Source organism: Helianthus annuus, chromosome 12 (genome assembly GCF_002127325.2).
Source record: "Helianthus annuus cultivar XRQ/B chromosome 12, HanXRQr2.0-SUNRISE, whole genome shotgun sequence".
Lineage (NCBI taxonomy): Eukaryota > Viridiplantae > Streptophyta > Magnoliopsida > Asterales > Asteraceae > Helianthus > Helianthus annuus.
This window is the reverse complement of record NC_035444.2, coordinates 72,720,576-72,792,664: the sequence shown is the minus strand read 5'-3', so window position 1 is coordinate 72,792,664 and position 72,089 is coordinate 72,720,576. Positions and strand designations below refer to the sequence as shown.

The window sequence follows — 72,089 nt, the reverse complement described above, 5'->3', positions numbered from 1 at the left end:
TATGTTACATGTTATTATTATAACTTACCTTATTAACTAATTACATTATCTTAAACATTATATTTCAAATTTCCATACCAATCTGTTTTCTCCTTTTCGAGTAAACTCATAATTTTCAGTATCAACTTCAGCCTTTGATGGAATTCCACTACCAAGCTTCCTTTTCTTTTCTTTTCCAATTTTTGATACCTTCTCTTTGTAGTTTATACTCTGTGAATATAATTATTTTTATGAATGATATGCATTTTATTATTGTGAAAGAGGTTATTCAACAATAAATGATAAGTGTTATAATACATGTGATTAAAATAAACTTTACCTTTCTTTTGATTGATGATCGGCGATAGTTTTCAACTTTTGGTGTCACCACTTCCGGAGTCTTGTCAACCTCCTTTCCTTTTTTTGATGTTGATTCAATCACCTTTACAAAACAATAGTATTTTTCGTAAATCTATTAAATATATAATGGTAGGGATCAAAAGTATAAATAATTAACGGTTTTAACCATTTGTAAAAGCTGTGATTATGTATACTAAATCTTTATTACCTCATCTTTGACGTTAACCTCAAAGGTAGAATCATTAATTTTAGGTGATGTAACTTGCTCACAATCTAGAATGCCTTGTCTCCTACTCAAAATCTGTTAATTTTCATTTCCAAAGATGTTATCTTCATAATTAATGAATGTTCAATTTCATTTTTATTCGAAACTAATGCAACAGTAGTATATTATTTCATTAATCAACATTTTATTATATACTTGATGTAAATTATAATCCAGTACCTCATTCATCACTAAATCTCCACTTGTCTCCCTTTCACTTTCAGATTCACCAAACTTCTGCTGGAAAAAAATAAGCAGAAATATAAGCAACCTGAATTATGTGATATATGTTGTTTGTAAGAAAAAAATACTTACATAGCAAACACTTTCTTGGAATGTTCTTTTAGATATGATTTCACAAAAATCAGTATCTTCGGATTTTTCGTGAAACCCCAATTCAACTTCAATTCCTTTCCTGAATACCCTCAATTGAAACACAAAATTATCAATCTTCTCAAAGATCATTGTGTCACCCTCCATAATTTCCAACCTCTCACACAGTTTCGGCCATCCGTCCGTAAAAGCATATGTAACATGAATCTTGGATGCCATCACATCCCAGTACTTACCAGCTGCATATACTTGGTAAATGCCGTTTACCTCGTGATTTTTGAAAAACATGGTAACAAACTCACTTGGAATTACCTGCAAGTTATTAATGTAAGTATATAAGTATTACTATTAACAATACAATTTCAATTCAATTATCTTATAAAGTTTGAATAACTATTAATTATTAAATAGTATGCTTACCGTAAGACCCAACTTTGCTAAGTTGTTCATTGTTATGAATGATTCATCACACACATTCCTTAAGAAAGGATAAACCTCCAACTCTTTATCCCCTAAGCTTCTAAACAGCAGCCAAGTGTTTTTTAACAAATTAAGACTGTTAACAACAGCCCTCCAACCATCTGTTAACACTGGTAGATTATTCATGTGTCTAAGTCTTACAGTCCAATGTCTACCGTCTTGATGATGAACCTCTATGTTCATGTGTTGCCAATCTTTTCCCCATTTTTTGATCACAAATTGAACAGGTACCAGCTGGGTTAACAGTTACATGAAACAATAAAAAATAGGCTTATGTCAATATTACATATTACATACGATGTTTAGATCCATCAATTTAGAGATGAAAGTACACATACCAATGAGAGATCTTTAGGTTCTTCCATCAGTTGAACAAATGATGATACCATCTTTTAAACTGCAATGTAGTCATATATTTTAATTTTTTCTTAATTTTGATGTTTTGATTTTCAATTATAAATCTATTTTAAAACAGGTAGAACATATAAAAGACAAATATTCCAAACAAGTATCATTTTCTGACTAAAAATCATTCTTGACAATATTATGAACATTTAATAATTAAACAGTACTGACTTATAAAGCTAAGTATTTTCCTATTAAGTTATCCGACCCCTAATTGTATTTTTTATGTTAATCTCATATTCGGTTATCTAATTTTTTGAGAAATTAATAACTTAATACAGAGTCAATGTTATTTAAACATGTAAGTAATCCTATTCTTAGTCAGATAGTTTAAAATTTATAGCAACCCACTAAATCAATGATATTCAAAACATGCAATCTATAAATACTATTGATATATGATTTCATAATGTAACTCTGTTCTAACTTCATCCGAATTAAAGTTACTTATACATTTCACACATTATTATTATTCAAATAGTAGTGAATGAGTAGTATATCGATGATAAGGATCATACCTTTTTGTTTAAAGTTGTCCGAGAAGGTATGGTGCAATCCCTTTGATTATCTTCCAATTTAGAAATTCTGATTTTTCAAAACCCTAGATGATGAAGAAGACGGTTGATTGTGTTTTAGTTTTGTAAGAGAAATGATGTGTATAATGTAATGATGAAATTTTTTATGGGGAGAAGATATTGATTGATGGGTTAGTAAATAAACGGCTATGAGATGATTACTTTTTTTTTATTTTTTCTTATGTATGTTTTTCAATTATATAAATTGTATGTTTTTCATTTATATAATTTGTATTTTTTCAATTATATAATTTAGGAGATGTTAAATAAGAGAAGATTAGAAAATACCCCGTTGAGTGATATCACATTAGTTCCGCAATCAATTAACAGTAAGTTTTGTTTTTACAATTATTTTTTACGTTAACGGTTAAATTAATTTGTTTCTTTTATTAAATTTCTTTTTATTCCCTTTTATTATTTTATAATTATTTAGGTACACTTGGAAGGACACCATTGTCGAACATTACTAATGGTAAAATTTTACATTGTAGAATTCTTCAAATAGCTTTTTTGCTTTAATATTTTTTGTATTCTACTGATAAAATCTATTTGTTTAATATATTTAGTTACAGATGATTCAGTCCCTTTATTATGTAATTCAAATGGTATGTCATATTTTAATGTAACGTTTTTTTATTGAAATTTGTTTATAATCTCTATTTTTTTATTTTATATATAAACTGTTTGTTTCAACCTAAAAAATTAATAAAATGAACATTTCAGCATTACTTGCTGCTCATAGAAGAAAAATGCGGAAGATTTATCTTGATAATAGGCGAACAAAGTCAAATAAAAGAAGAAGTGCACCAAGTGGTAGAGGATCCTCTAAAATTGTTAACAAATCCCAGTTAACCGACGAAGAAAATTATAATCCTAATCTTCCTTCTTCATCTAATAGTTTTCAGACAGTGCGTAACTTTACATCTTTAACAACGACAACACCCTTAAGTGGCATAACAACTGGTAAGTAATCTGATAATATTTTAAAAGAATATATCATCTCAATATATTTATATATATATATGTATGAAGTAGATTTGCATTACAATCAAAAGTTTGTTTTACTAACATTTAATTATGACATTCACAGGTGCTATTACTTTTAATAACCAATTAACCCATACGCCTAGCAGTTCTCAGTTTTCTATTGTTTCAAACATTGTTACACAAAACAGTAACAACATTCTTCGATCTTCTTCTACGTTGACTAAGCTTAAATCTGGTAAACAAAAGGTTTTACCTAAGAAACGTATTATCGAACCTATTCCAATGGTAGATCTTACTTCTGATGACGACAATGAAAATTTACATTCCATTGAAGACCCTTATAAAGGTGTATCCACAGGTAATAACAATGTTACTGTGTTTTAAGTTAAATAATATTTTTTTATTAATTTATGAAAATCGTAATTGAAAATGAATGTTATGTTTACAGATTATTTGGATCATGGTAATCAAATCCTTAGATGCGAGATGTGTCATTCATTATTATGGTCTGATGAAGGTGGTAAAGGTCGAATTACATTGGGTAAGTTAACTTATAGTTTATGTTGTGGTTATGGCAAAGTGGAGCTTCCAGATTTGAAAGAACCTACTTCAGTATACAAGGATCTATTTGGAAATTCTAATGAAAAAAGTAAGTACTTTTTAAAGAATATCCGACGATACAATTCTATGTTCTCCTTCACATCAATGGGTGGAAAGGTAGATTCGAGTATCAACAGTGGTAAGGCACCATATGTATTTTGTATTAGTGGACAGAATTTCCACACATTAGGTGGTTTGGTACCTGCACCTGGTAAAGATCCAAAGTTCTCCCAGCTTTATATTTACGATACTGATAATGAAGTTTCAAATCGGAAAAGGTTGTTCAGGTAATATTACACCATAGTTTATAGTATTTTAGTATTTTCAATGTACCAATATTTTGATGTTACATACTATCACATATTTACATTATGCGTTTCTATTTTTTCAGTGAATCTACAAATAAGTCGGATTCTCATTTAAAGCAATTAGAAATTCAGCTCATTAAGTTTTTAAAAGACTTCCTGGATCATAATAATGAGTTGGTTAAAAGTTATAGAATTGCAAGAAACCACTTCAATGAGAATCCTAATGAAAATTTCAAGCTTCGTCTCATTTACAAAAGAGATCTTGACGGTCGTACTTACAACTTGCCCTCAACTTCAGAAGTTGCTGCATTGATAGTTGGTGATCTACATAAAATAATTGATCATCGTGATATTGTTGTTGAGTCTCACACTGAAGGTCTTCAACGAATCAGTGAACTTCATCCATCATATCTAGCACTTCAGTATCCAATCCTTTTTCCTAATGGTGATGATGGATATAGAATAGACATTCCTCATAGGGATGGTATACGTACGTTAAAGAAAATTCGACCCAAGTGTACAATGAGAGAATTCTTTGCTTATAGAATTCAAGATCGATCATCTGCCTTTTCTATAATTTTAAATGCTCGGAGATTGTTTCAACAATTTTTGGTAGATGCATATACCATGATTGAGAGTGAAAGGCTTAATTATATTCGTTTTCAACAGAAACATCTTAGGTCTGAAACATATTCAAATCTTCAAAACTTGAAAAACGAAGGAAAAGATGATCTATCAAATACTGGTATACGTGTTTTATTACCATCTTCTTTTACCGGTGGATCACGCTATATGCAACAAAACTATTTAGATGCTATGGCTATATGTAAATGGTTTGGATATCCCGATTTTTTTATTACCGTTACATGTAATCCGAAGTGGCCAGAGATTAAACGATACTTGAGAAATACTTCAATTAAGCCTGAAGACAGGCCAGACATTTTGTGTAGATTGTTTAAAATAAAGCTCGATTCACTTACAAAGGATCTAAAGGACAAAAAAGTATTTGGAGAATTAAGTGCAGGTATAATTATACTTTTTATATATTTTTATAATACCATAAATATTTATAATTTATTTTTCACCATTTACTAAATATCATTTTTTAATGTAGCCGTTTATACTGTGGAATTTCAAAAACGTGGATTGCCTCATGCTCACATTTGCATTTTTTTGAAACCGGAATCCAAAATTTTGTCCGTTGATCATCTTGACAAGTTCATTTCTGCTGAGATACCTGATAAGAGAGAAGATCCAAGCCTATATGCACTTGTGACTGATTTCATGATTCATGGTCCATGTGGAAATGCAAATCCGAGTTGTCCTTGTATGGTTGATAGTAGATGTTCAAAAAACTATCCCAAAAAATTCAACCCTGAGACCACCACTGATGCTGACGGTTTCCCTGTATATAGAAGAAGAGACAATGGAAACACTGTTATAAAGTCCAACGTTCAATTAGACAACAGAAGTGTTGTTCCTTATAGTCCTGTTCTTTTGAAAAGATACCAAGCTCACATTAATGTTGAGTGGTGCAATCAAGCTGGTTCTATTAAATATTTGTTCAAGTACATTAATAAAGGCGCAGATAGAGCTTCCCTTGTAGTGTCAAACCGAGACGGTACAGAAAATGAACAAACAACAAAGGATGAGATCAAAGCGTATTATGATTGTAGGTACGTTTCAGCCTGTGAAGCTTCTTGGAGGATATTTGCAAATGAGGTTCACTTTAGGTTTCCTCCAGTTATGAGACTTCCTTTTCATCTTGAAGGTCAACAAAATGTTGTATTTGGAGCCGAGGACGATATACAAGAAGTTTTGGATAAGCCATCAGTTTCTTCTTCGATTTTTCTAAAGTGGTTTGAGATGAACAGAAACGATGAAAATGCACGGAAACTTACCTATGTTGAGTTTCCTACTAAATTCTGTTGGAAGTTAACAGATAGAGTATGGAAACCACGTAAAAGAAAGCTGTTACCAGATCGGACGGATTCATTCTGTTTCCCCTGCTGTGGGTGAACCGTATTTTCTTAGAATTCTCCTAAACAAAGTCAAAGGACCCAAATCGTTTGAAGATATTAGAACTGTTGATGGTCAGGTGTTTCCAACTTTCAGGGACGCGTGTTATGCTATGGGTTTGTTAGATGATGACATGGAGTACATTGAAGCAATTAAGGAAGCCAATTTTGCGGGTGATGGTCGTTATACTCGTGCACTTTTTGTTACTTTGTTGTTGTCAAACACATTGTCAAGACCTGAATATGTATTTGAACAAACATGGAAATTATTGGGCGATGACATATTATACAATAGAAGAAGATCAACAAAAAACAAAGGTTTCTTTTCAATATATTACCCATAACATTGTTCAGATACATTTTATTCACATTCTTAATCTTTATTTTATTTTTTTATCTTTACAGAACTTGTAATGTCTGATGAAAGGTTGAAGAATCAGACATTGGTTGAGATTGAAAAGTACCTGATTCGAAATGGTTCCTTTTTGACACGATGGCCGACAATTCCTTATCCTGATTACGATTCCTTTGCTGTTGGAAACAATCGTTTGGTTGACGAAGAATTATCTTTTGATATTCCGCAGCTTCAGAGTGAGTTACATACTCTTATATCTTCATTGACTGACGAACAAATGTCCATTTATAATCAAATTATGACAGCAGTTGAAGATGGAAAAGGAGGTGTATTTTTTGTATATGGATATGGTGGAACAGGTAAGACATTTCTCTGGAAGACTTTAGCTTTATCCGTTAGGTCTAGAGAACAGATCGTTCTAAATGTTGCTTCGAGTGGTATTGCTTCTTTGCTAATGTCAAGAGGTAGAACGGCACATTCTAGATTTCACATTCCCATAAATTTAGACGAGAGTTCGATGTGTCACATAAGGGCTGATGGTGATGTAGCCTACTTGCTTAAGCATACTAGGTTAATTATATGGGATGAAGCACCCATGGTACATAGGCATGCGTTCGAAGCTTTAGACCGAACCTTTAAAGATGTTTTGGTTGACAAAAGCAATTCTCAGTCGGATGTTTTATTTGGAGGTAAAGTAATTGTGTTTGGTGGTGATTTTAGGCAAATTCTTCCTGTTATTCCAAACGGAAGTAGGCAAGAAATTGTTAATGCTTCATTGAGTTCATCTTACATATGGTCACACTGTAAATTACTTACCTTAACAAAAAACATGAGGTTGACTATCGGTGCTTCACAATCCACAATGGTGGAGACTGAGAAATTTGCCAAATGGCTTCTTGATATCGGGGAAGGTAAAGTTGGAGGTGACAACGATGGCGTTGCAATTGTAGAAATACCTTCTGATATACTAATTACAGATTCTTCCGATCCCATTGAAAGTTTAATTCGATTTGTGTATCCGTCGGTTTTAGAAAGATATATGGATCTAGATTATTTTTCTGAAAGAGCCATTCTGACACCGAAAAATGAGGTTGTTCATGAAATAAATGATCGATTGTTAGAGTTGTTTCCTGGTGAACCAGTAGAGTACCTAAGTTCTGATACTATATGTGAAACTGAAAAAGGTATTGATTCCTTCCAACAAGAGTTGTATTCACCTGATGTTTTGAATGGTTTAAAGATATCTGGTTTACCAAATCATCGTCTGGTTCTAAAAGTTGGTGTTCCTATTATGCTTCTTAGGAACATTGACCAACAGAATGGATTATGTAATGGTACAAGGTTAAAAGTTACATATCTTGGAAAGAGGGTTATGGAAGGTGAAATTATATCAGGTGCTAATGTTGGAACTAGAACGTTCATTCCAAGAATTAGCATGATTCCATCCGACAAAAAAATACCTTTTGCTTTTCAAAGACGACAATTTCCTGTTGCTGTGTGTTTTGCTATGACAATCAACAAGAGTCAAGGCCAGTCTTTGTCTAAGGTTGGTCTTTATTTAAAAGAACCAGTTTTCACACATGGCCAGTTATATGTGGCATTATCTAGAGTTAAATCAAGACAAGGGGTGAAGATATTAATTCTTGATAAGGATGGGAAACCTACTAATACAACAACCAATGTTGTTTATAAAGAAGTGTTCACTCACCTTTGATATGTTTTTCATGTAAATTTGTATTTTAATGACTTTAATAAAACTTTAACTATTGTACGAGATTTTTATCTATGAGTTGTAGTATTTTTTAATTTTTAAATCTGTTTATTAATTTTCCATTTTTTAATTTACTCATAGTAATTAGTAATCATATATTTCTTATCTATATGTATATAATTATCGTATAGATTTACTTATTTTTTAAATACTTCATTGAAACCCGAAATGTATAAACCTAGCCATAAATGTGTACTGTTTTTAAAGTATTTTCATTTTATGTTGGACAAATGATACGTTTAATTTATCTTTCATTGCAGAATATAACATTATTGTTGTAACTGATGTGTAAATTGTTATAAATATTTTAAGTTGTTAAATTAATTTGTATGTTGATGTAACAATCTTAAAATCACACGTTGGTAAATATATTGTAAATCATATTTCCATTGGCAAGATATAAATATTATAAATTAAACATTAAATATATAACGGATTCATCATAAAGTAAGTTTGATCCCATTTAGAAGCATAGAAAGGTCTACATCAAGATATGTTAATACATTCAAAACACCTTATAGTATGAAGATGCAAAATGAAATTTAGAGACCAGCCAACCAACAAAACTAGAAGAAACCCAAATTATAGTTATATTGTTTAAAAAGTTTGAAAGGAACTACTTGACAACCTTCTTCAGAATCAGTTTGTTTTGAACTGGGCAATAAACAAACGTGCACTTAGCTGGAGAATTGATACCATTTGGTTTTGTAAATTTCTTACGCCATTCCAAAGCCTCATAGCGAAAACCACCACCGTGTTTATCAGCACGAAAAGAAATTAACGTGTCCACTCCAGCCAAATTCTGGACGTACATCTCCATAGTCATATCAATTCTGGATGCTTCAGCAACATTTACATTAAGACGCTACAATAAATAATTATAACAAAATATTAGATTATGAGTGGTATAACACTGCAAAATTAAATACTAAAAATAATTTTTGGATTTTCTATTATGTCAATATATGTAAAATATGAATAACAACTGAACTTACAAAACGCCTGTCGTACTTCCATTCAAACTCAATAGGATTGTAGTCCGGATCACCCCTTTTATCTTCTTCAGAATCTGAAACTTCAACGTCTTCCTCATCATTCATTACATCGATATCAGAGTTAGTTAAGATAGAAGAAACATCAACAGAATCATCATTCATTGATTCATTATAATCTGGATCAGATTCTTCCTCATCGTTTTCATGATCGGTTTCATCATCGGTGTCTTGTCTTTCAATATTTGAAGGACCTGGTTTAGGTATGTTTCCAGCAGCAAGCGTGTATAGACGCTTCGGCACAAGAATCTCACAACCGTTCAAGTCATAAACAATCAGCTGGAAATTTTGTTTAAAAATGTACCTCATCACAACGTAATAATCCGGGTATATAGGTACGTAATTCACAACATTGTCCCATGAATCGTAGAGAAGATACACCTTAAGATTACGGTCTTTCTGAATCATCACATCAAAACTGTCCCACAAATTAACATGGACCTTGAATGTTAACTTGCTAATAGATGGTAAACGTATTGTATCTTCAACGAAATCAGCAGGAATTATCTGCGTATAATATTCATGCAGTTTAAATAACATAAATTTGTTAGTGAAAACCATATAAAAATATTGTTTGTATACTCACCAAATTATCATTCGACTCTTCTGTGAAGCGTTGACAGAAGTACTCAACATTGCTTATCGTTTTCTCGGTAGACATGGAGGTAAACAAAGGAACATTAGATCCGAAGATCGGATGGTCTTGCATATTCTTAAAAGGTGTTAACAAGTACGAATACAAGTCAATTTGCTTAAACATCAGAAAACAACCCTCCGTAAACGATAGTTTGGCTACAATCAGTTCCCAACCATCCATGAACACAAACGCATCTTTATGTTTAGTCAAAATTACTTCAAATTCCTTACCGTTCACACATTTGATAATGGCTTGATTGTTTGGTTCAGCATTCAATAGGAATCTGTTGCTATATTGATTTGGTATTTCCTTGAAAAACATAAGATGGATTAACATAAAGAAATGAGGAAAAAATGATGTACTTATAAGATTAATTATCTTACTAGATATTCTGAACAGTCGGAGGAAAATATTTTATAAAAAGACGTCATAGTTATCTGCGTTTGAACAAACATGAACTAATTAGATTAGGTATTCCGTTGAATAAAAAACATAATCAATGTACTGCACATAATCTAAACAACATATTCACATAATAAAATGTTTTCCACAATTATCATAATGCAAAAAAGATGATGATACCTAATATAATCAATTTAACATATCTAGAAAGTAAGACCTCATACCATAAACATTTAGTATATAATAACGGTAATCTAACATATACTTACTAATATAACATCTTCCATTGTATAATACAAAATAAAAATTCAAAATCAGAATCTTTTAAACTTACCTTAAACATGTCTTTTATCATATATCACATTTCATACATCAAAATAACACTTATTGTTCAACTAATCTCATTAAAAATCAGCCGAATGTGCTAAATCTATATATAAACATGAATAGAAACGAAAATCCACAATCGAAGATTAGACCTTCAAACTTAACAATGCTTTCAAAGAGTTAACAAGAACAGTACAATGAAATTCAGAATTTAAGATATTGAAGCATACCTTTATGATCCGAATAAGTGAAGAAGATGAAGATGATGTAACCGATGAAAAAGATGGAGGTTATTGGGAAGTGGGTGGAAATCTTTGTATATGGAGAAGACATATGGGTTAAAAGATTTTGTACAAAGAAACCCAAATAATTACATAATCTCATTAGTTTTATTTTAATATATAATATATATCTGTCGATATCATACAAGTAAATTCTCACCATATTTACTTATATTATGACTATTAAATTTAAATTATAATTTATTAACTTTACGGAAAAATGTTTATTTACACTTTCTTAATTATTATAATTTAAATATAAGTTTTGAATTTGTTAAAAAGATACTAAAACATTATTAAAATAGTTTTAAACTTTCTAAATTAAGTGTATTAATTATCGAATCATCGATTCATTCCAAAAACATAATAGTCAAACTCTTTCTAAAAAAAAGATATATAGTAAATATAAAATTCATAAATCAAAAATAAATACAATCATCTTAGTATTTACTTTATATATAGATTTAGGTTAAATCGTAATATAACATTTTAAATTAAACAACTTCCTAAATTAAAATGTCTTTATAAATACATGTTCAAAGTTGTTAGAAATTTATACATTACAAGAGAAAAAACTTTATTTCACCTCGAATTTGAAAAGGTATTAGTTTAATTTTGATTTATTTTGTACTCTATTCTACCAGTAATATATAAATTTATTAATGCCACTTTTTTGTTTATTTTCTACATACAAAATTAACTTTTCGTTTATATTATTGTAGATGTCAACTGATGAATTTATCATGAATACTCCTTTGAGGAATATATATGATCTTTGGCAAATTATGAAGGTGTGTATATATATTTATAATGGCAAAAGTAGATGAACATTGTCTTTAAATTAACTATTTTCATAAATTTTATTTTATACAGCCTCAATTTGTTATCATACTTGGTACTATTACTGGTATCGATAAGCATTTTGGTTGGCACTATATGGAGTGTCCTAAATGTTTAATCGAGGCTGGTACAGATTTTATAGACAGCCCGAGTATGGAGGAACAATTTTTCTATGTTTGCAAGAACCCTAATTGTGATGAAAGTGTTATATATCCAGTTCCAAGGTAATATAATAATTTGTTATCTTATATAATATATATATGTTTTGGAAAATAATCTATTTGTATATATGTGTGATTCTATTTAACTTAATTAGATTCAAAATAAAAGTTCAAGTGGAAGACAACAGTGATGATGTTCCACTAATATTATTTCATCCTCTGGTTGATGAAATCATTGAAAAAGTTGTTCTCAAGTCGGCTGAACAATTGTTTCAAGAAAATATAACACCTGTATGTATAAATCATTTTTCCCTTTGTCTATTTTTTTCATTTTATTTTCTAAAAATTTCTTATTAACTTTTTCATACAATATTTTGATTCATAGGTTGTTGAAAAAGTAATCTTTCCCGTGGATTTAAACAACTTGATTGGAAAGAAGTTTGCCTTTAAAATTGAGATAACAAATTATAATCTTACTAACTTTGATGAGATGTATTTTGTCACGAACTTGACTGATGATGAGTCAATTATTAATAAGCTCAAAGAAAAGATGAAGATTACGGAGGTAATTTTTTTTTCAATACACGTTTCATACTAATAAATTAATAGTTATATGATTATTAATTATATTATTTTTTAATATATTTTCACATTTCTTTTAGGTAAATGATAAAGAATTTATAAAGAAGAAAAGTCACATCCCAAGTGTGAAGGACGATGATGTTAACACCAGTTGTGATACCAATAAAAATAAAAAACGTACATTGGATGACGTCTACGTGTCTTCAACTTCAAGTACTTTCAAGACTTCGGAGAAAGTTAGCAAGAAATTAAATTAGCTCATATTTCTATTATTTAAAATCAGATTTTTTGATTTAAACATTCAACTTTTATCAATCATTACATTATATTAAACATTCATTGGTATTTCAATATCAATGTCTGGATTGAACCGAGGTTTTTTATATTTTGTGTTGGTTTTCTTTGTGCTGAATTTCAATCGAATCTCGATTGAATTCCAATCTAATTTCAACTGACATATCCATAAAAATCATAATACAAAAATTAATAAATAAGTTCACCTAAACGATAAGTCTTTCGTAACTTTTTCATTATGTGATTTAAAATATGTACATTCAAGATGTAAATAGATTTTCAATCTCACAATGTATTTTCCTTATGTAGATGAGAATCGCTCTTTCTTATTGACTATATAAATACGCGTTTGGTACAAATAATATACCAACATTTAACTTGATGATATTTGCCTTTTTTTATATTAACTATATTAATATATATCTAATATATCGTATAGTTAATTGTAAGGTTTCCAAAGATATGTTTTTATTTGAACAGAAACATAAGTTGGTTGTTAATAGTTATTGAAAAAGTTGTTAAAACATGTAACAACTAACGACTTTAAATATAATTATTTTTAAATCCCTTTTTTAGCAACATCTATATATAAAAAAAAAATTTGAGCTTTTTTTTTTAATAATAACAGATTTCCAATATATAATTGAAGTCCTATAAATACCAATATTTTGTGTAATTCTTTCTCATTCTTCAATTCTTATACACAACACCTCCACTTACACGGTTAGGTATTGTATAGTGTATTATTCAATTTTGTAAATAATAATAAATTTTGTAAGAAAGAAATTTATATTTGCCAACATTTAATTTGCTGTAGATGTGATCTTTTTAGTTGACTATAATATTGATATGTAATAAATCTTATATTTAAAATTAAGTTTTCCAAATATATAGTTTTATTACTATCGAAACATAAATAGATTGGTGAATGCTATGGAAATAGTTGTATACCCATTTAGCAATTAATGAGAACAAATCTAATTTTGTTAAAACTTCATATTTTTTTAGCAAGTTTTATATATATGAAATATTAAAACAGATTTGTCGGTATTTATTAACAAATTTACGTCAATTTAGTAATAATAACCGATTTACAATGTATAGTATGAAAGTCCTATAAATACCCATTTTTCGTTTCATTATTTCTCATTCTTAGATTCTTACACATAACACCTCCACTAACCCGGTTAGTTATTGTAAACTATATTATAAAATTTTTGATATGCAATTGATAGTTCTCAAGTGTTTATACAATAAGTTTTTATACAATCGTTTTTTGTTTATTTATTTTTTTTTTGTTATCAGAGTATTAAGGATCATGGAACGTATTGGTGATGACATGATGTTTGAAGAGATCTTATCGAGACTACCTGCAAAGGTAGTTTGTCAATTCAAGTGTGTTTGCAAACAATGGTGTTATGAGTTATCTACACCAAAGTTTGTCTTAATACATACTCGACGAGTTTCAAACTTACTACAAAAGAAGCTGCTCTCTTTGAATGAAAATACCATTGTCGTTGACGACATAGTATCTGGCAACTTGGAAGTCGATACCAGAAAAATCGTCACTTTTCCATACGATGTCGAGCCATCCTTTTTAATCATTATAGGTTCGTTTAACGGACTGATTTTACTTTGCATTAGGAGGACTGATGCCAATGAGCTCGTCCTTTGGAATCCAACCACTAGGCGTTTTAACTTGATATCGGACGACTATTTTAGTCGTTATTTTGGTCAACATGACGATACGGGTGGGATGTACGTTGACGAGCACAACGATCTGAAAGTGCTTCATATTAACTGTTTCGTTGGGGCAGTTACTGCTCGTGTATATTCACGACATAATGACTCATGGAGAAAATTGAGTTTCTTGAAAGGATGTATGTTAGGTTCAAACTTTTATTCATGGTCTCCTGGAATTTATTCCGGCAAAACAATTTATTTCACTGTTTCCAATTACTGGATTCCACCTGGTGAATGTAACATTGTTGCTTTTGATGTTATATCTGAATCGTTCAGTATTCTTCGTTTTCCCGAGCGTATTCAAGTCAATCCTTGCCAAGTGCATTTTCTAACAATTTCGAACAAGCTCCATGGCATTGTTGTTCAATATTCTGATGAACTAACTGCAGAATTGGTCAAATATGAACATGATGATTGGATAACGGTATTTTCTTTCAGCAATGCTCGCATAGTTCAACATTTGGAGCCGCAGCAAAGGACGAATATAATTCAAGACAATAAGTGGTTGATAACAAGTATTTGGGGAGATACTGTTGAAGTTCTACTGTGCAACGATTCTTTTAACTACATTCAACAGGTTGACAGCTTTAACTGTCACACCCCGACCACGTAGAACATACAAAACGTGGCGGAAACGTCGGGGAGTGTTGTAACAGAATCAATTGTTTCAAATCCATGGCAAATGAAGTTTCGTTTTATAAATCAAACATGAAAGTTTACATTGTCTAAACAAGAATCAAAGCGTACATAACATAAATTAACTAGTTCTTGTCTCGTTTTAAGTCACTAAGGCACAGGTCCGCCTAAGTATGTCTTGATAAGTCCTATGCATCATCTCCTGAAAACACATGTGAAAATAGGTACGTCAGCATAAAAATGCCTGTGAGATACATTGGTTTTGTGAAAACGGAATTCATGACTTGAGTTTGAGAAAATGTTTAGTCATGAACCTCGTATTTTGCTTTGTCTTGTAAATCATTTGAAAAACGGTAAGATCAAATGATATGTATAAATAAGAGAACAATGCATGGTTAACTGAATAACCATGTAAAAAGAGTTTGTATAAGATTTGTTGTTTGTAAATCAATGTCTTGTGAAAAGCGTGTTATTTGTATAAAATGTTCTATGTTTCAAATTGAAATGATTCAAATAACGCTACGATATGTAATACCATACAAACACTTATATATAGGAAGTACCAGCGGCGTATCCACCATGCTTGTATCATATTACACATGCCTCGTTACTTAAATCACTTACTCAAACCAAACCATCAAGATGAAATGTTTAACAACGGCAGAAATGTTCATGTATAGTCAAATGTCTATTGTCAAATGTAATCCATGTCAACGGATACAACTGGTTTACACGGTTCAATGGTTACAGACGGTTCATGAAATTGAAGGGTTAAGACGGTTCACATAGTCAAATGGTTACAACGGTTCAAAATGTAGTGTAATGTGTTCATATGCTGGATGAGCATATGCAACAGTAATGCAATGTGAAACAATGTACTACGTATGCACACAATGGGCGTACGTAGCATGAAATGTATTGTAGAGTACAACAGTTCAAAATGTAGTGTGATGTGTTCATATGCTGGATGAGCATATGCAACAGTAATGCAATGTGCAACAATGTACTAAGTATGCACACAATGGGCATACATAGCATGTAATGTAAAACAATGTACTAAGTACGCACACAATGGGCATACATAGCATGTGATGTAAAACGATGTACTAAGTACGCACACAATGGGCATACATAGCATGAAAATGTAATGTAAAGTGTTGTGCTAAGTATGCACACGATGGACATACATAGCATAAACACAATGAAATCATGTACTATATATGTACTATTGAACATAGCAAGTATATGATGTGAAAACAGGAAAGCATGAAAGTAACAGATAGGCACATGTGTTTCACCCCAAAACAGTTTAGAAAACAGTAAAAGAGGGGTTCAATGTACTCACCTGAGATTGCTTTGAATTCCTTGTATAATAACCAGATAATGCTAAAGATCACGGAATATCAACGGCACCTAATAGGTAGCTTATGTTAATATACCGGACCAAATCGGAAGGATCGGACAGTACGCGGGTTTGAAAACCAAACGAGTATGGAGACTCGTGTAATATGGTTTAACAAAACCTACATACTAAAATGAAACTTAACCTAAGTGCTTACGGTCCATCACGACCCGTTTAGGTAGCTTACGCTACCCTAACGCGTCGCTCGCGTAGAACGCGTTCGGAACGCCTAACATTGCGACCACAAGGTATAACCTCGGAAGGTTATAGCTATGGTCACCTAATATGTTTGGTCGGATCCTAAAGATCGACCAAATGGGTCGGGTTCGGAAGTATAAGCGATGGTTTAGATCGCTTACCTTACGACCCTATATAAGCACTATACTAAACGTGACGAGCTAAGCATGTTAGAACATGCTTAACTAAGTTTGAAAACAGGTTTGACATCAAAACAAACGGCTTTGATGCTCACGAGTAGTTTGGTTACAAAATATGCAAGAATGCACATTTTGGCCGAAACTACGACTCGTCACCGAGCCTAGATAACGTGGTGATCAGTAGGTATGGTCACTATGGACCATAACCATCGTGATCACGCTCACGTTATGAAGTTCCATGAACTTCGCATCGACCATAAGCTGGTCAATGCAGAAAGTCAACTAAACGTTGACTTTCGAAACGTTGACTTTCGGACTCGAAAAGCGAATAAAAGAGCGAAAGAAGACTTACGGAGGGTCCCCGAGTGCAAATCAAGACCAAATAGCTCAGGTATGAAACAATGGTTTCAACTTAGAGCTTCAAGATCTGATTTTGTGATTTTTACACTAAAGGGGGGGGGGTATTTATAGGAAAGGTGGAACCGTTAGGATCGTTTTATCGAATATCGTGCCTTGATCCCGTGCGTACATGTGTCCAGGGGTTAAATTCAGTGAACTTGACCCTTGGCCCTTCATTTGGGTGAAAAGGCATCGCCCTTTGATCGAACGAAAGGCCAGATTCTGCATTAAATGCAAAATCTTCTGTCAGACATGTTCACGCGGCCCACCTCATGTTTTGGGCAATCCTTACGCGGGCCGCCTGGCCCCTCTGATCTGCACCACTTGCAGAATTTACACTTTTGGTCCCTGTTGCGTGTTTAAGCTATTTCCAGCCCTTCTAAGACCTGTAAAGCCATCTTTAAGGCCCTAAAATGATGCCTAAACATTGTGGACATGAAACATGCCCAAAAATATGTCGGATGTCGGTTCGTTTGGCCGTACGATCGCGATGTTCGCTTAATTACGACGGAATGCGCATAAGCGTGAAAGACGATCCAAATGACGCGACGAATGGATTTTTCTCATGCCAAACACTAAGGCATAATATAAGGATGCTTACATAAATTTTTGGATGTCCGGATGTATTCAGAACGTAAGTTATGCGCGAAAGTGCAAACTTGTGCACTTTTTGACACTTTTAGTCCCTGAATGATCCAAAAGTTTGTTTTAGCATACCAAACCCCTCAAAGCCTATTTCTAAGCTATGTAAAGGATATTTATGGTATGTTTAACTTATGGACATGTTCCGGAATGTTCGTTATAGTTCAGATTGGCATACTTTCGCAGTTTGTCAAGTTTAGTCTCTGTAGGCGAATTAACTTGTTTTTGCTATACCAAAGCCTTCAAAACTTATTTCTAAGTTATGTAAAGGTTATTTATGGTACGTTGAGTGCATGTTGATGTTCCGGAGTATTTGTCGCAATAAACTGAGTACGTTTACGCACCAGTTTGCGTATAATGCTCCAGAAAGCGATGTAGAGTTTGAATTTGAACAATAATTGATATGTGCAAAACATACACATATTTATACAAGATCCCAAGTATGAAATACAATATTTCATCGGCTTGGTATTTGTTTGATGGTCGCGGTGGCACAGGTGTCACAGTCTCCCCTACTTTAGGAAATTTCGTCCCGAAATTTATTCGTAGGAGTCTATTTGTGACTTTGCCAAATAACCACCAGCGATATGTAAGGCAATATCCTGTCATTTCCTTAACGGTCATTCCTCAGAAACGAATATGAACAGACGGAGTCATTTTCCTCAATGAGTATTCTTCAGAAATGGAAATGACGGAATAAGCAAACGGATGTTCATTTCCTCAATGGACAAATCGTCAGAAACGAAAATGAACTAACGGAGTCATCTTCAACGGTTGCTTCCTCAGAGTTGGAAATGAAGGATTTCACAACGGATATTCATTTCCTCAACGGATAAATCTTCAGAAACGAAAAATGAACAGATGGAGTCATTTTCAACGGTTGCTTCATCGGAGTTGGAAATGAAGGATTACCCAACGGATACTCATCTCCTCAACGGATAAATCTTTAGAAACGAAAATGAACTAAACGGAATCATTTTCAACGGTTGCTTCATCAGAGTTGGAAATGAAGGATTACACAACGGATATTTATCTCCTCAATGGATAAATCTTCAGAAACGAAAATGAACTAACGGAGTCATCTTCAACGGTTGCTTCCTCAGAGTTGGAAATGAAGTATTACACAACGGATATTCATTTCCTCAACGGATAATCTTCAGAAACGAAAATGAACAAACGGGGTCATCTTCAACGGTTGCTTCCTCAGAGTTGGAAATGAAGTATTACACAACGGATATTCATTTCCTCAACGGATAATCTTCAGAAACGAAAATGAACTAACGGAGTCATCTTCAACGGTTGCTTCCTCAGAGTTGGAAATGAAGGATTACACAACGGATATTCATTTCCTCAACGGATAAATCTTCAGAAACGAAAATGAGCTAACGGAGTCATCTTTAACGGTTGCTTCCTCAGAGTTGGAAATGAAGGATTACACAACGGATATTCATTTCCTCAACGGATAATCTTCAGAAACGAAAATGAACAAACGGGGTCATCTTCAACGGGTATTCTTCAGATTTGGAAATGAAGGATAAACGGATATTCATTTCCTCAACGGATATTCTTCAGAAGTGAAAAATGAATAGCTAGTTCATTTTTCCTCAACGGATGCTTCATCAGAATTGAAAATGAATAGGGTTAACTCTAGACACATGACAGAACTTGCTGTGATTTCTGTGCACTAAATTCCATAATTATGTATGCATCCATAATTACGTAATCCCTTGCACAGTCCGCACAGTTTGTTTTGTAATGTTTTGGGGAAGGATATCAAACTTGTGACGAGGGTGACTAGACTTCCATTGGTTCCTTTTAATTAGATCGACAGGGGATCCTCTTGGTTAGGCCACCAAGGAGTCCTTTCAGCTATATCATCACATGATATCCCTAACCAGATTTTTGGATGAATCTGTTTAGCTAGACCACTCAAGGGGTCTAATTATGAAGTAGTACTTTATAATCCGAGGGACTTAACTATAACATAGAAGTCCATTGAGGATTTTAAGTAATACCTTTTGGGCATCCTACTATGAATCTCTTGTACACGGATATGTAAGATTCTACGAAGATTTGGATAACATAATTTGGATCACACAACAATACATAAGGAAACACATAAGCACATAGTCACATAATTGTTTAATTTGATAATAATTTGTTATTAACTTGTTATCGATTGAATACGGATATGGAAACCTGTCGACGGATCTCAATGTTCACTGGAATCTATCTGAGAAGATAGAAAGATCTCCCAAAATTCGATTTTTGATTACAAGGAATCACCACATTCGAATGAAGGTATACAACAATTAAAGACTTACGGGAAATTCCTAGGTACCCTATTAAGGATTTATAGTGGTACCTTGGGTATTCGTCTTGTGTTGTAACCTGCGCCTTGTACTTCGTTTCCTTAGAATAAACGGGTATTTAGGAATTCCGTGGAAGACGCAAGCGATTATAGAATGGGAGAATTTTGGGGGTAGTTTGTTCTTCAAGGAATACGGTTCCTTGATTGTCGGTATTGCAAGGGATATGTCGTTTATACATGCAACCATAGAAATACATTGCGATGTAAATGAAAGATTTATTTATAAACAACGATATCAACTGTTCCTTGGATCTTGACAACAAAAGAAACTTAATACATAAGACATGATTATTTCTAAACAATGTTGTCTTCTAGTCAGTCGGGTGATCATCCTTGTGCTGGATTTGCATTAGCAAGCTTGGGCAATTTCTTCGGAAATGACCCATCTCGCCACAGTTGAAACAAGAGCCTGGTAGAAAACGACCTTGAGCAGGATTGTTGCCAGCTTGGTTTGGCGTAGCTGCAGCTGGGCAGACTCTTGCTGTGTGGCCTATAAGTCCACAAGTTTGGCATTTGCGGCACTGCACATTGGCGTGATGATGGAGGCTACATTGGTTGCACAAGGGTGCAGTTCCATTGTATGGTTTTCTAGCAGGGGGTTGAGCTGGTTGGTTGGGGACGGCTTGACCATTGTGAGCGACCACGGCGAAGTTCTGAGAAGCCTTTCGCTTCCTTGACTTCTTAGGAGATTCAGTATGTTCATCCATGGTCTTTGATTCCTCGATTGGGTTCGATTTCCCGGCTGATTTCTTGTCACCTTTTCGAAAAAGTTTATGCTTTCTGATCTGCGATTCAGTCAAGGTTGCAGATAGCTCAATGGCCTGACGGAGTGTGGTAGGGTTGCTACCAGTGACAATGTCTTGTACCGAGTCAGGCAGGCCGTCGATGTACCTTTCGATAGCCTTGTCGAGTGGGGCGACCATAGTCGGGCAAAGTAGACTCAACTCCTCAAACCTATCAGTATATGCCCTGTGTTCGCCACTATCTTGTTTCAAATCATCAAACTCCTTCTCCAACGCTCGTTGTTCATGACGAGGACAAAACTCTCTCATCATAAGTGCTCTCAGTTCAGCCCATGTTTGTGCTAGAGCAACATCTGCACCACGGTCTCTCATTACCCCATTCCACCATGTAAGAGCCCTCTTCTGAAACACACTCGAAGAAAACTCGACCTTGCGATTTTCTGGACACTGCACGTGGCGAAAGGTATTCTCGATGCTCTCGAACCATTGGAGAAGCCCAGTTGCTCCCTCAGAACCACTAAACTTGAGTGGTTTAGCCGAGTTAAAGTTCTTGAAATTGCATGTATCATTGTTGTTGTTGTTGGCTTGGTTCCATTGAGCAAAGAGATTTGGGAATTGAGCAGCCATCTGCTGCGCAATAATTTCTGCCAGCTCGGCAGTTGCTATCTGGTGTTCGCGTCGAGGAGGCATTCTAAAAGAGGAAAACATGAGAGGAAACAAATAAAATGGTATTGTGTAAGAATAGGATGTTACAATCACTGACCATAATCACGGTTGATGGTAACTTGTTTGAATCATGAAGCAAACAAACAACACCAGGGCTGAATCAAAGTAAATGGATCCTCATAGTGTATCGCGAAGACATGCTCGCCTATAAGTGGACACTCACCCCAAGAGTTCCCAGGTAAGAGTGACTGGTCCGATTATGCGGATTTGTACGAACACTCTAACCTTAGACAGAAAACCCAGGGTACAGGCATTCACCCTTCCAGTTCGCACGTGTTCACACTATTTAGGACCCAAAACTTTGACGGGAGTTTTGAAAATTCAAAGGGGTTTAAAACCTTATAACAAAGGGTTCAAAACCTTACAATAGAGGGTTCAAAACCTAGTAATCAATCATCCTAGAACAGATGATTAGCTTTCAAGGCGGTTTTGAAATTTATGTTCTTGTTGTGGTCGTCGCCTAAGGATAGGTGACGGTATTGTTTTGTGACTAAACGCAAGTAAACTCACGTTAGGGTCCTAGGAAGGTTATAGACTAGGTCAAAGCATTACTAATAACCTAATTCCCTATAACCATTGGCTCTGATACCATCTTTTCTGTCACACCCCGACCACGTAGAACATACAAAACGTGGCGGAAACGTCGGGGAGTGTTGTAACAGAATCAATTGTTTCAAATCCATGGCAAATGAAGTTTCGTTTTATAAATCAAACATGAAAGTTTACATTGTCTAAACAAGAATCAAAGCGTACATAACATAAATTAACTAGTTCTTGTCTCGTTTTAAGTCACTAAGGCACAGGTCCGCCTAAGTATGTCTTGATAAGTCCTATGCATCATCTCCTGAAAACACATGTGAAAATAGGTACGTCAGCATAAAAATGCCTGTGAGATACATTGGTTTTGTGAAAACGGAATTCATGACTTGAGTTTGAGAAAATGTTTAGTCATGAACCTCGTATTTTGCTTTGTCTTGTAAATCATTTGAAAAACGGTAAGATCAAATGATATGTATAAATAAGAGAACAATGCATGGTTAACTGAATAACCATGTAAAAAGAGTTTGTATAAGATTTGTTGTTTGTAAATCAATGTCTTGTGAAAAGCGTGTTATTTGTATAAAATGTTCTATGTTTCAAATTGAAATGATTCAAATAACGCTACGATATGTAATACCATACAAACACTTATATATAGGAAGTACCAGCGGCGTATCCACCATGCTTGTATCATATTACACATGCCTCGTTACTTAAATCACTTACTCAAACCAAACCATCAAGATGAAATGTTTAACAACGGCAGAAATGTTCATGTATAGTCAAATGTCTATTGTCAAATGTAATCCATGTCAACGGATACAACTGGTTTACACGGTTCAATGGTTACAGACGGTTCATGAAATTGAAGGGTTAAGACGGTTCACATAGTCAAATGGTTACAACGGTTCAAAATGTAGTGTAATGTGTTCATATGCTGGATGAGCATATGCAACAGTAATGCAATGTGAAACAATGTACTACGTATGCACACAATGGGCGTACGTAGCATGAAATGTATTGTAGAGTACAACAGTTCAAAATGTAGTGTGATGTGTTCATATGCTGGATGAGCATATGCAACAGTAATGCAATGTGCAACAATGTACTAAGTATGCACACAATGGGCATACATAGCATGTAATGTAAAACAATGTACTAAGTACGCACACAATGGGCATACATAGCATGTGATGTAAAACGATGTACTAAGTACGCACACAATGGGCATACATAGCATGAAAATGTAATGTAAAGTGTTGTGCTAAGTATGCACACGATGGACATACATAGCATAAACACAATGAAATCATGTACTATATATGTACTATTGAACATAGCAAGTATATGATGTGAAAACAGGAAAGCATGAAAGTAACAGATAGGCACATGTGTTTCACCCCAAAACAGTTTAGAAAACAGTAAAAGAGGGGTTCAATGTACTCACCTGAGATTGCTTTGAATTCCTTGTATAATAACCAGATAATGCTAAAGATCACGGAATATCAACGGCACCTAATAGGTAGCTTATGTTAATATACCGGACCAAATCGGAAGGATCGGACAGTACGCGGGTTTGAAAACCAAACGAGTATGGAGACTCGTGTAATATGGTTTAACAAAACCTACATACTAAAATGAAACTTAACCTAAGTGCTTACGGTCCATCACGACCCGTTTAGGTAGCTTACGCTACCCTAACGCGTCGCTCGCGTAGAACGCGTTCGGAACGCCTAACATTGCGACCACAAGGTATAACCTCGGAAGGTTATAGCTATGGTCACCTAATATGTTTGGTCGGATCCTAAAGATCGACCAAATGGGTCGGGTTCGGAAGTATAAGCGATGGTTTAGATCGCTTACCTTACGACCCTATATAAGCACTATACTAAACGTGACGAGCTAAGCATGTTAGAACATGCTTAACTAAGTTTGAAAACAGGTTTGACATCAAAACAAACGGCTTTGATGCTCACGAGTAGTTTGGTTACAAAATATGCAAGAATGCACATTTTGGCCGAAACTACGACTCGTCACCGAGCCTAGATAACGTGGTGATCAGTAGGTATGGTCACTATGGACCATAACCATCGTGATCACGCTCACGTTATGAAGTTCCATGAACTTCGCATCGACCATAAGCTGGTCAATGCAGAAAGTCAACTAAACGTTGACTTTCGGACTCGAAAAGCGAATAAAAGAGCGAAAGAAGACTTACGGAGGGTCCCCGAGTGCAAATCAAGACCAAATAGCTCAGGTATGAAACAATGGTTTCAACTTAGAGCTTCAAGATCTGATTTTGTGATTTTTACACTAAAGGGGGGGGTATTTATAGGAAAGGTGGAACCGTTAGGATCGTTTTATCGAATATCGTGCCTTGATCCCGTGCGTACATGTGTCCAGGGGTTAAATTCAGTGAACTTGACCCTTGGCCCTTCATTTGGGTGAAAAGGCATCGCCCTTTGATCGAACGAAAGGCCAGATTCTGCATTAAATGCAAAATCTTCTGTCAGACATGTTCACGCGGCCCGCCTCATGTTTTGGGCAATCCTTACGCGGGCCGCCTGGCCCCTCTGATCTGCACCACTTGCAGAATTTACACTTTTGGTCCCTGTTGCGTGTTTAAGCTATTTCCAGCCCTTCTAAGACCTGTAAAGCCATCTTTAAGGCCCTAAAATGATGCCTAAACATTGTGGACATGAAACATGCCCAAAAATATGTCGGATGTCGGTTCGTTTGGCCGTACGATCGCGATGTTCGCTTAATTACGACGGAATGCGCATAAGCGTGAAAGACGATCCAAATGACGCGACGAATGGATTTTTCTCATGCCAAACACTAAGGCATAATATAAGGATGCTTACATAAATTTTTGGATGTCCGGATGTATTCAGAACGTAAGTTATGCGCGAAAGTGCAAACTTATGCACTTTTTGACACTTTTAGTCCCTGAATGATCCAAAAGTTTGTTTTAGCATACCAAACCCCTCAAAGCCTATTTCTAAGCTATGTAAAGGATATTTATGGTATGTTTAACTTATGGACATGTTCCGGAATGTTCGTTATAGTTCAGATTGGTATACTTTCGCAGTTTGTCAAGTTTAGTCCCTGTAAGCGAATTAACTTGTTTTTGCTATACCAAAGCCTTCAAAACTTATTTCTAAGTTATGTAAAGGTTATTTATGGTACGTTGAGTGCATGTTGATGTTCCGGAGTATTTGTCGCAATAAACTGAGTACGTTTACGCACCAGTTTGCGTATAATGCTCCAGAAAGCGATGTAGAGTTTGAATTTGAACAATAATTGATATGTGCAAAACATACACATATTTATACAAGATCCCAAGTATGAAATACAATATTTCATCGGCTTGGTATTTGTTTGATGGTCGCGGTGGCACAGGTGTCACATTAACGGACCTAAAGGCGCATTATTTTTGGAGACAATCGTTTCCCCTTTCTGATAGAAAAATTTAATTAAATTGATACTAATTCATCTTTTGTTTATCGAACTATGTTATTTGTTTCAAGTTCTTGTGTTTTATCTTTTCCTTAGTTTAATAATAAAAGAATTAAGTGTATTATGTTTCACGTTTAATTATGTCAAAAAAATTGCTGTATTAAATTACATATTTGGACGGCCCAATGATAGTTTGGACTGCCCAATGATAGTTTACAAATTAAATTTGTCGGCCAGTATTTGTTGGTATATGTGATTTTGGATTATTTTTTATAAAGCGGCCCAATCAATTTTTATAAAGCGGTCCATTAACCTAGTATAATTACATTTTCTATTACTATAATACCATATGTCAATAAAAAATATATTATTCAATTTTACTTATATACGTTTACACAACTTTCCTATTTAACTTAATATTTGTATTAGTAATTTCAAAGAGTTTATACACAATTTATAACTGTGTATCCAAAAATACCCCAATCTTTTCAAAATGCCAGTCAAAGCTGTAAACATATTTCAATTTAATAATTATATTTTTTTTTCTGTTTTCATTTAATTAATAAGGTTTAAAATAATACTATCATACTAAATGAGATTGACTATATCTATATACATTTTACAAAAGTTAACGGGGTTTATGTAAATATGTTTTTAATCCTTTGCTATCTGGACCGAATATCCAGGCTATTACAGAGCATTATTAAACATCAACAAATATCACTTTTCAAATCTTCATACAATCATCACATAGAAATATCTTCACCATCTCCAAACATTATTATAATTATATTTCACTCTTAACCTAAAAGTTAATAGTTCCACATGAAACCTTTAAACACTCATGGAGGCCAAATTGGAATATTACTAAAACCGAATAAAAGATTTTGTTAGGAAGGGAAAGAACACACTAATTAGTTTACTAATATTATCTATGTATTTGTATTTCAAATATAATTTTCCCTATCCCGGGATGTTCCCGGGTGATAGCCTAGTACATATAATAAAGGAAATCAAATTTGGGACACGTGTCCTTCTATTGTGCAATTGGTTTTTGCTTTTGGCGCACAAATTTGCGCTTCGTTTTCCGGATCCCGAATACCCGTTTATTTGGCCCAAATATTACACAAAACCCATATTCTATTCATCCATTCTCACCCAAAAACCCTAGACAACTTCTCCTCTCCCGTTCATCCATCTGCCACAACCTAACTTCTCCTCTCAAATCTCTAATGTCGACGATGGTTTAAGCACCATATTCGCTGTTGCGCATCATCCTAACCCACCATTTCCGCCGCTGTGCATCGTCCAATCCCACCATGGCCGCCGCTACACATTCTCCAAACCCTATATCTGATACCGTAGCACTCTAGATAGGTATGTACGACGTCGTTTTGTAATAATTATGCTAGACCTGGCAAACGGGTCGGGTCGGGTTGGGTCGGGTCATGGGTCAAGTCGGGTTCGGGTCAAAACGGGTTCGGGTCGAAACGGGTTAATTAAAATAAGGGTTGTTTTGGTTCGGGTCGGAACGGGTTTGGGTCGGAACGGGTTCGGGTCAGAACGGGTTCGGGTTGAAACGAGTCCGGGTCAGAACGGGTTTCGGGTCGGGTTGGTTTGGTTTGGTTAAAAAATGTTTTTTTTTTCTTTTAAAAAAAGAGAGATTGTACATCAAGTGACAATTTTGTCGGGTTGAAACGGGTCCGAGTCGGTAGTACTAAGTATAGTGTGTGACTGTAGCATTGATCTTTGCTTTGATTTCGAACTGTAGAAGGGAAAGATATTCTTTGATTTGATTTCGAAGTGTAGAAGAGAAAGAAATTATGTTTGTGCTTGTTGACTGATCGATAGTACTAAGTATAGTGTTTGACTGTAGTATTGATTGGTGATAAAAAAAGTTGCAGCAAATGTGATCATTATTAATATCTTGATATTGTTAGTTGTAGTGATCGTTGTTTGATCTACCGAAGAAGAAGTTTTGTTAATTGTTGCGATGATAAAGTTAGTCTGAATCACGAAGACGAAGTGATAAGATTGTAGAAATCAGCGATTGATCAAAATGAAACGGTAAGGGTCGAACTGTTCGCGTTGAAACAGTATGCGTCGCAACGGTTCGATTCGAAACGGTACTGGTCGAAACGGTACGGGTCGAAACGGTACTGGTCGAAACGGTACGGATCGAAACGGTTCGAGTTGAAACGGTTCGCGTCGAAACGGTACGAAACTTGTCCCGACCCGAAACTAGTCTCATGCGGAAACTCGTGTCGGCCCAAATCCCGTTGCAATCCGAAACCGTCCCGTGAAGAAACCCATGTCGGCCCGAAACCCGTCCCGAACCGACCCCGTTCCGATCCAATACCTGCGTCGTGCCGAAACCCGTCTTGGCCCGAAACTCAATTTGAAAGGACCGCTTCGTGCCGTAAGTCGTCTCGTGCGGATACTTGTGCCGGCTCGAAACCCATTCCGATCCGAAACCTAACCCGTTTCTTTAAGACACTAACCCACATCGACCCATTTCTTTAATGTTGTCGACCCGTTTTGACCCGAAAATAACAAGATGGAATTTCAAGTGACCCATTGTGACCCATTTAGTTAAAATATCTTACCCAAACCAACCCATATAACTTTAAAAGCAACCCAAACTGACCCACTTAGAAGGCTTTGGGTCAAGATTCCCCCTCTAAATTATGCTATTGGTTTGTTCATATTTTTATTTAGTTACTACATTAAATCGTTTTAGGCTTTCAAAAAAGTGTAAATAAGTTCATATCTTTATTTTAAAAATGTGTAAATAAGAATGCCAGGATGTACTTTGAGTTATCTTTAATCTTTTGGTTCCCCGTTACCTTTATATTGTTTATATTTATTGCATATATTGTTCAGCTTCTGAGGCCTGCAACAAAGGGATTGCCTAAGTTATTTGTATTGGGCAATCTGAGGTTTGTCTATTTATTTATTTGGGCAATCTGAGCATGGTGTTATTTATTTATTTGGGCAATTAAAGCTTTGTCAATATTCATTTAACCGAAAATACTGCTACACACCTGTTACATTAACATCACATTAATGTCTTTATCCTAATTTTCATTGATTCCATTCTCTGTTATCTCTTTGTCTAAACAAAGTTGCCTCATGTAGAAGATCAATCGAATGGATGAAACGAGGGAGTGCGTGGAAGACGATTAGTCCTATTTTGTAATCTACCAAATTCTTCGTCAATCGCTCGATTCCTCTAATTACAGGTAAATTTGATCTCTTAGAATTGATCTCTTTCCTTATGTGTTTGTTTAATTTGTAGAGGTCATTCTAGGCTATCCTAATGTGTTCGATACTTTTTTTTTAATTATTGACCTTAGAATGGAGCAAGAAATGATTGAGATAAATTCAAACAAAATGCTGGCATGCTAATGTATATGCAAGTAAGACAATCATATTCCATAAATGTTTTTATTAAATCAATAGATATATATGATAGCATAACTGCATAAGTATTGTAACTAATTAGTAGATAATGCATGATTATTTTTTATTTTTTCAAAATATTAAAAAATTCTTTTATAAAAGTTGGTAAATTCTCTAACTAATCAAACCTATCACAACAAAAAGATGAAGAAATCTTGGAACAAACTAATTTATAATTCGATTTCCCTTCAATTCTCCATTATTTATCTCCTATTATTTTGGGATTTGGGTTTGTTATCCATATATATCTTCTATATGGATTCCCAAATTTAATTCCACATTTAATCAAATCTATCTATACATATAATAAAAGAAACCTGCTTCGGGACAGGTGTCACTTAATGAGGGCTTCTTAGACCCTTTTTCCCGCTCAATGCTGGAAATATGGGAACTGGGTTATGTAACCGGGTCATACGGCAAAACCTGAAGAGGGAAAATGTGGATCGAGAACAACAAAAATTCAGGTCTGTAGGTGATGTTAATGAATTGCCTTAAATGCATACCAAATAAATATGAGTTTAAATGTATTATAGCAACAATATCTTCGCAGAAAATAACCATGAAACTAAAACTTACATTTTAATTTGTTAACCCGCATGTATAGGTATCACAAAGGTCTTATCAAGCTTGAGTTTTTAATGTGTTTGTTAAATTCATCGGTGTCACCAAACGACATGTTCAAAATTTATTGTTTTCTATCTTCGTATGCTTTTTAAATTAAAAACAACTATAGTGTTTGTTTTTAAACCGCTAAAGTGTTACATGAATCTATGAAGTGTTTTCAAAATTAAAGTAACTTTAGGCTTTTTTGACATTTTAGGATATGTTTTATGAGCTATATCGTTTTTATTACTCAACCCCTTGTAATACACGGGAACATGTTTTTTGAGTCATCTGATTTAAGATTAATTTCTACTTTGTGTATTAATTTCTAGAGTGTGACACTTTGCTATATGATCATTCTACACTCTGCTCATATGCCTAGAAAGTACTATATCTTTACATTTTTCTTTTGTTGTTTGCAGGTGGATCCTAATACAAAGAGGTTAAATTTACAAGTTGTAAGTGTTGAAGTTGACAATATAGGAGCAGTGAGGTTCGTTTAATATACCATTATTTTGTCAATATTTGGAATGTCAATAACCCATGCACAAATACGAGCCAAAGTTGATAAAAATGACGGGGAGACTAAAGTTGGTAGGTGTACTCCCCATGGGATTATTTTGTTTAGAAGTTTTTTTTATTGTTAGTTATTTTTATAAGTTAATCATTTTTAATTGGATGTTTTTATTGAAGTGAGATTGTATGCTTTCATATGGGAAGGGGATGCGGCAGCTAAGTGACAAACGAGCTAAGACTCTCCATTCATTTATATTGTTGAAGCATTTTAATTAAAAAAAGTTACAACGGGTCATTTCCTAATTCAAAAATACAAAAATGGAAAAATGGAAAACTATTTCTCAACGTGTTTAAGATCAAAACATGTCAGTGCTTTTATATGTATCCGGATTATATTTGTAGATTCACTTTGTCACTGGACTTATGTAATATATTTAACTTTTTGTTATACACTTTTACCTTTAGTTTAAATCAAGGCATTAAACATTCAAAGTATTGTTATGTGTTAATACCGTGTGTTACTTGTATATTAGATAATGATGGCGATTTTAAAAACAAGACAACCAATGTGGTGCATAAGGAATCTTTTAGTGAAATCTGAATCATTGGTTGTATTTTTTAGGTATCATGTGTGTTTTTAAGTGTATTTTATTTATATTAAATTTATTTACTATTAATCTTAATCTAAATTGAACAAATTTAAAGTATTTTCATTTGTTAAACCGCGTGTACATGCGGGCTCTAGCCTAGTAATATAATATAATAATAATAATACCCATCACCATCAATATTCTCAACGAAACCCTTTAATTCTTTCAAGATTTGGTCATGAAATTGATTTCTTTTCGTCCGATTATTAATTGGTTTTGAATAACAATAATAATCGGTTAAGGTTCAAGGGTTATTATATGGGTTATAAAACCCAAGGGTCGTGATGGCGCGTGCACGACAGTTAGGGGTGTTTAAAACTATCCGTATCCGAAAATCCATCTGAAATATCCGAAAATTCAGATATCCGAATTTTTCGGATTTGAATAGTGATTGTGATTTTTTTCGGATATTTCGGATATCCGAAAATTTAATTTTTTTTTTCGGTTATCCAAATATCCAAAAATATCCGAAGTATTCGAAAAATATCCGAAAATATCCTAAATATCTGAAAAATACCCAAAAACTTATATTCAGATATCCGGTTCCGAATATGAAAAAATAATAATAAATAAAAATTTAATAAAAGTTGGATTTTCGGATATCCGATTCACTATCTGATCGGATATCCGAATCCGATCCAAAATTTTGGATACGCATTCGAATAGTAAAATCTGGTCTCCGAAAATTTCGGATATCCGGTTTTGAACACCCTAACGACAGTAGCGGTGGCACATGCACCAGGCATCCTCTGTTTGTTTCGTTTCTGTTATGTATTTCATTTGGGGTTTTTATATGTTTAGTGGCACTAATTTGGGTTATGAGAATTCAGTTGGTTGTCAAGAGGATAATGAAGGGTCATGGGGATTGGAGTTTTTATGGTTCCAATACTCTGATGAAGATGAAGTGTTGTCCAATCTGAGATGATGTTGTTACCATACATCGTCAGAGGTTGAAGGGTGATGGTGGCTGTTGCGGATGAGGTTGAAGATGATGGTGGATGTGGGTGGTTCGCTGTTCATGAGCCGAGCCGAGCCAGGCCAAGCTCGGGCTCGGCTCGATTATAAACTGAGCTGGCTCGGCTCGGATGTGAAACCGAGCTGAAAATCTAAGCTCGGGCTCGGCTTGGTTTTAAACCGAGCTAGCTCGGCTCGGCTTGGTTTGGCTCGATTTTATAAAAAAAAACTAATATATACCTCTTAAAATTTAATAGCCTAAAATATTATTCAATAATTTAAAAGAATATATTCAAAATAAGTTCAACCTAATACAATTCAAACCAAAATCAAGTTTAACAACGCAAAATAAGTTTTAATTTCAATAAAATACAATATTAGTTCATTAGTATGGTAATCTATCTTCAAATATGCCATAAATATCAAATTACAAACCTATATACATGTAAATAATAATCAGTTTTTTTGTAATATATTATAATGTATATAAAATTAAAACTTATTATAAGTAAAATAAGTTGAGCTAAACCGAGCCGAGCTACAAAGCGAGCCGAACCGAGCCAGCTCGGCGAGCCGAGCTAGGCTCACTTTCTAACCAAGCCGAGCCGGCTCGGCTCACTTTTAAACCGAGCCAAATCGAGCGAGCTTTTTCCGAGCTAAATCCGAGGGAGCTTCGAGCGAGCTCCGAGCCGCGAGCTTTTTGAACAGCCCTAGGTGGTTGCATGTGGTGTTGGGATGAAGAAAAGGTGGGTGGTGATTTAGGTGGGGTCCACTTAAGTTTAATTTGTCTCTAAATGTTTTATTTATCAGTTTTATAATATAAAGGGTATTTAGGTAATTTCACACACATTAAACACCCAAAACTAACCTCCATCCACGTTAGGGACTATCCGAGAACAATTGTGCAAAAGTTGAGGACTATAGCTGTAATTTTAAAAAATGTAGAGACTATAGGTGGAAATGGAGGAAATCACAGGAACTATCCGGGCACTTTTCTCTAGATTCTGAAACATGTGAGTAAAAAACTATCCTTGTGTAACAAAGTAAAATACTATCAAGTATCAAATGAGACCATGAGGGTCGCTATACAATTGAAAACATGAAAAAAAAAAAAAGCAAAAGATAAAGGAAAAAACAGAAAGGCCAATAGCCAGCTGCCATGCAATTAGTTGGCACTGTTCATCCATGGTATATGTTATTGATATAATATAATATAATATAATCTTTTTATGGACGACGCCTTGCTCACGGATTTTGAACGAAAATAATGAGTTGGACTCTAAAAATTCAATATTTTACATTACAAAAAAAATAGAAATTTTCGATAAGATTGACACTACAAAGCTAAAAGACAGTGAAGGCCAATGACCCCAATGGCCCATGAGAAGCTCCGCCAATGTACAGATTTGTCCCCTACCACTCTCCACTATATAAAACGGGCACTCCAATAGATTTGTTTCATGTAAGAATGTTAGAGATGATCTAAGGGCATACATATTAATAGTAGGAGATTGTGTGCTGTTGGGAAAATTATTTATTATAACTTAAAAATTTTAAGGTTTAGCTTTTGGAAGAAATAAATTTTGGAATGTAGTGAATTGATACATTTGGTTAGTTGAGTAAAAAGAAATTTGGTTTTATTCTTTGACGTTAAATGCGTTGTTTACAAGATTCGTGTGAGTCTCAAGTACTTCTTTGAGTAGCACGATTATGATTGTAAAAGCTATATCATATTAAATCAATGCTACTAAAGGAGTCATTAAAATATTGGGAGATATGTTTTGGCATGTGTGATCAACATTGGTGGTGGGGTTGAGTGATACATTTAGCGTTTGTATAATTCTCCTTTGACAGTTGTTGTTGTTCGAGTATTAAACTTCGGAAAATGACATGATGTTGAAGATGATTTCACAATGGCAGGGGTGATTTCATTTTTGAAAAAGAAAATTGAGTCTAAAGTTTATTGGACCATGAGTGGGTTAGAAAAGTGGCTTATTACTTATAATTGTGCATGAATATGAATGTTATATGTAATACTTTCATTTAATGAGGTCACGGATATGCATTTGGATATATGAAGACTGATGAAAAAGCTACTTCGAATTGAAGAATCAATAGCAACTCTTCACTAAAGTTTAAGTGGTTAGGAAATGCAATGGAAGCATAGAAGATTATATGACTCTATCAGTCGTATCACGAAATAGAATTAAATCGAGTTAATTGCTCGGATGGTCCCTGTGGTTTCAAGTTTTTTCACGTTTAGTCCCCACCTTTTGAAAATAGCATGTATGCTCCCTATGGTTTGTCATTTTGTTACTCGGATAGTCCCCCAACATTTACTCTGGGGACTATCCGAGTAACAAAATGACAAACCATAGGGAGCATACCTGCTATTTTCAAACTAACTAACATCTACTCAGGGACTATCCGAGTAACAAAATGACAAACCATAGGGAGCATACATGCTATTTTCAAAAGGTGGGGACTAAACGTGAAAAAACTTGAAACCACAGGACCATCCGAGCAATTAATTGGAATGCTGATTATGCTTTGTAACGCTCCGCTTTTTGTAACTTTTCGTTTTTAGAAAGTTCATCTTGTATTTCTATTTTTGGAAACTCATTTCCTTTGTAATCGTATTTCGTTTCAAGCCATTGTAAATCCAAGACCTTGATTATAATAAAATAAATCTTTTATATGAAATATACATCGTTTATACTTGATTACGCGTTGATACCTCCTTACGTTTGATACACGATACATGATTCTCATAAACGTGGTTTTAATTCGCAAACGACGATCGTGTATTCGTAATTTAATCATTTTTTTATGTGCAAATACTACCCACAATACATAAGCAACGATTGTATACTTGTTTTAATACCTAAACATAAATTCTTGATCAAATCATTTAAACATACTTGCAATCATGATTATTTATCACATATTTAGTGCCTTAGAACATGTTTATTATACAATTTAGACCTTGTTACATGTTGAGCATACCTTATCACTTTAGATTATATCATGTAACACATTAAATTATTACAATAACCAACTAATATGTCAAAAAAAAAAAGAAAAAGAAATTAAAATTTGAAGGCTGAATAACAGCCTTGCGGCCAAGATTCAACCCAATACTTGCATCTTTGACCTTGTCTCATGATTGAATAAACACTACACAACATAAATACATAATATAATATGTGCTACAATACATGTCTTAGATTGTTTAATAAAAATAATAATAAAGAAATAAGCTGCCAAAAGCAGCGATCGGGACTTTTAAAACAGCATTTAACTTTTTTTTTAATGTTAAACCCCCAACTAATCAGAATTAATAGCAATTAACTAAACCCTAAACCCTATAAATACAACTTATATTTAGCCTCCTTAGACCATGTGTAGTGGAAGGGGAAGATAATGCCCCCACCCGGTCAGCAAAGAGGCATTATTGGGCGTTTTCTAAAATGGGTGTAGTGGGGATGGGGCATTATTGGGGCATTAAATAAAATAAAGAAAAAAACCTAAAAAAATCTTATTGGACAAGGAGATGAAAGATGAAAGATGATTGGACAAGGAGAGGGGGGCAAGGCGTTTTATATAAAACGCCAAGGGGGCTTTTTTTGACTTTTTTTTTAAACGCCCTATGTAATGGGGCATGGGCGTTTTTGGGCGTTTTTTTTTTTTTTGAATTTAAAAAAAAAAACGTCCCACTACACATGGTCTTACCACTTTTACAACTCTAAAACACTCTTAAACACAACTGAGTTTTCAGCAAGTTCATCAGAAACTTCCAGCCATAAAAAGTGAGTATTAACTCACTTCACTTCGATTTTCTTCTCATTTCTTTCTACTTAATCAACAAACATCATCATTCTCCGGCGGCTAGTCCGAAAAACAATTCCCCTGCTCGAAGATTAACCATTCTGACACGTTAGATTATCACAATGTTGTGATATCTTTTAAGTATCGGCAATACTGTTGCATCTCCAGACGCTAATCCTGTTAACCGACTTTACAAAGATCCGATACTCAAACCCTAAGACATCAATCTGGTCACAATCTTAAGAGTTTGAACTTCCTATGATCACAAACTAATGAATCCAGATTTTATTCATCCCTAGACAATCTGAAGTCGGAAACCACTCGAATGCTGTTGCATGTCACGAATTTTAAAAATGTCGGAATTTCAATATATTTTATGAAATTTTTATTACCCCTCGTTTTTGCAAATTCTGACTTCTCTAAAACATATCACTGAATTTCCCCCTCAAATTAGGCAATTCAGTCCTCTATTTTCACCGAAAAACTCCAATATGGGGAAAATGTGTCATTTTGGTCCACAAAAGTGCGTTTTTCATCATTGCGGATTTTTCGATTTGGCCCATTAATAGTCAGATAACTCAGATGATAAACATTCTGCATAGGTATCATAACTACCCCACTATCTTCAACAATATGTGATCGTATCATCAAATCTATTATCTGAAGCTCCAGACGGTGTCCCCGATCAACTTGAATTTGTCGGTAAAATCAGGAAAAAAAAATTTCAATCACCAATTTTTTTTTTCAACACTCGTCTCGTCACTGCAATCAAAAAATGCCTTTTTTGGCTCATTCGTGCGAATGGAGTAGGTCCATTCGTGCTAATGAGATGATTTTTAGAACGAAAAGGTGTCTTCGTGCGAATGGGATTGATCCCTTCGTGCGAATGGGATTGACCCTTCGTGCGAATGGTACTGATCCCTTCGTGTGAGTGGGGTTTCCTTTGTTCGAACACTGCAGATCACATTTTTCGATCCAAAATCTTTCTCTCTATGAATTTCATGATGATACTTCACAGATATGGTCGAAAATCAATTCTGAATCTAATGATGTCTTCAATTTCAAATTCCATCAGTGAATTGACCTTAAATTTGATGTTTTGCGTCTAAAACCCCCTAAAAACCCATAATTCATAAGCGTAGGCGATTCAATCTAGTGTTAGATCGATTGAATCGGTACTGTAGCTCTGATACCAATTGCGAGGACCGTTTTGCTCCTAAAAATGCTCCGACCGACTCAAATAGTCACTCCGTAATGTGCGGAATCCATTAGAAGTGATGACACACACAAGAATTCACGTATAAACACTCGTTTCTATTGATTGAATGAGATTATAGAGTCGTGAAACGATTTTGGTAGAGCTTCGCTTCAGAGATGCCAAAGTTACAAATGAACACACCAAGTCCCCTATTTATACTAGAAGCCTCTCGTGCGAATGACCTAGGGACGACTGGACGATTCGTGCGGAAGGACATTTGGCTCCCTTCACACGAAGGACTCCTTCGTGCGAAGGGGCTTTACAAGATAATCCCGACTCATTCGACACACTATTCTATACAATTAAATAGGACACGGCACGTAGACACAGGCTACAGACATAATGCACTCACAATTGTACAGACTTATAATTACATGTTCGGTTCGGTTTCAGTTATATTGGTTAAACAAAGCTTCATAACCGTAACCATAACCAATTAGTCAGTTATATGAAGTTTCTTAACCATAACCATAGGTTATGTCAGTTATCGGTTAATAGTGGTTCGCTTATGTCGGTTATGGTTCGGTTATTGGTTATGGCGGTTATTTTTCTCACCCGTACATTTGGTGGATTAAGGTAATGAAAGATTTGATCTAGGCATTGTGCGATGTTTCTAGTTTGAATCCCAAGCCCACCCAGGTTTTTGTTTCACTGTGTGTGGTGGCACAACAATGACTGTCAAGTGGTAGCCGACGATATAATTTCTCAATGGAACGCCTAAACCAAATTTATGTGCAACAGAGATGGGATATCCTAAGACCACCCGTAGTGGGGCATTATATGGCATTATTTTTGAAAAAAAAAAAAAACGCCCCCTCCCCCATTTCATAGGGCATTATAGGGCATTATTTTTGAAAAAAAAATGGTTTAACGTTATATATAAAACGCCTAAAATGGTTTGTGGAATGGTTGACTGGGTTTGACCCACCAATGAGAAAATAATTTGTTTTTTTTTTGTTTAATGGTTGGAAGGGGCATTATCAGACATTATTACCACTACGCCACTTTTGCAATAACGCCCCATACTGACTGGACTGTCACGTGTCAAATAATGCCCAATGATAAGAGCGTTATTTTATTTAACCAGTACACATGGTCTAACACAAAAAAGTTGTTAAAAAATATGAAGAAAGTTGTCGTTAAAAAATATGAAGTGTCACACACACCTCATCTCCTATCTCCATGACGTCATGCATGCCACGTCACACATAAGTGGGTCCAGAAGCCATAGTCAATTGCAAGTTGCAACTGTACTTTCCACAGCTCTTCCATTCATCCTGAAGCCAAAACCCTCTCACCTTCCTCTCTGTTCAGCCCCTAAATCCACAACTCTTTTGTTCTCAACTTACAAACAAAGATGAACATCTGTTAGGTTAGGTCTCAAATTTGAACCTTAAACTTTGTTTCAGATATGTCTGTTGCAGAGCTAAAAGAGAACCACAAAGCTGCAACTGAAACTCTCAATTCTCTCAAACAACGGTTAAGAGATAGAAGGATTCAGCTTCTTGATACAGATGGTATGTTATGTTCAATTCTTTGTTTTGGATTTCAATTTATATATGTTTTTTAATGTGCCTTTTAGATTTTTTTTTTTTTTTTTTTTTTTTTTTTTTTTTTTTTGCAGTGGCAGGTTATGCAAGAGCGCAAGGGAAGACTCCGGTTGCTTTCGGGCCGACGGATCTGGTATGCTGTCGGATTTTACAGGGGCACACTGGGAAGGTGAGATTTTTAGTTTTGTATTGTTAGTTGGTTCTTGGTTTTGGATGTTGACATTATTAGTTTGTTACAATACTTGTGTTATGGATTTGTAAGTAGAATAACTATATAACATACCCTAGGTTGTTTTCTATTTATAGTGCTCAGAAAATCTGGATCATTGGATGTGACCCTTTGAGGCTTTGACCTATTTATAGCTATGATCAATTGAGCAACACCAACGATAACCGTACCCATGGTTTTAAAATGCGCCCCTCGAGGCGAAACGGCCAAAAAACGAGTCTGAGGCCCGCGTCATGGGGTTTTTATTGTATATGCGCCTCAGAGGGGCTGAGGCGCTAAGAAAGACTGCGCCTCAGGGGATTTTGATGGTTGTTTTTGATGTTTTTGACTTTTTGTGTTAGTTTCAAGCACTTCATGTCTTTTTATGTGTGTTTTTGATGATTTTGATGAATATGATGATGAAATTAGTTAGTATTATTATTTTTATAATATATATAATTTTTATATTTATTTATTAATACCGCCCCGGCCTTACACCTCGTTTCGCCTCGAGGCTTGCACCTCGTGAGGCGAAGGGAAAACGCCTCGAAACTCGTTTCCGTTCTTTTAAACCTTGACCGTACCCAATATATCTCACATTTTTTTATTTTATAGCATTTCCTTCTGTCTTCTATCTGTACAAAAAAAATTTCCACCATTTTTTATTTTTCTTTTTTTTTTGGGCTTATTTTTTGATCTCAACATCAAAATGGAACTCAGGTATATTCACTGGACTGGACTCCTGAAAAGGACCGTATCGTTAGTGCATCCACAGATGGAAGATTGATAGTTTGGAATGCTCTCACAAGTCAGAAAACACACGCCATTAAACTCCCATGTGCTTGGGTTATGACATGCGCCTTTTCTCCAGACGGTCAGTCGGTTGCATGCGGTGGGCTCGATAGCGCATGTTCCATCTTCAATCTCAGCACATCACTCAACAAAGACGCAAATTTACCAGTATCAAGAACGCTTAGCGGACACAAAGGTTACGTGTCGTGTTGTCAGTACGTTGTTGATGATGGTACTCGCTTAATCACCGGTTCCGGTGATCAAACATGCATGTTATGGGATATTACTACGGGGTTAAAAACATCGGTGTTCGGAGGGGAATATCAATCCGGGCATACGGCAGATGTTTCGAGTGTGTCGATCAATGGGTCGAATTCAAGAATGTTTGTTTCGGGGTCGTGTGATGCAACGGCACGCCTTTGGGACACACGTATGGCGAGTCGAGCAGTGAGAACGTTTTATGGTCATGAGGGGGATGTTAATTCGGTAAAGTTCTTTCCGGATGGAAATAGGTTTGGAACCGGATCAGATGATGGTACTTGCAGGCTATTTGATATTAGAACCGGACACCAACTCCAGGTGTACCCGCCACATCAGCAGCAGCAGCAGAAGGGTGATAGCAACATCGCTACTCCTAATGTGACCTCTATTGCTTTCTCGATATCGGGGCGTCTGTTATTTGCAAGCTACTCCAATGGTGATGTGTTTGTATGGGATACACTATTGGCAGAGGTAAGAATTTTTAAACGTACGTTTAACATGATTAAACGTAAGTAGTTCAATAACACGACATGTTTAACACAAATTAAGTATAAGCAGTTCAAGACATAATAACCACAATAAAATAAAAGTTTACAAAAAATTGCAATCCATATGATCGTTAAAGTAAAATTACACATAATAAGGATGATTTTATTTGGATATATCTAATTATATATAAAACTATGTCCTTTTAATAAATGGCCCATAAGTCCATAACCGTGTCGTGTCAACCTCTTAACCAATTTTACATGGTTAGTTAAATTTGTTATACGTGGTTACGCAGGTTGAGCCCATTTAGACGCGTTTTATTTTATCATGTGATTAACGTGTCGACCCATTTATGACCAGAATCCATTTATCCCAAACACTAACTCGAATAACTTCGTGTCGAGTCATGTAGTGTTATCGGATTGATTCATAGATGGCGGCCAGCTCTACGCATAATGTTAACGACTGTTGTTGCTCCGGCATTTGAAGTTCAGGATATGTTTATAAGCAAATGTTAATGCATGGATCATCAATCGGTTTAAGTAACGTGTTTCTATGATATAGGTTGTTTTAAATCTTGGAACTCTCCAGAACTCACACGAGGCTCGTGTGAGCTGTCTCGGTTTGTCTGCTGATGGCAGTGCCTTGTGCACTGGTAGTTGGGACACGAGTCTCAAGGTTAGCCCAAATTCTACCATCTCGTATTATCTTATGCATATTTGTAGTCTGTGATGCGTATATTTAAACTTTTGACCGTAGATATTCTAAAACTTTTTTTTTTTGTTACTTGTATATACAGATTTGGGCTTTCGGAGGGCATAGGACTGTGATATGAATATCTCAGAACACGCTGTGGTAAGTGGTAACTAGTGACCCCGATATGGATCTTTTGTTAACAAACGTTTGTTGACCTTGTGGAATGAACATAAACAACTAGTTGGGGTACAATAAATAAATAGTAAATATTATCGTCTTACATTGAATTAGTTGTTATTGGTATGTGAAAAACCCTTCATCTATTTAATTTTAATGTTACTCTTGTATGGTCGCGATACAAAATACATCCCCTGGATATATATTGTATCAGTTTGATTTTGTTATAAGATTTGACATAAAAAAACAAACTCATTTAGGAAATGTCATAGAAAAGTTTGTAAGACACTTTGGTCGGTAGAAGTTAAAGTCGGTTGGTAGTTATGATAGTTTACCGATTGTTTGACATGTTGGTTCAGTTCTGTTTGTACATGAAGGAAAACAGTAAACATACCTGTTATGGCCGACAGGGCAGTGGAGAATCCAGTGAGAGAAGACGACATGGAGTTCGACATCTTTGTCAAGGTGATCTGGTTCCTCCTTAGGGTGCTAACTGATGATGGGGACTTAGAAACCGAAAAGGGTATCGGTTAGGAGAGGAGGTCAATGTGATGATGTTATGGCTAATGGGGTGTGTGAATTGTGTAACTGAGTAACCCCTAAACCTCCACATAATTCTCCTTATATAAGCACCCAGGAGGAAACCTAATTAGTTAATAAGGGTAATATGGTCCATCAACAATTACCAACTAATTATTTAATAGGTTCTAATATATTTTGATCTCTATAATGTAAATGATTATGATGGCTATAGATTAAATATTAATATGTAACATATTTAATCTTACATTCTCCCACTTAGCCGAGTAATCATTTACTATGAGTATTAGATAAGCCTGATCAGGAGTTAACACTCATTTTAGCCTTAAACAAGTACTATAGCAGAGAAATACAGCCGTTGAATCATTATGCGACTCAGGACCCCCATTAATCATACTATAGCCTTAATTTAAAACCTAATCGTCATGATCAAAATACGCGTAAGCCCTTTGTTTGACTTGTAACTTTATTATATGCCATTATACCGGTTGAACATATTCTAACAGACATACAAAATCAAACTTGAGGAAATTTCATTAATCATAAAACATAAGCTAGTACAATATGCTCAAATAAGGTCTTTACTAAATCCCATATTCTGAACATGTTCTTCGTAAACCTTAGGAGGGAGACCTTTAGTCATCGGATCCGCAAGCATATCCTTAGTACTAATATACTCGATACAAAGATTATTTTCCTCAACTCGTTCACGTACAAATAGATATTTCGTATCGAGATATAAACCAGCTCCAGTCGAACTGTTACTGTTCGAGAAACTAACGGTAGCTGAATTATCACAGTAAAGCTTCAATGGTCTAGAAATGGAATTAACGATTTTGAGTCCAGTGACCAGGTTTCTAAGTAACATTCCATGACAGGTTGCGTTATAAACAGCAATGTATTCTGCCATCATTGTGGAAGTTGTGGTCAACTGTTGTTTATGACTCTTCCAAGAGATAGGGCCGCCTGCTAACATAAAGATATAGCCCGAAGTGGATTTCTTGTCATCTTTGCATTTGGCAAAGTCAGAATCAGAATAGCCCACCACTTCTAAATGATCACTTCTTCTATAAGTCAGTTTATAGTCTTTCGTCCCTTGCAGATATCGAAGTACCTTCTTAGCTGCTTTCCAGTGATCTAGGCCAGGATTAGTCTGATAACGGCCTAGCATTCCAGCAATATAATCGATATCTGGGCGAGTACAGACTTGAGCATACATCAAGCTCCCGACTACTGACACGTAAGGTATCTGGCTCATTTGCTCCTTCTCAACCTCTATTGTCGGACACTGGAATGAACAGAAAACATCTCCTTTAACTACTGGAGCGACGGAGGGTTTGCACTGTTGCATGTTGTATCGTGTAAGGACACGATCTATGTAGGCCCTTTAGGACAATTCTAAGATCCCTTTGTTTCTATCTCGGTGAATTTCGATGCCAATGACGTAAGAAGCATCTTCGAGATCCTTCATGTCGAAGTTATGCGAGAGTAAACGCTTCGACTCATGCAACATGTCTAAACTATTACTTGCCAATAGAATATCATCTACGTAAAGGACAAGTATAGTAAAGTTACTCCCACTCATCTTGAGGTAGGTGCATTGATCCACTTGATTCTTCATAAAACCTTGTTTCTTCATGACTTCATCAAACTTGAGGTACCATTGACGTGATGCTTGTTTTAACCCGTAAATGGATTTCTTCAACTTACAGACTAGATGCTCCTGACCCTCAGGTTTAAAGCCTTCAGGTTGTTTCATGTAAACATCTCCGTCCAAATCTCCGTTAAGGAAAGCGGTTTTAACGTCCATCTGATGCAGCTCTAAATCGAAATGAGCTACTAGGGCCATGACGATCCTTAATGAATCTTTACGAGAGACAGGTGAAAACGTCTCTTAATAATCAATTCTCTCTTTCTGAGTGTAGCCCTTTGCAACCAATCTCGCTTTGTAGCGTTCAACGTTCCCATTCGGATCCAGTTTTGTTTTGAACACCCATTTGCATCCTACGGGTTTGACTCCGTTGGGTAATTCTACCAAATCCCAAACGTCGTTTTTCTTCATGGATTCAAGCTCATCAATCATTGCTTTATTCCATTCAGAAGACTGATCACTGCTAATGGCTTCATTGTAAGAGATAGGATCATTGAGCTTTCCGGGATCCATTTCAGTCAGGTAGGTAACATAATCATCCCAATTAGGAGGCCTTCTTTGCCTGGATGACCTTCTGAGTGGATTATCGGGTACAGCGTTGTCTTGGTTTTGAGCGTTTTATGTGCCTTCGTCATGAGGTATAATGGGTTCTGATTGTGGAGGTGAATTTGGAGTTGGTGCAGTAGCTTCAGGTACAGTAGTTGCATTGGGTACAAGAGGAGTAATCGGAGTAATGGTAAGCGACGAGTCTCTCTCCCCCCCCCCCCGCGTCTTGTACTTCTTGCAATTCTTCGTAAGGGTTGGTACTGCTCCCACTGACCTTGAAATCCTCCAGGAACGCCGCACGCTTGGTTTCAACAATACGGGTGACATGGGAAGGACAATAGAAACGATAACCCTTAGAGTTCTCAGGATACCCGATAAAGAAACAGGTAACTGTTTTAGGGTCAAGTTTCCTTAGGAAAGGATTGTAAAGTTTTGCTTCAGCAATGCAGCCCCATACTTTCATATATTTAAGACTCGGTTTCCTTCCTGTCCAAAGTTCATAAGGAGTTTTAGGGACAGACTTAGAAGGAACTCTATTGAGTATATGAACAGCTGCTTTTAACGCTTCAGTCCAGAGGAATAATGGTAAATTAGTGTTGGCTAACATACTACGCACCATGTTCATAAGGGTACGGTTTCTTCTTTCAGCGACACCATTCTGCTTAGGTGTACCAGGCATGGTGTATTGGTTCACAATCCCCTGGCCCTTACAAAACTCATAAAATGGACCAGGAGCTTGACCCACATCAGTATGTCTTCCATAATATTCACCGCCTCTATCTGATCTCACAACTTTAATCTGACGATCTAATTGCTTTTCAACTTCAGCCTTATAATCTTTAAAAGTTGTAAGAGATTCAGATTTCTCCTTAATAAGATACAAGTACATGTAACGAGAATAATCATCAATAAAAGTGATAAATGAAGTATGTCCTGTTATGCCAGCGATTTGGTAGGGACCACTAATGTCAGTGTGAATGAGTTCTAATAAATTAGAGCTCCTAGTGGCACCTTTCTTATTCGCTAATGTCATTTTACCTTTAAGACATTTGACACATGTTCCAAAATCAGAGAAATCGAGAGGAGGTAAGACTTCATCCTTTACAAGACAATTTAATCGTTCTTTTGAAATGTGGCCTAAACGCTGATGCCACAACATGGATGAAGTCTCTAAGTCTCGTTTCTCTTCCATCTTTGTGAGTGATTCATTAATGTTATATGACAACAAAGATTTGGAAAAGTTATCTTCTAGTTCTAATCTATAGAGACCACCATCCAGAATGCCAGTACCATAAAGAACAGAATCATAATGGATAGAGAGTTTGCGATGACCATGGGAAACAATAAAACCGTCCATGTCTAACTTTGGTCCTGATACAAGGTTCCGAGTTACCTCAGGAACATATAAGGTATCATAAAGTTTAATACATAAACCAGTTTTCATAACTAATTGTAATGTTCCAATGGCCTTCACTTCTAATTCTCGATCATCCCCAACCTTAAGCGTTCTTTGGTTTCTTTCCAGCTTCCGGATTGAAAGGAATCCCTGAGTAGAATTGGTAACGTGAACCATAGAACCAGAATCAAACCACCAAGAATTAGCAGGAACACTTAAATTATAGGACTCAAGTATCATAAAATAATCGTTACCTTTCTTAGCCAGCCACTCCTTGAAGTCAGGGCATTCCTTCTGCATGTGTCCTGTCTTTTTACAGAACTTGCAGCGGATACTGCCTAAGGAGTTCTTAGAGCTGTAAGGTGCACTTGTATTATGATTAGGATTAGGCCTTTGGACTTTTGAAGCATCCTTCCTCTGATAATTGTTCTTCCTTTTCTTAGAATTGGAGGTAGTGAAGTTTGCAACATCAGTATGGCGATCCATCCTCATACGCTCTTCCTCCTGTGCGCACATGGCGACCAGCTCACTCATCGTCCATTTTTCCTTCTGAGTGTTGTAATTGATCTTGAATGCTTCAAAGGACGAAGGAAGCGAAGTGATGATAAAATGAACAAGGAAACCATCACTGATTTCCATTTCCAGCCCCTTCAGCTTATTGGCCATGTCATTCATCATCATGATGTGCTCGCGAATGCCGCTCCTCCCATCATACTTAGTAGTCACCAGCTTGAGAATAAGGGTACTAGCGTGTGCTTTAGACGTCCCCTTGAACTGCGCCTCCACAGAAGCCAAGTAGGTTTTAGCATCTTCAGAATCAGGAATAGCTCCCCTGATAGCGTTGCTTATGGACTGCTTCATAAACATGAGACACATGCGGTTACACCTAGTCCACTTTTCATGAAGTATCTGCTCAGCAGCAGTACTCTGAGTGGTAAGGCCCGCTGGCTTATTCTCCCTTAAAGCATAATCAAAATCTAGCAGCCCAAGCGTAAGCATGAGAGCATCCTTCCATGTAGCAAAGTTATCACCAGTCAAAGATGGAATCCCTTGATTGGGCGCTGATAGTGGAAATAAGATGAGCAAGTTATGATACTAAGGAAGAAGTCCTAATATGATCTATGGGCACGTTAAACTAAGGCAGGCAAAATAATGACCATTTTACATTATGAAGCTGTGATATTGTCTATTACTAACATCAAAATAATAGACTTAGTTAAAAAATTCTACTTAAATGAAGACAAAACAGCTTTGGCCAGAAGTGTAATCATTTAAGCATATGTGCAAAGTGGTTGTAACAAATCAGCTTTGGCCAGAAATTGAAACAATCACTTTAGTTATGCACTTGCTAAGTATGCCGTCTATGAAAGAATTAAATCAGCTTTGGCCAGATATTAAAACATTCATGCTTATGATGCACACTTAACATAGCTTTCGTAATACTTGAATGATAAGTAGATGTATCAAGTCAGCTTTGGCCAGAAATGATATATCAAAAGCTCATTCAAGTTAAGCTATTCTGGTTTTGCAAAACATTATCTGATTCTGATTAATTAACTAAGTAAATTACAAAACCATTTATTTAATAGCAAACTACCCGTTAGCGCGGATCGAACTTGTGCGATCAGTAAGGCCTTGTGCGATCCGTTATGCCTTGTGCGATCCATTATGCCTTGTGCGATCCATAAGGCCCAAGTAAACTTGTGCGATCAGTAAGGCCTTGTGCGATCCGTTATGCCTTGTGCGATCCATTATGCCTTGTGCGATCCATAAGGCCCAAGTAAACTTCTGCGATCAGTAAGGCCCAAGTAAACTTGTGCGATCAGTAAGGCCCAAGTAAACTTGTGCGATTATTAAGGCCTTGTGCGATTATCTTATGCGATCAGATCATCTCTTATGTGATCTGATCTTGTGCGATCCAGTTGTTGTTTATGGTTATAACAACTGAAAATTCGAAATTTATGAATTGTGATAGAGTTTCCTATTATAATATTGATCTATTTTTATCATAAAATTTCGAAAATCATAATTGTTTATCTTATTAACATATTTCGAAAATCCTTATTAGAAAAAATAGATCAAAAATCAGGAAAACATATAACAATTCAAATCATAATCCAAAACTTATAGGATATTTCGAATTTTAACTAAGAACATGATAAACCCTAAATAATTAAACATGAATTCTGGAACCCGAAACCTGAATTTTAAGACTTCTAAACAGATTTCGGTTGTAAAACATAAACCCAGTTAATTTCGAATGAGCATATGCTTAATCTTTTTCCGAAAAAACAATGATTTCGAGTCCATCTTCATGACCCGAAAACGGCTGTGATAGTTTTAAAGGTACAAAAAACCGTTTTCCAAGTTTGAATCCCAGAATTATGGATACGAAAACAGAACTGACTAATCAACATATGCTCTGATACCACATGTTGGTTCAGTTCTGTTTGTACATGAAGGAAAACAGTAAACATACCTGTTATGGCCGACAGGGCAGTGGAGAATACAGTGAGAGAAGACGACATGGAGTTCGACATCTTTGTCAAGGTGATCTGGTTCCTCCTTAGGGTGCTAACTGATGATGGGGACTTAGAAACCGAAAAGGGTATCGGTTAGGAGAGGAGGTCAACGTGATGATGTTATGGCTAATGGGGTGTGTGAATTGTGTAACTGAGTAACCCCTAAACCTCCACATAATTCTCCTTATATAAGCACCCAGGAGGAAACCTAATTAGTTAATAAGGGTAATATGGTCCATCAACAATTACCAACTAATTATTTAATAGGTTCTAATATATTTTGATCTCTATAATGTAAATGATTATGATGGCTATAGATTAAATATTAATACGTAACATATTTAATCTTACATGACAATGGTCACAAGTGTTCAGAGAGTCACCACAGGTTACAGTTACCTTTAATGGCTTCTCAAAGGGTTACATAAGGTGACCGTCTTGTCTTGTGATTGTTCTTATAGTTATTGTCGATAGCAGTTTTATTTTTTAAATGTTCAAAGCATCTCGAAAGCTCTTTCGTGGCCACTACGATCACTTCCATGTGAACACTCATGCACCAATGCGATCATTTGTATTCTCCCTAGTATAGGAGTCATCATCATCATACTCAGTAAATCCCACCAATAGCAAAGCTAAGGTAAGCTCTAAGACCATGTGTAGTGGTTAAGAAAAATAATGCCCCCACCATGGGGCATTATCCGACACGTGTCATCACAGTCAGCATGGGACGTTATTGCAAAAGTGGCGTAGTGGAAATAATGCCTAAATAATGCCCCTTCCAATCATTTAAAAAAAAACTTATTTAAAAAGCTTTTTGGTCAGACCATGTCAGCCCACTTGGACCAAATACTCCTTCCCATTGGTCAGCCCACTTGGACCGCTTGTATCTTTGAGCGTTTTATATAAAACGCCGGGCTCCTTTTTTTTCAAAAAAAATACAAAATAACGCCCCATGTAATGGGTGGGGAGGCGTTTTGGGCGTTATTTTTGAATTTAAAAAAAAAAAAAACGCCCCACTACACATGTTCTAAGGAGGGTAAGATGTAGACAACCTTACCTCTATCCCACAGGAATATATAAAACGCCGGGCTCCTTTTTTTTAAAAAAAAATACAAAATAACGCCCTATGTAATGGGTGGGGAGGCGTTTTTGGGCGTTATTTTTGATTTAAAAAAAAAAAAAAAAAACGCCCCACTACACATGTTATAAGGAGGGTAAGATGTAGACAACCTTACCTCTATCCCACAGGAATAGAGAGGCTGCTTCTAGTGAAACCCCCCGGCTCGATATTAGTTTTATATCAAACCTTGGACATAAGGCACATAATACTCAACAATTGGGACAAAAACCAATTAGTGCATGTACCCCCTGTCTTTCGGCTATCAACGCCACCACATGATGCATGATTAACCGTCCCTCACTTTTTAACGTTATTTTCACGAAATTAGTAAAATAATGTTAAAATTAGTGCACTTTCACTTTTGCCCCCCGAAGGCCTACATATATATACATTATATACATTATATGCACATACCGTAAGCGGGGCGTACTCCCTAGCATAGGAGTGTCTTTTGTTAATGGAGGGTTATAAATGAAATGAATTAAGTCTTGATTTCTCTCTAAATATTCTTCTAGCTTTGTTCTCTTTTCTTTTGGCCAACGAGACCGTTAGAACCACAACAGAAACACTTATAATGAACTATCAACATGTCACAACATAAAGACGCAAAGAAACTGTTGGAACGCTTTAGAATGTTGGAATGCAAGCCTGCAATCACTCCTATGGCGTATGGACTGAAATTATATAAATGTGATTCTTAAGATAATGTTGATCCAAATCTGTACAAAATCAGATGGGAAGCCTTATGTACTTGACCAATACTTGACCTGACATTATGGCCCTTTTAACGTTTTCTTATTCTTAAACCTAGACCCTTTAGGAATTTTTTGTTTTAAACATGTATATAAAAAATTAATTTTTTTTGGGCCCATGTCAATTTGGGCCCTGAGTGGTCATCCACCCGACACTTGTTCAGGGATGGCTTTGATACAATATATCATAGGAAAAGCAAGCATATAAGAGTGAAATATCACTTTATTCGTGACGACCTATTGAAGAATGAAGAGGTTAACATTCAGTTTTGTGCAATGAAGCAACAAATAGCATATATCTTCACAAAATATTGCAACCAAAGGATTTCCTTTGACTCAAAAAATTACTCAACGTTCTCCCAATTTAGCTTATGGGAGGTTATTAGAACTAAAACAAATAGGTTTATATTTATATATATGGTCATCTTATTCACACACCCCTAAATCTTATTCATACACCTTTTTCCACTCTATCAATATTAACACCCTATATATTTAACCTAGACAAGAATTATATACATTTCTATTACTATTTGTATGGGTTAAATTTTCTACGCTCCTAATTGTAAGAAGTGTAAGAAGACTTTATAGAGTGACAAGTGTCAAAGAATCTAAAACCTAAACCCACTACACCACAACCCAAAACCTAAACACCCCCCACCCCACCCCACCCCCCCCCCCCAAAAAAAAAAAAACCTAATTCTAACCCCCAAAAAAAATTAGGTTTTTTGGTGGTGGTGGGTGTTTATTTTATTTTTGAAGTGAGTTTATTTTTATAAGCCTTTGTACACTTCTTATTTTTAGGGGGCTTTGTATTTGATCCTAATCCCTATTTGTATATGTATTAAATAATCCTTTGTATATCCCTGATCTTGTTCCTTCACGAGCAGTTAAAGCAAGAGAAAACATTTCGCACAAATACAAATCAATTTCTTCCAATGGCAGTGAAGGCCGGGGAAGGGGTTGTCGAATGGAGCTCGTACACCATCCACATGAACATGAGCAATTAGAAAAAATACAACAATTTAAAGGGGTTCTAATGGATCACCCCTGTATGAAAATGGATTAATGGAACATAGTGCCATGTAACAAAATGCAACTAGGTTATGTAACATCTATTATCTATTATAAATGAAAGTTATTTGTGTCACGTGTCAGTAGATAGGGCTACCTTTTTTCCCTTTTCCCGCCCAACAGTACCACTCCCCTCTTTTATCTATCTCATCTCTCATTTAGGGCTTCCCCACTTTCTCTCTCGCTCTGCTCTATTCCGATCTTAGCAGATGTTCAGATCAACGCTCCGAATCAAGGTTAGATTATCAATAAGTGTCAATCTTTATTTTCATTGTTCAATTATTCGATCTTCATGCGTCTTTACCTAGGGTTGTGCTTCGGCTAGTGTTCCGCTGGGAACTTGATGACGGAGATGATCGGAGGTTGTCGGCTCTACGGCTGCAGTTCTCTTGGTTAATTTTTGGTCAGGTTTGCTGTTCAATTTTGATGTTCACTTATCTAATTTTGATTTTATTTTTAGACTTCTATATGATTTTGAGGTCTATTGAATGGTTATGCTGTAATGGATTTGAGGTTTAGGGTTAGTCATAAATATATTTTTTCATTTTTCCATCTTGAGTTTTAGGTTAGGGTTTGTTTTATTTTTGGGCTTCTATATGATTTTGAGGTCGATTGATTGGTGACTTGCTATTGATGTTTGCTATTGTTTGTTAATTAGGCTGCTGACATCACCGACCGATTCCAACGCCATCGAAAGGTTGTAGGACTATGACGACCAACTCAAAGATTCGAACGACAAATATCAGGTGTTTAGTTTCATTTTTTCTATGTTTTACTTATTTTCATATTATGAAATTTGTGAAATAAGGTAAAAATGGCCATTCTCATTATTTGTTAGATGTACAGATTCTACAGAATGTTTTTTGGTTTGTTTCTTTGTTCTTTGGTTATTTGTTAGATGTACAGATTCTACAGAATGTAGTTAAGACCCGCACATAAATCTGACCAGTTATGGTTTCGGCAAGTATCGGTAAATTGTTGATTCTTTTGTTAAGAGCCGCACATAAATCAGGTAATTATTATTCTTTTGCTAATTGTTAATACACTTTGTAATCAGTTCTTCTTCTTCTTCTTCGTTATTTCTTGAGCTTTATTACATCTTTTCCAGATTGAAGTTTCTTCAAATCGTCATCTTCTCCAATGCTTCCATCGATTCTTCTCTTGCTAAATCTGGTAACAATCCATGACCTAATTTCTTTCATGATTCTATGAAATTTGTTTGATATGTTTGTAGCTTTTGATTTTGTCTTTGATTTGTTATTGTTTATTCAGATGCTTGCATTGGTGTACCATGTGATTACGAGTGGATTGATTTTGATATGTTTGTAGTTTTTGTTTTTCACAATCTATTTTGTTGGTTTATTCACCCATGTTTCATTCATAGATCTCTATAATCCATATTTTTGGTTTCAAATCTGTTTCCTGGGTTATTTACAGTTGTAGCACACCAAATATTTGTTACTTGTATTGAGTTGGTATATTGGGATTAAATACTGAACTCGTAGAATGACAGCAAGTCCAGGTTATGCTTCAAGTTGTCTCGATCTCTTTGGAGGCGGATAGGTGGCTTTGGGAGGTCTGAAAAACAGAATTGATAAATTTAGGGAAAATGGGTTGAAAGATGATAACCCAATAATTGAGGATCTCATTCTACAGCTTCGATAAATTCAAGGGTATTCTCAAATAATGCTTCCTAGATATTTGAAGACCGACAAATGTCCAAAGAAGCAGCACTGTGGACATTTGTCAGTCTTCAAACATCTATGAACCATTATTTGAGAATACCCCTGAATTTATCGGAGTTGTAGAATGAGATCCTCCACTGTTGGGTTATCATCTTTCAAACCCATTTTCTCTAAATTTATTGATTCTGTTTTTCAACAGGGATGTAATGCAATGATTCCTCTCAATTGAATAGACAGGCACTTGCTTCCTCTCAAAGGGTTATGGAGTGCTTATAACAGCTGATCATGCTAAGGACTGTTATAACTAACCACTCCTCCTTATAAAGACTGATGGACTTAAAGACTAATGAGACCTATCCACTGTTGAAGACAAAGCCCTGTTAAAGACAAGCACTTATGTACCTAAGGCCTGATCAACCAAAGGAAAACCATTGGTCAGTAACAGCAGTGGTTCAACATCTACAGCGGATTCAACATCAGTATTTATGTATTAGTTTTTCTTATGTAACAGTGTTTAGTGTATCGGTGTTTAGATTTTGTTACAGCTTCGATGATGGTTGTTAGATTTATGAAAATGTCTAACAATTTCGGATTGGGTATATTTATTCACAGTTTTATGATACTTCAGTGTCTATGATGAAAATTATGTTAGTTCCATGACTGACTGCTCCCCATGTTGATTCGAGTAATGGTATGGTATGTTATGTATATACAATCTGTCAAGACAAACCCTAGAGTTTATCTCTCGAGACAAACCCTAGACAAAACCAAAGGTGAACCACTGCCCAACAACAACAGTGGTTCAACATCGACAGCAGATATTCTACCTTTGTTTATGTTAACAGTGTTTATATGTAACAGTATTTATCACATCAGTGTTTTATACTACGTTAGGTTGTTAGATGTTATATCACTTCAGTGTTTATATGTAACAATATTTCTCACATCAGTGTATAAAAGTTATCCATTGCTGAAAGACAACCTCTATTTCTTCATTCTTCATGTTGACCACTGACTGACCAAACGTCAGTGTTTCAATCACTGTTGGCTATCCACTGATAGTTTAAAAACAACAACTGCTCACATTTTTATTGTTGACATCCACTGATATTGACCATCAGTGGTTTCCCTAAAAAACAGCCACTGCTCACATTTTTATTGTTGATGTGGTTAATTAATGATAGAATGAAATTATCAAATGAAAACTAGAATTACAATGAAATCACCATTTTACCTAATCGTTACATTCCAATGAGATAAGAGTTCCTCCAACATTGTTTTGGTGATAGAAATTAAAGTTAAAATAAAAAATAAAAAAAACTGTTGATGACAATTTGTTGCATATCAAATCAGTAATTAATGCTAATTTTTTGAGCTTTGGACATTGAAAATATGCAAAATTGGAATTTCAAATTGACGGTTATTTTCTCTTAATTAAAGTTAAAATAAAAATTAGAAAAGTCATGATGACAATTGCTTTCAAATCAAATCAGTAATTACTGATAATTTCAATAACTTTTGAAATTCAAAATATGCAAAATGGTAATTTAAAATTGACGTTCTCTCTCTTTTTTTTTTTTCCTACAAACGCAATATAGATTCATAAGATTAAAATTTGTTCATTTATTCATGACATTAAAAGTTCAATTATTACATAACATACTGAACAACTAAACTTTTAAATCTAACAATAACCGTAAGAATTAAGAAAGGTTAGCTTCAACTCCATCGATTGTTGAACCTCTCGATGTATGTCCTTCAGCATCGCCATGAACTCCACGTCTCTATCACCGCACTCTATATTGCTGACAACCCAAATCTCACGAACGGAAGTTGAAGGCATCCGCATAAGATTTCTGGAAACCTGCTCTCTCATGAACACGCCAACTTGCAATCCATCAAAACATCTCTTCAGCTCTTGAAGAGTAGCCCTATCTTCATACACATGTTCCTCTATATGCTTGACAAAACGTTGCTTTAAATCATCTGATTTTACAGAAGTGAATGACGCCATTTCAATAAACTATATTACTCGACTTTCCTGAAAGTATGATATCTTCGTAGGAAATCGTGATGAAAAACGGGTGAAGTGGCTATGAGTTTATATACTTAATCAATCAAAACGTGTAGATTTAATATAAACTCATTAATGTATATTTCAAAACAACAGTCTTTTAATGCAAAAACCTTTTCAAACCTCAACTTTTATGGGAAAACTTTAAAATTAAATACCAAGAAACCCAAGGGACAAATTTTTGAAGTTTAAAGAACAAAAGCAGATTATCATAATTACAATTAACATCTTCATTTACCATGTAGACGCGTTTTAAACTCTATGAAAGACCGTTAGTTACTTTTGATTCAAAACATCAACAAATTGTCCTACAAATCACTGTCTGTGAAAGATTGTTCCACATCAGAAAATCCAACAAAAATCTACATGGCAAACTTCAGCTTCTACCATTGGTCAGACACCAGCGATGTTAAAACCCAATTCTCGATGTGGTCACTCAAAGAAAAAAGAACAGACGAAGAACTAAACAGTAAAGTCGACATAATCAATGACAGTAATTACAAGAAAACCTGGAACAACATAGCATTGCTCGATGAAGTCCTCCACTCTCCTCCATCAGATTTCCAGAAGAATGCAGAAGAGTTTCTCACACAACTTCTAAAATAGGATCAGAAAATCTGCAACATGCTAACTGACCTGAAAAACAAAAGAGAGCATGAAATCACATGGAGAAAGGCCAGAGTCTACGAAATCCTAACAAGTGTTAACTCTAGCGTGTAATAGTTTATAAATATTTCATTAAATTTCTATTTTTCTATGTAATAGTTTATTTTAATAATCTCAACATGCATCTTAACATATTCTAAAATGTCAGTGTCAATAAAAACTCTCAACATCATCAACAGTTAATCAAAATAAAAAACAAACCTAAAATACAACGGTTTCCTCATTTTCGAAGCTGTAGAATGAGATCCTCCACTGTTAGGTTATCATCTTTCAACCCCATTTTCCCTAAATTTATCGATTCTTTTTTTCAACAGGGATGTAATGCAATGATTCCTCTTAATTGAATAGACCGACACTTGCTTCATCTCAAAGGGTTATGGAGTGGTTATAACAGCTGATCATGCTAAGGACTGTTATAACTAACCACTGCTCCTTATAAAGACTGATGGACTTAAAGACTGATGAGGCCTATCCACTATTGAAGACAAATCCCTATTAAAGACAAGCACTGATGTACCTAATGGCTGATCAACCAAAGGAAAATCATTGGTCAGTAACAGGAGTGGTTCAGCATCTACAGCGGATTCAACATCAGTATTTATGTATCAGTGTTTCTTATGTAACAGTGTTTAGAGTTTGTTACAGGTTCGATGATGGTTGTTAGATTTATGAAAATGTGAAACAATTTTGGATTGGGTATATTCATTCACAGTTTTTTGATACTTCCGTGTTTATTCATTCACACTGTTCAATCTAACATAGGTTCCCATCCAACTGTTGACCAAAAGTCAAACAGATGTTCAAACCACTAATTGAGTTATTCAAATTTCTGTTGAATACCAAATGAGATGTTGAACAAAACTCAAACAAATGTTGATCAAAAGTCAAACAGTTGTTCACCAATAGTCAAACAGATGTTGACCTTAAACAAATGTTTGGTTTAAGGCCAAACATCTATTTATGGCCAAACATCTGTTTATGGCCAAACATCTATTTAAGGTCAAACATCTGTTTAAGTCCAAACATCATTGTTTCAATCATTGTTGTTTATCCACTGATAGTTAAAAAACAGCCACTGCTCACATTTTTATTGTTGACATCCACTGATATTGACCATCAGTGGTTTCCCTAGACAACTGTCATCCATTTTCATTAGAGGTTGTGACGTGGACAGTTCTTAGTCGTCCGATCTTTGTAACCGCTGCTAACTGTTGACCAAAAATTAAACAGATGTTCAAACCACTGATTGTGTTATTCAAATTTCTATTGAATACTAAATGAGATGTTGACCAAAACTCAAACAGATGTTGATCAAAAGTCAAACTGATGTTCACCAATAGTCAAATAGATGTTGACCTTAAACAGATGTTTGGTTTAAGGCCAGACATCTGTTTATGGGTAAACATCTGTTTAAGGTCAAACATTTGTTTAAGGCCAAACATCTGTTTATGGCCAAACATCTGTTTAAGGTCAAACATCTGTTTAAGTCCAAACATCAGTGTTTCAATCACTGTTGTTTATCCACTGATAGTTAAAAAACAGCCACTGCTCACATTTTTATTGTTGACATCCACTGATATTAACCATCAGTGGTTTCCCTAAACAACTGTCATCCATTTTCATTAGAGGTTGTGACGTGGACAGTTCTTAGCCGTCCGATCTTTGTAACCGCTGCAATGTCAGCATTCACTTTTCACTTTTATAAAACCCTGATCAAAACCCCAAACAGGGTTTTAACTGCCATTTCGAATTCCAAAATTCTTTCAAAAGCGGTTTCCATCAAATTCCTTTAAACGCTTCATCTTCTTCCTTCTCTCGCAACTACTTTCGAATTCACCATGGCTCTTGCACTAAAAACCCCTCATAACTACCTGTGTACACTTGAGAAAACAAGTCAAAACACAACTTTTCACTCCGTGATTGATGCACTTTCTTCTTCAAAGTACAAAACTTTGTTGACTTATAACGCATCGATTTACCTGGATACCCTACGAGATTTCTGGAAACATGCACAAATTGAAGTTCAAGACAAAAAGCCTTTGGCTATCACTTCAACCGTAGGAGGAATTCAGGTTGCTGTCACACCTCAAACCATCTCTGAGTGTTAGGATCTGAGTTTGGATTGATTGTGATTTGTGTTTGAATTAAGATGGAATTATGAGTGAGTTGTGCAGCGAAAATTAAATGGAAGCAAACTTTTCACAATCAAACAGAAGAAATGCTTTCAATCACACATTTTCAACACAGAATCAAATGATTAAATTTATTTCAAACTTTGATTACAATGCATGTATGATTCGCAAACTCCCCCTCAGCCCGAGCTCAGTGTTTGTTCATGCAGGAAGAAGATGGTGAATGAGCTAAATAGAACAGTACAGAGTACTGTTCTATTTATAGGCACTAGCAAACTACTGAGCATCTAAGCTGACGTCACCATGAAAGTGACATCTAACCTCCTAACAAACTCTTAACAACTGACCTATACAAACACTGCTATGCTAACTACTGATTGTTACAATTCAATACATAAAGTAAACATAAACTGCTGCTGCATCCTTCCACTGCTGTGAACCCAGCAGTACTTGTCATGATCAGCAGTGCTTGAAACAATGCAGTAGATTGAGCAGCAGAGCTTCAGTTCTTCAACAGACTTTGACTTGATCAGCAGTTGTAAGTCAGCAGTTTGCATGATCAGCAGATAGGAGGTCAGCAGATGTTGAAACCACTTTCAAGGGGAGAGACTTGCAACCAAACATCTGCTTATTCTGGATCCACTGCTCTAATCCAGTTTTGGCTTTCATTATCTGTTCCTTTGGTAGGGTTCAATCCCAACAATCTTCCCCTGGAACAGATAATGCCAAAACTCTTCATTATTGTAGATCTTTATTGCCTCATCAGCAGCTCCCTTATTTGCCCTTTGAGTTGCAATTCAAAGGTTAAGGCATCTGTATCATCATCATCATCCCTGCTAAGTGGAAGATCAAGGAGATCCTGCAAATCTTCAAGACTCTGGCCAAGAGCTTGTTCCCTTGTTAATTTCTTCACTTATCCACTAGACTTGAACACTGTCAGTACGTGGGTCTGGGTCTGTTTATCAGTTTTCCACTTTAGTACTTTTGAGCCTGGTGGGTTTCTTGGGAGATTTTTGTTTGATGAGGTATTTGGTGATGCTGGCCTATTCATGACTGGCTGAGCAGTACTTGCAGATTGTTTCAGTTCAGATTCTTCTTTCATCATTAACATAATGCCCTTTTTTACAATGTCATTTCCAGCAATTAGATCTTGAACTGTTTCAGCACCCAACTGGTTTTGACTCCTTCTTTTGTAGATGGCAGCACCAGTAGGAGCAGTGGTTCTTTTGGCTTGCAGCTTTGGTGGTCATTTTGAGACCTTTGCTTTGGAGTAGTCAGGTTTTTGTGGAGCTGTTGGATCTTTCTTCCTAAGTTCCTCCAACCTTTTATAGGTGGCCCTGACCCTCGCTTCTCCCCACTTTAACACAGAATTCTTTGACCCATAATCAGCTGTTACCAGCTCCTCTTTCATTCTCTTCAACTCTAAGGCCTTGTCTGCTTCAACTTGTTTGAATTTTTCGGGAGGAAACTACTTGACCTTATTTTTTTATCATTTTATGAATCCTGGCTACTTCTTTTTCAAGCTTAGGAATGGTCCAGTTTTTGTACATATGTTTCTCCCCCTTGTATTTCTTGTAGGTCATGATATTTTCAATGTAGTCTTTTCTCAGGGACTCATCTGCCCTTTCAGAGATTTGCTGACATACATTTTTGGCAACTGCTCCATAGATCTGACCTGTGTGAGTAGAAACTGATAATTTTGTTGGAATTCTCTATCAGATTTCCCATGTTTATTTTTAATTGAGATATCCTCTGCCTGCTTGGCCTTGATTTTCAAATATTCTTCAATATTATTTGGCCTGGGATATCCTTCAATTGATGGCAAACTCCTTTTGGCAGGGTCATCCTCATAATAGAAAGATTTGATCTCTTCCCTAACTGCTATGAGTTCCAAAGGAAATAAAACACCTGCAGGAGGTAATGACTTTTGGATTTGAGCTGAAGAGAGAGGAATGGGTTTTGGAATTGTGACAAGTGCTTGGGATTTTGAAGCTGTTGGTGGTGGTGAAGGAGAATCATCATCTGGTATGATAATCCTTCTCCTCTTAATTTTAGGAGAGGCAGATGATGTTTTGGGTGGAACAGTGGAGGTGATTTGAGTGGCAGTGGTTTGTGGCTGACTAACAGTTGTTGAAACAACTGGTGTTTCAACCACTGTTGCTATTACAACAGATGTTTTAACATCTGCTGTCTTCTGCTTAATGGCAGGAAATGATGGTGGAGATGTTGTTTTTGATGGTGATAGGGCAGTGGTAGTGGTGTGTGTTGAAGTGGTGTGTGTTGTAGTGAGAGCAGTTGTTGTAACAACTGAAATACCAGTAGATGTTGGTACAATAGAAGTTGCAACAACTGTTTGGGTGGAGGTTTGATGTTGGTGGCTTTTGGATGGTGGTTTTGAAGTATGCTTAGGAAGACTGGATAGTGTGGATTTGGGTTTCCTTACTTTTCTAGTAAGATTTCTTTTTGGAACAGGATTTTGATCATCCTTTTCACCAGAACAACCCTGCTCATTCAGCTCCATGAAAGCTCTCTTCTCCTCATTCCACCTTGATAAATCCTTTGCCGCTCTATCCCTTTTTACACTTATGATACCATCATCAAGTGCATTCTGGGTAACATCAACCTTTTTGCTACCATCTAGCAAAGGAATGTTTCTGAGCATTGCATCCTTTTCTGGATCAAGATACATCCCATTATCAATCCCTTTCTTTATCCACTCCTTTATTTTCTCCCCCTTTTTGGCATTATCTGAGGGGATTTCATCAATATAAAGAACTGTTGGAGGAACAGTGCCGGTGGTTCCCAACAGATGTGTTTTTAGAGCCTTGATGTCTGCTTGTGTGGTTTTGAAACTAGACTCCATTGCTTCTCTGAGCTCTTGAACATGTTTTTCATGCTGCTGCTCAGCCATCTGTTATTGTTGGTGGAGAAATGGTTGAAAAAGATTCCAAAGCTCATTTGTAACATCTGCTGGTGGTGGAGCAGGTGCTTGAGGTGGAACAGCAGTGGATGGTACCATTTGAACTGTTAACAACTGTTGCAACATGTCTTTGATTTCTACAACAGATGTATCCAGCTTTTCAACTCTTTCCGTCAATTCCTGGTACTTTAAACCATCACCCAATTTAATGGGATCATCTGATTTCCCACTAGCAGTGGTTTTATCAGATGTTGAGGTAGGGAGTGTACTCCAAACATCAACAACTGATGCCCCTTTGTCTTGGTACTGGGGTCTTCTTCCTTCAACACTTGATAATCTTTTAGTGGCACCAGTGGTTAATACAAACTCACTAGCAAATAACAGAGGTGTTATGGAAGGAATTGCCTCCAAGGAAGTCTTATTGATGTAACCACTGTCCAAGTGTAAACCTGTAGGTTCAACACTTGTAGTGGCTGCTTCACTTGGATTACCACCAAGAGTTACTTGTAACTCAAGGGGTGTAACCTCCTCAGGTTGTGTTGGTGGGTTAGCAAAGATTGATACATCAAGCCCAGTCTCTTGTTGAGGTATATTCTCATGAACAGGTGAGTGAGAAGGACTGGTTTGTGCTAGGTTCAAATCAATTGCATCCAACAGTAGTTTGGTGTTTGGGGGAATTGGGGATGTGAATGTGGGTGTAGAAAGATGAGTTGCCCCGGGTATTGGGCTGTGGATGATGGAAACAAGTGCTTCCAGAGCATCATGATGTGGTGACCCTTGTTGTACAACCTGTTCTTTTTGTGAAGAGACAGGAGGAGTTTCGGCTAGGGTTTGAGATATTTTTACCAACTGCTGCGAGGAAGTAGTAGCAGTGGTTTGTTGTGACTTTTGTGCTGTCACAGGCGGTTGCTCTGGTATCTCATCCTCCAGAGTTGCCTTTTTGGTGGGTTTGGGGGTTTTTTTATTTTTCTTTTTCTGTAGTTTTTTGGTGATTTTAGGTGTGGGTTTCAAGGCAGTTGGTTGGCTACCTTGATCACCTTGAGCAGTGGGCTCAGCAGCAGATACCTGAGGAGCAGTGTTTGCTGCTAAAGTCTGCTCAGGCACCTCTGCTTGTGTTTGCAAGGTATTGACATTCTTGTAAATGTTTCAGCAGTTAAGCTGTTTATCTGAAAAGAGTCACCTTGGTTTATTACCGCAATATCATCTTTACTGAATTTTTTCTCAAAATAATAACTCAAAAATCTTGGAAACAGTAAAAATGATTTTGTTTCAACATTTTTAACCAAATCATTGAAGATTACCTGGGAATAATTGAAATTTTCTTCTTGAAGTATAGCATATCCCAGGTTTTGAATCTTCATTGGTATTTCATTAAAAGAAGTGGTTTTATTTGAAACACACATGAGGAGGGTAAGGAATAAAAATCGTGTTGCAGAAGGGAAGAAACCTTTTTGTAAGGTATCCCTCTTCATCATCGTGTCTGCATACCCTCGCTCAATGAAGTCAATTTTTAACTCGTTTTTAGGGAAATAAATTGTACCTTCCTGATCATCGAGCTGAAAGACCTCTGAAATGGATTGCGGTGTGATTCGGACTGTTTTCTTCTGCAGAGTAGAGTTAATGGCTATGACATCTTCTCCTTGTTTTTCAAGGGTACAATTTTTCCAAAACTCTCTCTGAGTTTGCAGGTAAATGGGTGCATCAGCGGTTAACAAAGTTTTGTACTTTGATGTGTTGAGCTTATCGAGGATGGAATCAAATGTGTCGATGTTGCCGGGTTTTGTGAGAAGACCCAGAAGATTATGAGATGGTTTGTGTGGGATTTCTGTGGAGGTAGCCTTTTGAGAGGCCCCTTTAGACGATGTTGAGGATGATTTCGATTTTGTCATTTTGGAGATGAGGATCGAAAATGAGATTATGAAGAAATTTGATGAAATGTGATGGAAACTGCTTTGAGAAGAGAACTTTTAAGAATTCAATTCGACAGTGAAACACTGTTTGGGGTTTGAAAGGGGGGTTTTATAGAGGAAAAATGAATGCTGACGTGGCAGCGGTTACAAAAGGTCTGACCACTATGTACTGTCCGCATGCCATCCCCTGGGGAAATGAAGGACAGTACTTTTGAACAGTACTTTTTGTGAAAACAACTGGTGAAGACAGTAGTTGTAACAGTAAGGGAGAACAGTGGATGCTTTTAACTATCAGTGGATAGCACAGCAGTGGATACAACACTGATTTTGAACATCTGTGCTGATCAGAGGAAAATGAGAACAGGGGATGACTTTCAGCAGTGGACATACATTTGAAGTAGAGCAGACTTTTGAACCCATCAGTGGTTATGGCAGACTTTTAGGATTTTAATGAAAAATTCATTTTTAGCTATTTTTAAGGATGGATTTTTGATTTTCTGAAAACATTTTAATGCTTTTATTCACAGAAAAACAGGATTTTGCCTGCTATTCCATGTTTAGCATGCCAATCCTAGAGATCAAGCTTTCAAAGGTGGATGTGTCTAATGCTTTGCTTAGCACATCTGCCAACTGATCTTTAGTTGGAACATGATGCAGAGAAATCAAACCTTTTTCATAGCAATCCCTCACAAAGTGATGTCTGATGTCGATATGTTTGGTGGTTGAGTGGGAAACTGGATTTTTGATGATATTTTCTGCTGCCTGGCTGTCCAACATAAGTGGTGTCTTCAAGGCAGTGATACCAAAATCCAGTAACTGATTTTGAAGCCAGAGCAGTTGGGCTGTACAGCTTGCAGCAGCTATATATTCTGCCTCAGCAGTGGATGTGGAAACAGTTGCTTGCTTTTTGCTTTGCCAAGACACTAAGCAATTGCCTAGGAATTGACACCCTCCTGAAGTGGACTTCCTTGTTTTATCACATCCAGCAAAGTCACTATCTGAGAAACCTGAAAGCTCAATTTTACCATCAGCTGGATACCAGATACCAAGTGTGGGAGCACCTTTGAGGTATCGGAATATCCTTTTTACAGCAATAAGGTTTGACTTTCTAGGGGCTGATTGGGATCTTGCACAGACACATGTTGCAAACATGATATCTGGTCTAGATGTAGTTAGGTACAATAAAGACCCAATCATGCTTCTATATAAGGTCTGATCAACCAAATCATCCTTTTTTTTAGACATGACCAATTTATTGGTTGCAATGGGTGTACTACATGGCTTACAATCATCCATATCAAATTTCTTTAAAAGTTCTTTGGCATATTTGCCTTGATGGATGAAAGTACCATTTTGCAGCTGCCTTACTTGGAGACCAAGAAAGCACTGGAGTTCACCCATTGCACTCATTTCAAACTCAGCTGTCATGAGTTGTCTGAACTCTTCACACATTTTATTACATGTGCTTCCAAAAATGATGTCATCCACATAAATTTGGACAATCATCAAATCCTTCCCTCTCCATTTTAAAAACAGTGTTTTATCAATTCTGCCTCTGGTGAAACCAATGGAAAGTAAAAAGGGGGACAGAGTTTCATAGTAGGCCCTTGGCGCTTGTTTCAAGCTATACAAAGCTTTATTCAGCTTGTAGACATGATCTGGATTAAATGGATCCTCAAAGCCTGGAGGTTGACAAACATAAACCTCCTCTTGAATCTTACCATAGAGGAATGCACATTTGATATCCATTTGATACACCTTGATGTTGTGGTTGACAGCAAAGGCCAGAAAGAGTCTGATAGCTTCAAGTCTTGCTACAGGGGCAAATGTTTCATCATAGTCAATGCCCTCTTCTTGTCTGTAACCTTGAACCACAAGCCTGGCTTTATTCTTGACAACAATACCCCTTTCATTAGTTTTATTTTTGAAGACCCATTTTGTGCCAATTGGACTCACACCCTTTGGCAATGGAACAAGATCCCATACTTGTTGTCTTCTAAACTGTTGGAGCTCCTCTTGCATGGCTTCTACCCAGCTGTTGTCTTTCAGTGCCTCTTGGTACTTGACTGGCTGATGGAGTGATAGAAAACCTGCAAAAAGACAAATGTTTTGGGATTGCCTTCTTGTGAGCACCCCTTCATTGATGTTGCCAATGATTTGATCTGGTGGATGAGATTTCAAGAAGATGAGCTCTCCTTGGTATGGAATAATGGCATTGAATGGTGAAGGCTGCAAATGTGTATCATCTGAGCTAACCACTGCTGGTGACTTTGATGACCCAGCAGTGGCTTCAAAAGGCGGTGGCATAGGGGGTAAAGGTGTGGACACCTGCTGACTTTGATCCACTGTTTGAGGACTTTTGTCAGCAGTGTTTGATGAGGTGGAAGCAGTGGTTAAAGGGCTACTTTGGTCAACAACTGTTGAGGTAGCAGTGGTTGAGCTTTGACAACTGTTTTGAACAACTGATGCTCTCCCTATTGAAGCAGACTTTTGAGGAAAGATGATCTCATATCCATAGTCTGATGATGTATCTTCTGATGGACCTACACTGTTAGTCTTGACAGCAGTATTCTCAAAAGTGAATTTTTCAAGATCAAACAATTCTGCAGGATTTGCAGGGATTTTCATTGATGAAAGTTCATTAAACTTTACATTCAAAGTCTCTTCCACTGCTTTGGTCTGTGTATTGAACACTTTGTAGGCCTTAGCAGTGGTTGAGTATCCCAGGTGGTATCCCATATCAATTTTGGCTGCAAACTTTGATATAGAATCTTTTAAGTTTAGAATGAAACATGGGCAACCAAAAACTTTGAAATATGAGATTAATGGCTTTATTTTATACAGAATTTCATAAGCAGTCTTTTTGTGCCTAGGGTTGATTAAAACTCTGTTTTGGACATAGTAAGCAGTATTTACTGCCTCTGCCCAAAAAGTTAATGGCAAACCTGAATCTGCAAGCATGGTTCTGGCAGCCTCAATCAATGTTCTGTTCTTCCTTTCAACAACCCCATTCTGCTCTGGTGTTCTAGGGATGCTGTACTGCCTTACACTCCCTTTCTTCACACAGAAGGCATCCAACTCCTTATTTTTGAATTCTGTGCCATTGTCACTCCTGAAGACTTTTACTGGAAGGTCAAATTGCTTTTCAACCTGTGTCACAAAGTCTTGCAAAATGCCTGCAGTCTCATCTTTTGAGTGTAAAAAGAAGGTCCATGTAAACCTAGAGAAGTCATCAACAATAACCAAGCAATATCTCTTCTTTTTGAGACTCATGACTTGCACTGGGCCAAACAAATCCATGTGCAGCATTTGCAAACACTGGGTTGTTTTCGACTCTTCTATGGGCTTGAAAGAGCTTTTATGTTGTTTTCCTTTTAAACAGGAAACACAGTGTTCAGGACATGAAAACATTTTTTGTGGTAAGCCTCTCACTAAGCCATTTTTTGAAATTTCATTGATTGTCTTGAGATTTGTGTGTCCCAGTCTTTTGTGCCATAGCTCTGTCTCTTTGTTAGAGGCAGCTGAGAACAGACAGGCATCAGCTCTGGGACACTCTCTTGACATATCAACAACATAAACATTGCCACTTCTTTGAGCAACAAGTTTTGTTTTTCCTGATTTTATTATTGCTTCAATCTTTTCAACCATTTCTGCTCCAACAATCTTACAACACTCCTTTGTGAAGAATGTCCCATACCCCTTGTCACTCATTTGTGAGACACTCAGGAGGTTGAATTTCAGATTGTCTATCAGATTGACATTTTCAAATTTTACATTTCTAGACTGAACTGTACCAGACCCCAGAACTTTCCCTTTACTATTATTCCCAAAGGATATATCACCCCCTCCATGGATTTTGAAATCTTTGAGTAGGGCTTTACATCCTGTCATGTGCCTGGAGCCTCCACTGTCTACATACCAAAGACTATCTAAGCATGCAGAAGCTCCCTGCACATGAAGTAAAAGGATTAGTTCATTAAGGTTTCCAAAGCCAACAGGGCTTTGGATGGGGTCTCAACAGTGTCTGAGCTGATGACAGATGCATGGACAGTGGTTAGCTCAGGGGTTTGAACATTTTTGAGAATGTTTTTTCTCTAACCACTGTTGGGGGTCTTGACCAATCATCTGTTGATAACCAAAATGATACCTATTCACTTTGGGTTTAGAGGGCTTTTTGTAAGTCTCATAAACATGTGGGATCCTATGGTATGATGGTTGTCCCTTACCTCTTTTGAATTGATTGGCAGGGGGTGTATCAGTCACCTGAACATCTCTTTGAGCAGATGTTTGGTTCAGCTGTTTTGTGACAGCTGTTTGGACTGGGACGAACAGTGGTTGTTTCTTGGTGAACTTAACAGATGATGCTGATGAACTTAAGAATGTTTTTGCAGTGTACTCTTTCTTCTTTTCATCAAAGTTTTTGAGATACACACATTCCTTAGTTTTGTGGTTATTTTTACCACAGATGGTGCAGCTTTCAGCAGAAACAATAACATTTGTTTTGTTTAGATCATGTGCTTTAAGATGAAAACAGTCTTTTGTTAGATGATTCTTCTTTTCACAAAAATCACAAAACAGGTTTTTAATCTTTTCTCTTTTCTTCCTTTTCTCAGATTCCTTTGCAACAGAGTTTTGAACCTCTGTTGGGATATCTTTGATAGGAATGATTCTTGCTTTTGGAGCTTTTACACCATAAGTGGTTGTGAAATCCATTGGTTTGAAGTTTTCCAGGATATCACACTCATCAGACCATGTGGGTTTAAATTGGTATTTCTCAATTTCCTCAAAAGTTGAGGATCCCACAGATCTTTCTAGAGTAATTTTGTTACCAAGTTTGTCGGTTATTTTAACCTCTTGGCCATTTTGTTGGTTGGTATTATCTCAGTTAAACCAGCTTGTTTTTCAGCAGTGTTTACAAGTTCATCATATTTTCTATGTCCTATTCCAAACTTGACATTGCTTTCAAGCTGCTTTGCAAGCATAACCTCATATCCTTTACAAGACTCCACCCATCTTTCACAGGTGATCTGGGTAGACTCCAACTCCTTTTTGCAAACTTGGTATTTTTCTACCATAGTTTGGAGTTGAGTTTTGGTTATGCTCTGCTCTTCTTTTAAACTGCTGATCTCTTTATCTTTTTCAGCCAATTTGTTTCTAAGTTCTTTTAATGACTTTTCAAATTTGACTTCATCAGATAAGATCTTATTCCTAAGGTTTTCATTTACCTCTTTGATGTTAGCAAATGCAATAATACATTTGTCTGAACACAGTTTTTTCAAGAACTTGAGGTGATACCTTAGCAGCAGCCATCATGGCACAGTCACATTGATGATCACCTTCTTCATCAGCTCTAACTTCTTCCTCACTAGCTTTCTTCTTTTCTTCTTCCTTTCTGTCTTCTTTGAACCAGGGGTCAGACAGTGGTTCAAGCAGGGTTTCTAAATTTTCTCCCAGCAGTAGTTCACCAGCAACTGTAGTAACCATTGCTTCAGCAACTTCATCCACTGTTTCAGCACTTAGCTGCTCACCTTCAGTTTCAACCCCTTCTGGTATTGACTCTAATGCCATCAAACAAAATTCATCATCAAAAGCATCATTAGAAGCATAGAGAGCAAAATTTTCATCACCAAGTTCATCAGGCATGCTGCTCCAATCAACAAAGCCTTGTGTGAAAAAGATTTGCTGATCTGGTTGTGTCACTATTGGAGCAGCTTGTTGAGGTGCAACAGGTTGCACTTGTGCCTGAGGAACAGGGGCCTGAACATACTGAATTTGTGGAACAGTGGTTTGAACATAATGCACAGGCACAGGGGTTGCAGCATAATGAGCAGTGTTAACATGTGCTGTAGGAGCATATTGGGTATAGTGCACAGTGTTTTGTTGTTGTGGTCTAGGGTTTGAACCAGGGTGAGTGATTGTGGGACTAGTGGTTTGACTCCTACATTCCCTAGCAAAATGACCTAGCCTATTACACTTGTAACACTTGATTTTTGACTTATCCAACCCCACCCTTAAATTCCCATGAAGCCCTGGGAATTTTCTCCCTGTTCTTTTGTAGAATTTGCTTGTTCTAACACTAAGCAAAGCCAATTGATGCAAGATGTCCATCTCTTCTAAGTCAGTGGGATCAAAATGTTGCAAATCATTCAGTTCAAAGCACAAGTTGTCTGACATTTGGTTTTCAGTATTTGCAGTGAAAGCATAATTTGCAGAGTGAGAATCAGAATTGTTAAAATTACCCCCAACAGTTATGTCATTAAAGTGATCATAACTCTGATCCTTACTACTGCTACCAGATTCTTCCTGACCAAATAGAGTTGTGCTGCCAAATGAATAGTCATCAGCAACTTTTCCAGACTCTTGCAACTTCCTTTTCTGGTTTAACTCCCTTTCATAGGTCAGGAGTCTACCATGGAGTTGGGTCAGGGTCAGATCTTTGAACTCAGCTGAATTTCTGGTGACAAAAGCAATTGTGTCCCATTTTTCGAGCAGTGATCTAAGGAACCTGCTATTTTGAGTTGCATTTGGAAATGTAACTTTAACAAGCCTTAGTTCACTGATGAGACAACTGAAACGTTCAAATTGTTGGGTTAGTGACTCTCCTTTGATATGGCAAAATGTTTCATACTGCTGATTCAGAATTTTCCTGTTGTTTTCAATAACCTCTTCCGTTCCCCCGAATTGTTCCTTCAATGCATCCCATAATTCTTTTGCACTGTTACAATGTAACAGCCCAACATAGATTTCATTTGGTAGTGCGGAAGCTATGATGCTAAATGCTTTGCCATCAAGTTCGAACTTCTGAAAATCAGATTCAGTATAATTTTCAGTTGGTTTAGGAACGAACTTTTTGGTGTCCTCAGCACTTGGCACCATAGGAACATGAGGACCGAAAACAACAGACCTCCAACATCCAGTGTTCTGTTGAGCAAGGATGTGACACATCCTTCTCTCCCAGATGTTGTATTCATTTCTTTTAAGCATAGGAGGTTTAAAAAGCGAGCCAATGTTATTCTTATCATCTTGAGACTGTGATGACATCCTGGTTGTTTTACAGGCACTGATTAATCAACTTTATCGGTGATTAAACCTTGCTCTGTTTTTCAACACGACGAACAAACTATCAATATCAACGATTTCGAGCTGAACTATTTACGTCAAAATGATTGTTAAATCAAATTTGACTGTCCAAGCTCTGATACCAATTGTTAGGATCTGAGTTTGGATTGATTGTGATTTGTGTTTGAATTAAGATGGAATCATGAGTGAGTTGTGCAACGGAAATTAAATGGAAGCAAACTTTTCACAATCAAAGAGAAGAAATGCTTTCAATCACACATTTTCAACACAGCATCAAATGATTAAATTTATTTCAAACGTTGATTACAATGCATGTATGATTCGCAAACTCCCCCTCAGCCCGAGCTCAGTGTTTGTTCGTGCAGGAAGAAGATGGTGAATGAGCTAAATAGAACAGTACAGAGTACTGTTCTATTTATAGGCACTAGCAAACTACTGAGCATCTAAGCTGACGTCACCATGAAAGTGACATCTAACCTCCTAACAAACTCTTAACAACTGACCTATACAAACACTGCTATGCTAACTACTGATTGTTACAATTCAATACATAAAGTAAACATAAACTGCTGCCGCATCCTTCCACTGCCATGAACCCAGCAGTACTTGTCATGATCAGCAGTGCTTGAAACAAGGCAGTAGATTGAGCAGCAGAGCTTCAGTTCTTCAACAGACTTTGACTTGATCAGCAGTTGTAAGTCAGCAGTTTGCATGATCAGCAGATAGGAGGTCAGCAGATGTTGAAACCACTTTCAAGGGGAGAGACTTGCAACCAAACATCTGCTTATTCTGGATCCACTGCTCTGATCCAGTTTTGGCTTTCATTATCAGTTCCTTTGGTAGGGTTCAATCCCAACACTGAGGTTTTTGAAATAAATGATCTTACAGGTAAAAATTCTTTCCCAAAGGAAGAATATCAAACTAATTTGATTGAGAGGGGGTTTGAGAAACAAATGAAAAAAGATACTTTGCAAAAAGGGAGTTTTCCACCTCCTATGAGATTTTTATTCCATACCCTCCTCATGTGTGTTTCAAATAAAACAACAACTTTCAATGAAATACCATTGAAAATCCAATACCTGGGATATGCTATAATGGCTGAAGTTGATTTTAACTACTCCCGGGAGATTTTCAATGATATGGTGAAAAATGTTACTAATATCAAAGAAAAGAAAAAACCATTTTTATTGTTTCCAAGATTTTTAAGTTTTTATTTACAAAAGAAAATTCCAAAGGATAGTGCGCATGTGCTTATCCAAGGAAATCCTTTTCAAATAAACAACCTATCTTCTGAAACTTTTACAAGGCTGTCAAAACCTTCCAAAACACAAACAAAGGAACCTGAGCAGAATTTAGCTGAGACAACCTCTGCTCCTCATGTTTCTGCTGTTAAGCCTACTGCTCTTGGTGACCACAGCAGCACCACCACTGCTGTGCAACCCCGACCAAAACCCACCAAAAGATCCAAAAAGAAAATTACCAAAAAGCCCCCAAACCCTCCAAAAAGGATCTTCTGGAAGATGAGATCCCAGAAGTAATTCCTGTGACAACACCAAAGTCACCAATAACCACTGCTGCTACTTCCTCACAGCAGATGGTTGAAAGATCTCAACCTGAGCCTGAAACTCCTCCTGCATCCTCATAAAAGGATCAGGTTGTATACACAGGGACACCACATTATGAAGCTCTGGTTCCACTTGAATCCATCTTCCTCAGCCCTACTCCCGGGGCAAATTCTCTTTCAACCGCTATCCTCACCTCACAAATTCCACCATCATTCTTACCTCTGTTGAATGCATTAGATATGGATCAGACAAAAATCAGTTCTTCTCAAAAACCTATCACTGTGAAAATACTCCAACAAGTGACTGAGTCTGATTCCTCTATCTGTGCTAACCCTTCAATAGCTGAGGAGGTTACACTGCAGGAATTACAAGTAATTCCTGTCAGTAGTTCAAGTGGAGCAGCTACTACAGGTATTGAATCCGCTGATTTATCCCTGGGCAGTAGTTTCATCAGTAAGAATCCCTTGAAGACAACCATTTCTGATGCTATCAAAGTTACCACTGGTGTGTTTGAATTACCCACTGGTGTATTAAACAAGATAGTTCAACAAAAGGGAAGTCCCCAGTACCAAGACAAAGGGGCATCAGTGGATGAACCAGTGGAAACTTCTTCTGGTCCAACTGCTGATACAACCACTGCTGGTGGGAAATCAGATGATTCCATTCAGTTGGGTGATGGTTTAAAATACCAAGAATTGACGGAGAGAGTAGACAAAATTGAAACATCTGTTGCAGATATCAAAAATATGTTGCAGCAGTTGTTACAATCTCAAAAAGCTCCATCCACTGCTTCAACATCTGTTCCATCTCCCACTGAGCTATGGCACTTGTTTCAACCCATGCTTCATCAAAAGAGATAGTATGCTGATCAACAACATGAAATTCAACTTCAAATGTTCAGAAATGTGATAGAAGCTAGGTATAAAGATACTCAAGCTGATATAAAGGCCATCAAAGCTCAT

The 72,089-nt window shown here is 36.3% G+C and overlaps 2 protein-coding genes and 1 long non-coding RNA gene across 6 annotated transcripts; all 3 read left to right on the top strand.

Moving 5' to 3' along the window:
* Positions 1–3,107: 3,107 nt before the first annotated feature.
* Positions 3,108–8,379, top strand: LOC110944815. The gene is made up of 7 exons (XM_035981296.1): positions 3,108–3,360; positions 3,488–3,742; positions 3,833–4,271; positions 4,376–5,316; positions 5,407–6,125; positions 6,235–6,628; positions 6,716–8,379. The coding sequence occupies exons 1-7, from the start codon at positions 3,108–3,110 to the stop codon at positions 8,377–8,379; spliced, it is 4,665 nt and encodes a 1,554-aa protein (XP_035837189.1).
* An 18,763-nt stretch (positions 8,380–27,142) lies between these two features.
* Positions 27,143–31,081, top strand: LOC110899156. 4 transcript variants are annotated; one of them, XR_004874199.1, is made up of 6 exons: positions 27,143–27,427; positions 29,189–29,292; positions 29,407–29,469; positions 29,844–29,976; positions 30,538–30,709; positions 30,809–31,081. It is a non-coding gene; the product is annotated as an uncharacterized LOC110899156 (long non-coding RNA). The 4 variants fall into 4 exon arrangements; XR_004874200.1 differs by lacking the exon at positions 29,844–29,976 and having other exon boundaries at positions 27,145–27,427; XR_004874201.1 differs by lacking the exons at positions 29,407–29,469; positions 29,844–29,976 and having other exon boundaries at positions 27,149–27,427; positions 30,813–31,081.
* Positions 31,082–38,573: 7,492 nt separating this feature from the next.
* On the top strand, positions 38,574–41,660 carry LOC110899157 (guanine nucleotide-binding protein subunit beta-2). The gene is made up of 5 exons (XM_022146029.2): positions 38,574–38,838; positions 38,946–39,040; positions 39,800–40,603; positions 41,186–41,299; positions 41,421–41,660. Exons 1-5 carry the CDS (start codon positions 38,733–38,735, stop codon positions 41,454–41,456), a joined length of 1,155 nt encoding a protein of 384 aa, XP_022001721.1. The 5' UTR covers positions 38,574–38,732; the 3' UTR covers positions 41,457–41,660.
* Positions 41,661–72,089: the final 30,429 nt, after the last annotated feature.

Excerpts from the sequence above, each read along its gene's own strand:
- LOC110899157 (XM_022146029.2), top strand. The coding sequence starts at position 38,733 with ATGTCTGTTGCAGAGCTAAAAGAGAACCACAAAGCTGCAACTGAAACT. Across the intron at positions 40,604-41,185 it reads GGGATACACTATTGGCAGAG|GTTGTTTTAAATCTTGGAAC; the intron begins GTAAGAATTTTT and ends TCTATGATATAG. Across the intron at positions 41,300-41,420 it reads GTTGGGACACGAGTCTCAAG|ATTTGGGCTTTCGGAGGGCA; the intron begins GTTAGCCCAAAT and ends TTGTATATACAG.
- LOC110944815 (XM_035981296.1), top strand. The coding sequence starts at position 3,108 with ATGAACATTTCAGCATTACTTGCTGCTCATAGAAGAAAAATGCGGAAG. Across the intron at positions 3,361-3,487 it reads CTTAAGTGGCATAACAACTG|GTGCTATTACTTTTAATAAC; the intron begins GTAAGTAATCTG and ends TGACATTCACAG. Across the intron at positions 3,743-3,832 it reads TTATAAAGGTGTATCCACAG|ATTATTTGGATCATGGTAAT; the intron begins GTAATAACAATG and ends TTATGTTTACAG.